We start from the raw sequence: 70,677 nt of genomic DNA on the forward strand, positions 1-70,677 counted from the left end.
TGCATAAGTTTATCAGATTTTCACCTGTGTTTTTCACTTCTCCAAAGGGTCCAATGATATCTTTTATACCTCTTCTATCCTGTCCTACTCTAACATTAAAGTCACCCATGATAATAGTGACATCATCTGGATTCAGATTAATGTTATCCTCCAGCATCTCCATATACTCTCTTTTTTCTTCATCAATGTGTCCTTGTTGAGGTGCGTACTCCTGATATATAAATTATTTCTTGTTCCTGATGTTCAGAATACAGTACATTAGCCGTTCATTAATTAATTTTACTTCTTGAATGTATGGTGACACTGTTGATCCTACAATGATCGCTACGCCATCTTTCCTTCTTCCTCCACCATACATCAGAACAAACCCACCACCGAGATCCTTTCCCCTTTCTTTTCCAAAATGTTTTGTCTCTGCTATACCAAATATATCTATTTTTCTTTCTTCTCTGCATCATTTTAATTATTTCTTCTTCTTTATTTGTGTAAATAGCAATGCTTAAAGTTGCACATCTAATTTTTGGCACCGTTCGAGGTCTTGTCCATAAACGTCTCCTGTTTCGTCTACGATAGGTCCGTCCTGGTTCCGAGGCTGATCCTTGCGTTTCCCAATCAGTCTTTTTTTACGTCACCGGCTTGCTAAGCCTGTCGTGACAACCCTCCTCTTTTATCTGGGCTTGGGACCGGCATGGGATTCTTTGGAACCGGCATGGGATTTTCCAGTTATTTACTTTTAAATAAAATATAAAAAAAAAAGTTAATTTGATCCTAAATTTTTTTTTTTTTTTTTTGTGGTTAGAACTATTAATTTACATTTTTACCTTCTTTCTTTATAGTATATGTTACTATTGGCTTTTATGTGAGGTGATGACCTTTGCAACATCTCAGTTCCTTATCTAATTCCCTTTGAAATGTTGCAAATAAGTTAAAACAATGAAAGAAAGAATGTAAAGTGTTCTAAATATTTTTTTTTTTCTTTTTAATAAGATCATTTTTTTAACTGACCAGATCTACCAAGAAATTTCTCATATTTAGAAGAATTTGCTTACATTTCAGAAATCTCAAATCTTCCAGAATGTTCTACCAGACACTTTTAGAAGTTTATAGAACATTTTTTTTTTCTATTCAATGTAAACATTTACAGAATATTCTAGAACTCTAGAATACAGTAGAAATATGTAGAAGTAACAAGAATTTTATAGAATCTACAAGAATTTTCTAGAACGATTCAGAATATTCTAAAGTAGGTTTAAGAATATTCTAGAAAGATTAAGAGCATTCTGGAACATATTCTAGAAAAACTAAGAATATTCTAAAGTCTGCTTGACAATATAAAAATAGGGGCTTGCAGACTACCAATCAGTTCTGCTTTAGTTGCCTGACAAGACGTCACAAGAGGTGAAATGGCATCAAGAGGCTGTAGTCAATCTCCAGATGCATTCTGCTACATATGTATGTGGTCAATTCATCAAGACTAAAGCAAAGAAGTTCTCTGTGACAGTAACTGGAAAAATGGTGAAATTTAGCTATTTTGGGGCAAAAAAAAAGAAATAGAAAAAAATCTAAAAGCCACAAAAGTAATGTTTGACAGGAATAATGGACATTTCCTTTTGTTTTCCAATGAAAAGAATTGGAAAATAACACTTACTTGTCAAAGACAAAAATCGTGTTACATTGTAATAATAGATAAATAACTTTTTACCAATAGGCCAGGTTAACTTAGGTTTAGACTAGGTTGGATTAGGTTTAGACTCACATGAATAGGAAAGGTGAGTCTTACTAATGGTCGCCATACACGTTCAAAAAAAGCGTCAAAATTTTGCATCAAAATTTTGACATGTAACTCTGATACAAAATTTTGATGCATAATTGCCCACACACGTTTAGGCGTTTTTCCAATCAAAATTCAGTATAGTCAAAATCTTCGAAATGGATGCATCAGTGGCCATAGCACTAGTGTTCGCATTGGACTCTGATAAACCTCCTGGTAAACGGCGGAAATGGTCAAAAGACTGGTTTTTAAAAAGGCAAACCTACGGACACGTCAACCTCCTCCAAGAATTACGTGTTAACGAACCAGGGGACTTCTGTAACTTCCTTCGAATGGATGCGCCATCGTTCGATGAGTTACTCGGCCTTGTCGAGCCATTGATAAGAAAAGAAGACACCGTCATGCGTCCATCCATACCACCAAGTGAACGCTTGTACTCGTGCAGGTCTTCAGTTCCGGCACCTGATTTGGTACTTTTGTCCATTTTTCGAAGTTCATTGCGAAAATTTGTTCGCAGATTATTTATTTTTTTCTTCAGATCTTCTAATGTGGCGGAAGTAAAATGCTCACGATATTTCTGCAGTAGAATGTCATAGGCCTCGGCTTTCTTAGCACGATTGCTATAATCATCCGACTTAATTCTCCACAAGGCTGTCAAGGTCCAATACACTCCTAAAACTTCAATCAAAAATTTCTTTTCGGCCTCCTTCTTCGCAGACATGGCGATCCTGTCTCCTCGTCAGTCACCTCTGAACTAAACAGTTTGATCAAAATTTTGACAGGAGCCCACACACGCATCAAAAATTTGATGACTCGTCAAAAAAATATCAAACGGATTTGATCAATCAACATTTTGCTTCAAATCTTTTTTGGACATCAAAACGTCCTACACACACTCAAATTTTGTATCAAAATTTTGACGCTTTTTTTGAACGTGTATGGGCCCCTTTAAAGTGTGATTAAAATCGATACAATGACAATGATATATAAATAACTTTTTTAACAATAACAAATGGAAAACGGAAATGATAACTAGCCACACACAAAGGATGACGAATGTCAGCCACTCCTTTAATATTTCTCTTATAGTATCGAAATATTTCTGGTACTCTATGATCATGTAACATGTTAATATTCGTGATACACTATTATTAGGATAATGTATAGCTATAAAATCGACCTGACTGATCAAAATATCATAGTTTACCATATCAAACATCACCCGCTTACATGATACAACCTTCCACTCAACACTTTGATAGACCTCACCGCACCCGCCCGAACTATCCGGTGTCGTACATTTTAGTGATCAGCTAAAGGCGTTTTCAGTAGCACTCCGCAACCCCTAACTCTGTTTACCCGAAACCCTAACGCCTCGGGGAGGCGTTAAGGTTTCCGGGAGGACAAACCCAAACACTCGCTCTGATTGGCTGAAAGGTGTTGCCACTCCTTTATTATTAAAAATGACGATTCTGAGGCACATATGATACATTTTTTTTTTTTTTATATATGAAAAGAAGATCAAAGTAGTAACTAGTAACCTGTTCCTGGTATTGGAATTCAGAAGAATTGTCCATAAGGCCTGAATTAAGAGTTGTATCGTCTCGGGATATCTGGAGGCTGTTCAGACCATGGTCTACTGAGCGACGTCCGTGGCGGTTCATGTGACTGTGACTTCGAATTTTTAATTATGGGAACTTGTAGTTTACGTGTTATTTTCATAGGATACTAAATGAAATATAAGGATGACTAGATATCTTTACTGTTCTTTGTTATTGACATATGTATAGTAACAGAACTGTCGAAATATGAGGTTTATTTTGAAATGCTGCGGCTATAAGACGAACACCGCCTAGATCATGGCGCGGCTCTCATACCAAGGATGGCCCCCACCACACCAGGAATTCCTCCCATTTGTTGAAATTCCTGCTCAATTTCAGGAATTTCAGAAGGAGTTGGCCAAAAAAGACATCCTGCTTCACACAGGACATCAATCAATCTCTGGACACACTCAAACACTGTGGTCTGTGACACACCGAACATCTCCGAGATTTCACGATAGGTACTCTGTGTGCCTAAATACCACAGAGTGAGGTACAAAGATTTTCTTGGACCCAAATAAAGGCTGGTACCTGAAGGCTCCTCAGCATAAGCCTTGTGTATCAAGTCCAAGGTGTCGTCAAAAGATTTCCTTGTGAGGCGAAGGTGCCTGAAGAATTCCATTTCACTCATGTTATTCAGAACATCTGCCAGGCCCTCCTGCTTTGGATAGTGTTCCCTACAAAAGAAATACAAAATTAGTATACAGTTGAAAATATTAACATACTGGTTATTTGGGATTTGAACAAAGTCTGTGCCTGTGGGAAAATCTTTCCCAAATCTAGCATGTGGTTGGAGGCCATAGTGTTGATCGAGAAATGGCTACCCAACACAACCCAACATAACCACACCTAACCTGACATAAACTATATATAAGAAATGAGTATTTGGACATTAGAAGGCCTTAATAAAACATAACCTAACCTAAATTGGAAGTGCCAAACCTACCTAACCTAACCCCACCTGACCTAACATAGCCTAACCTAACCTATATATGAGCAATTAGTATTTGGGCATTAGAAAACCGTAATAAAACCTAACCAAAATTGGAAGGGCCAAACCTAGCTACATATTCTGACCCATCCTAACCTATATATAAGAAATGAGTATTTGGCCATTACAAGACCCTAATAAAACCTAACCTAAACTAAATTGGAAGGGCCAAACCCACCTAACATAACTCATTCTAACCTAACCTTTCCCTAATTAGGATTGTAGTCTATTATTAAACACACTTTTAATCCCATCCGACAATTTCACTCTGCTTCATAGCCATGCCCACTACCGTAGACATATGAACAGTGTAGGAAGAGAGGAAGGTAAGAGGAAGAAACTTAATAAATTTAAAAATAAATATAAAAAATTAGTCGCCAAAGAAACAGATATATCCTATTTTCTTCCAAGCCTTCACGAAACCCTTCGTTTACACATAATACATTGGTAAGAAGTGGCGGACATAATTACCTTTCCATGAAGTAAGAAGTAGCTATGCTGCAGCTCCCATCACTACATATCTGCCTCAGGTTGTATCTCAGCAATGCTTGCAATGGTTAGAAAAGGCTTCAAACAAGGACTTGACGTAAAACATGTATGTATCAGAGTCGGTGCTGCTGTCCCTTTCCATGCTTATTTCTCGTATTCTCGGTAGTAGTATATGATGATGCTTCCAATCTGTGACCTCTCAACTAAGGCGTACCACAGCTTTTCCGGCAGGGACAAGTGAGGGTCGTCTGGCAGCGGAGTAATTGTGTTCAGTACGCTCCCATCCTTTAATTGTGGAGTGCTACTGAAAGCGACTTTAGTTGAGAGATCACAGAATGGAAGCATCGTCATATACTACTACCGAGAATACGAGAAATAAGCATGGAGAGGGACAGCAGCACCGACTCTGATACATACATGGAAGACGTTTTACGTCGTCCTTGTTTGAAGCCTCTTCTAACCATTGCAAGCATTGCTGAGATAGAGGATATGAGGATAGAGAAAGTAAGAGGGAACAGAAAAGGGGCTAATCTCAGTTGCCTCAGACATCTGTGTTTCAATGAGGAAAAAAGATAAGGTTTGGTAGAGGAGAGGTGGTGTTCTACAAATTGAACATTAAATCTAAAACCACGAATTTTGCAGAAGTTAATGAAGAAAAAGTTAAGGGGGGTGTCAAGACACTCAGGGTCGATACCAGAAGAGTAGTCCGACCTGGAGATATTTATGGTCCCCTCCCCAGATGGGGACTACGAGGCTGGTGTACGAGCCACAATTATATATATATATATATATATATATATATATATATATATATATATATATATATATATATATATATATATATATATATGTTCTTAGAGAGAGGCTGTGACCGACACCTTGTGTTGTGAGACACAAAGGGAAACGTTCAGTAGGGTCACAGCTGGATTTAATGATAAGTTCACAGCAGCCTCTGATCCAGTGCTTTAGACATCATTGAGAATAATTATCGTTTCACCAGGCGTTTGCTGCCCCCTTCATTAATGGTAATTTGTGAGTGCTATTTTTACTGACTTAATTATTATCAATGAGCAGTCAACTTACTCTTGGCTGTGTCTATTACATATCTTTGCTGAGTTGATATTGAAGTCTGCAGATATCTAAAGTCAGGAAGCTGAGTGGTGGCTCTGTTGCCCTGTAACAGAGATCTCCAACCTGCATGGATATGAAAATTGCAATCTATATCATTATATCATCTGCCAGTCAGAAGTTCCTATGTTATCCTAAATCCACCTGCTGTAATAACTGAATGTATAAGGGTTTATCTTGAAGTTTTTAAGCACTGCAGTGATCATTGTCTCATACCTGATTACTACAGTTATTTTACACACTCCTGTTTGTAATCCAGTGGTCAGTGTTCTTGGTTATGGTTACCAACTAACTTGGGGGCACTCCCTTACTCTACCAATTATTAATCTTCCACTCACATAATGACATTAGGAATTATTCTTTGTATATTTCTAATGTTGTTGTGATCATAACTTTATAAACTGTGGCGCACAGTTATTTCACTATGTTAGTTACATTAAATATTGACAAACTTTACAGCAGCACCATCATTAAATTACCATATGGACATTTTTTTTTTTTTAAGAGTAAACTTTTGTTATATAAGTGGATGGGTTTTAAGCAATGCCAACACCAACCTAAACTAATCCAACCTAGCTAACCCAACTTCACCTAATCTAACCTAACTCTTTCTCAACAATGTAAAACATTTTTTTTTTTTTTTAATAAACCTTTTCCAGCAGTTTAGTCAAGAAATAAAATAATACATGCAAGTCACCATCATCATGGTTTCTTCGTGATAAAGCTTGTAAACAATTTAAAAAAAAAAAGTTATTTTGTGCACATAGATATTTATATAAGAATTTTCGTCGAGGTGGTGTTAACTTACACCACCTCGGGAGATGGTATTAGTTAACAACCTTGCTACCATGGCAACAACAACCTCCTACGCGTTCGTGGATTCCATTTGGCTGCCGGAGGCTCCTACTTGGTGCTGATCGCAGTTTGTTAAATAGCAACCGTTACGTGGATCTGGCTGTTGGGCCCTGGAGTATCCGGCTGTGTGAGTAAGGCCGCTATCGTATGCAAAAGTGTCCGTCTGTGCCGAAGTGCACTTTGTGCTCTACACCACTCTGTTATTTTTTGTCAAACTTGTGTATGAAAGGGTCTATGGGACTGATATCCCAACCAGAGCAAGCACGATCACCAATTGTCATTAAGAGTGTACATAACGCATCATCAGTAGTCATGTAATCTATTATTTATCGAAAATTTGAAACCTCCGGTAAGTCTATGTTTTCCTTCCAGCCAAAATTGTAGGACACCTTATTTTACTGATATGCGTTATCACAATCACTATGACTGTATTATCAAATAATTAAGGAACAATATTTTATTAAGATTTCGGAGCAGATATCAGCATTGTCGCATCGGAGGTGAAGCGCCGACCTACTCTTATCAATAAATTAGTTAATAGTGAACATTTTTTACTGAAATATTAACTGGAACAGTATGAGTCATTCCTTTCTGTACACTACGAAAAGAAACGTAGAATTCGCAGTTTTTACTTTAAGTGCATGGTGATATATGTATATCGTGGGAAACTGCGATCCGGAGGCTTCAGATAAATAATACTACTAATAATACTAACTACTGATGATACGTTATATACACTCATAATGACAACTGATGATTGTACTTGCTCTGGTTGACATATCAACCCCATAGATCCTTTCATACACGAATTTGAGCAAAGATAACAAAGAGCTGTGGAACACAAGGTACACTTCCGTACAGACGGACACTTTTGCACACGACACCTCCCGTGTTGGGGATTTGATGGGGCCGTGAAGGCTGTAGTGCTAGAGCCTCTAGTGCCTCGAAGGTGGTGGCAGCAGTTAAGTTAGCTGATTAGATACTGGTGGGTTGTCCAGTCTTCTGAAGCAGGACCTGGTGTGCTTGAGTGTCTTGAAGGCCAAACTGGTGGGTTCTCCAATGACGTTTTTTATTTACAGATGTGACGTCACAGATACATGGCACGATGCATTGTGGGAAAAAAGTGTTATCCTTATAGTCTCATCCTTGGTGGGGACAGGGCTCACTGCGTTGCAGCTACGCAATCGTCCCGCTCATACCACGTCCATGCAGCTAACACTGCGTCACTTTCTCAAGTCAAGTCCTCGTCAAGACAGTGCTGGGTCAGCTCATTCACGCCCCTGCTACGCTAAGTCAGTCGAGACTACGGAGGTATTCCCAAAGTTAGCACTGTGTCAGTATTGGGTCATTAATAGGTTCTCATTGCATCTGCCCACAAAGGTATACAGGAATGGGACACCTGATAGGGTAGATATATAGGATATAATAGGAGTATATATGAGTGGGACACCCGATAAGCTGGAGAACCTTCATTTTTTTTTTTTTTTTTTTTTTGTGGCTGGCTGAGATGACTGTCTACTTCCCCAGCACTTGTATTTGGGCAGCACGACTTAATATGAACAGCAGGAAATTAATAGTCTGTTCTACAGCAGCTAGACCAACACTGCCAGCTGGTGCCGAATCCCTGACTTGATGCTGACGTAATGCGCACTGATTGCACGGCATGGCGACAAATAGAGCGTGATGCGCATCTGATCACGTGCGTGGTATGCACGTAGTAAGAACTAGGTGGACGCAGTGCTGACGCAGTAAGGACCAGATAGGCACGCAGCAATGGCTTAGCAGTAGCGCAGCAGTAGAATGATTTCGCTTTTCCAGCTTATCTTCATCACTTCCTGAAAAAATACAGAGCGTAGAGAGAACATGTTGCGCATATTAAGGAACGCCTATGGTGTGAAGGGGGCTTTAGCTACTGATGGAAGCCGGTGTCCTTCCATTGGACTTGCGTCGCCAGTCCACTACTTCTTGTTGAAGTACCGGTATTGAGTTCAACGTCTTCCCGAGTTAGTTTCTTGTGTCAGTTTTCCGCGGTTCACGTTTTCAAGTATGCGTCTCACCAGAGCTTTCCTAAACCATTCGGTTTCGGGGTTGTATCTGTTATGGTGACATTAAATGTACTTTCCTTTTCTGTATGCTCTCTTCCTCTTATTCATCAATGATCTTCTAAAGCAACATTCTTGTTCTATCCACTCCTACGCTGATGATATCATCTTGCACTTTTCCACGTCTTTTCATAGACGTCCAACCCTTCAGGAAGTAAACAGTTCACGCAGGGAAGCCACAGAACGCCTGACTTCTGATCTCTATAAAATTTTAGATTGAGGCAGAGAAAACTTAGTAATGCTCAATGCCTCAAAAACTCAGTTCCTCCATGTATCAACTCAACATAACCTTCCAAACAACTATCCCCTCTTCTTCAGTGACACTCAACTGTCCCCCTCTTCTACACTTAACATCCGTCTGCCCTTTACTTATAATCTAAACTGGAAACTTCACATCTCATCTCTAGCTAAAACAGCTTCTACGAAGTTAGGTGTTCTGAGTCGTCTCCGCCAGTTTTATAGCAGTTTTAATCAGGGTAGAATTAAAGGTTTTTCGTCATATCAACTCCTCTCTTCAAATTGACTGTCTTCAGCCTCTTTCTCATCGCCGCAACGTTGCATCTTTTGCTGTAATCTACCGCTATTTTTATGCTAACTGCTCCTCTGATCTTGCTAACTGCATACCTCCCCTCCTCCCGCGGCCTCGCTGCACAAAACTTCCTTCTTTCTCTCATCCCTATTCTGCCCACCTCTCTCTCTAATGCAAAAGTTAACCATCATTTCTCAGTCATTTTACTCATCCCCTTCCCTGGTAAACTCTGGAACTTCCTGCCTGCTTCAGTATTTCTTCCTTGCTATGACTTGAACTCTTTCAAGGAGGTTTCAAGACACTTATCTTTTAATTTTTCGTTGATTCTCTTCACATCTCCTTTGGGACTAGCAGCTCAGTGGGAATTTTTTCCCTTAGCCAGTGACCCTTTTACGTAATAAAAAAAAAAAAATGTCACTATAGATTTCCTAGAGTTGGTTACTGGCAATTCCCTCACATTTCTGTCCGCGGCCCTGCCATTCCTAATAATAATTTGTTACCGGATTATGAACCCATGTATTATTCTCAGAATTCTGTTGCACACATTCTGACTCCATCCCTATATTTACGAATGGTACAAAATCCGATGCTGGAGTCGGATTAGGTGTTATCTTCCCTTCATTCTGTCAAGGCGGCAGCCTCGACGGTGTCGCTTCTGTTTTTACAGCAAAGCTGTCTGCCATTATCTAACTTTAAGAATTATTTTTTAGTCCTCCTGCCTCATCTTTTACAATTTTTAGCGACTCGTTTTTTTTTTTTTTTTTTTTTTTTTTTTTTTTTTTTTGCTGTGGAGCTTTTTCGTCTTTCTCTTCATCCTCCTGTTTTATCAGTTCTTGAGTGGCTTTACCTATTACAGCGTAAAAACTATCATGTTGGGTTTTGCTGTGTTCCAGCAAATGTTGGAGTTCTGGGGTATGAGGACGCCTATAGGCTGACTAAAGAGACAGCAACACAGGTTCCTCCTTTCAGCCCCATTCCATTTCATGACTTATACTCCAGTATAAGAATGGAAGTTCTTGCCATTGGCAGAGCAGGTGGGAAGCTTTGGTTGCCACCTCTATAATGGGGGAGATAACCTCATTTGCTTTCCGTCCGTGGACATATGTCCATGTGCAGGAGCGCCGCTCAGAGACTGCACTGGCCTGTCTCCAGACATTCAATCAATCCCCACTGCTAGTGAAAGTGATGTGTATGCTAAAACATTGTTTCACAGAACAGGGAAAATATCCAACTTAAGAGATTAATATGAAAATGCAGCAGCATCGGCAAGCAAATTGCAAATAATTATGTTAACCGTCATATCTCTATGTGCCGTGTCTCTTGTTCTTTCGGGTTCCGAAGCGATTCACATTCTCCCGACGGTCGAGTAGACGTTAGGCATTACGCATAGTGGTATTGAGAGACCACACGACCTGACGCTAAGCTCTGCCCCCTTTGTAGTCCACTCGCACATATACCTTTGTAAATGAGTCTTGTACATGGATGTATGAGATCATTCCAACCACAGTTGTGCCCAGATCGGACTACTCTTCTTGTATCGACCCTAAATGTCTTGATATTCCCCTCAATTTTTTCCTTCATTAACTTCTGCAACATTTGCGTCCTTAGATCTAATTTTCAATCCGAGGAACACCTTCTTTCTCTACTAAACATCATCTTTTCCTCACTGGAACGCAAGTGTCAGAGGCAACTGACAACCCCTTCTCTGTTCCTTACTTTTTTTTCTATCTTCATTTTCAATACAAATCTGGATGCTGCGTTTATGTGCCCAACAACCTAACTTGCTTTCCTGTCCATGCTCTTGAATCTTCCGAATTGTCTGCAGAGCCACTTTCAAACTCAATTCATCTCAGCTAACTCCGCTAACCAAAAAAATAAAAAAAAGGAATTGTTTAACTTCCAAAGTTGAGCACATCCTGACTCTCTTCCCTTTCGCAGATATCTCCATTTTTGGGGACCGAAGCTCACCACCATCTTTGGCTTTCCTCTATCTTCACTGAGCAACCTGGTGAACTCGCCTTATCTTTGCTATCCTTCAATACCTGGAGCAGCTGGTGCAACACCCTACTCGTATTGCCGAGCGTCTTGGAGATACGCCCAACATTCTTGACCTTTTTCTAACTCTAATCCTTTACCTTATACTGTCACGTTGTCTTCTCGTTGGGGCCATCTGATGACAACCTAATATTTGTACCTTGTCCTGTCATTCTGGTCAGCACCAGAAATTTTTCAGCGTTACATGCATCAACTCACCGAAGTCATGACAGGAGTTGAAGTGGCAGCTGACGATTTTGTAGTTTACGGCTGTGGAGAAAATAACTCAGAAGCGATACGAAATCACAAGAAATTGCACGAGTTCTTGCAGAGATGTGAATAGCGGAACGTAGTACTTGGGAATGGAAAACTACAATTCAAGCTCATCGAAGCGCATTTTGTTGGTCGTATTATAAGTTCAAAAAGGCTAAAACCGGCACATCAGAAAATCATGGCGTTGCGGGAAATGCCAGCTCCAGCGGACATCTCAAGCGTGAGACGGTTTCTGGGAATGATCCAGTACTTGTCCAAGTTTCTACCCAGATTAGCTGATAGGACAAAACCGCTCAGAGAATTAATAAAGAAAAATATAATATTTGTTTGAGGCTCAACAAAAATCGTTCGAAGAAGTGAAATAACCAGTTTTACGGTATTATAACTTGAAGCAGGCTGTGATGATCCAGTGGGATGCCTCACAGTCGGGGCTCGGAGCAGTGCTCATGCAGAAGGGGCAACCTGTTTGTTATGGTTCTTGTGCTCTTAAAAGTACAGAGCAACGTTATGTACAGATCGAGAAAGAATGTCTCGCGATTGTCTTTGCATATAAGTGATTATATATATATATATATATATATATATATATATATATATATATATATATATATATATATATATATATATATATATATATATATATATATATATATATATATATATATATATATATATATATATAATATCAGACCGTCCTCCGCGTGCAGCTCATCTCGGTAGTTGAAGAAGGGACGTCCTGAAACCGGAACTTCCTTTCTGATATCTGGATTTTCTGAAGATGGATTCTAAAGGTTAGTGATCCGAATGTACTTGTACTGACTCCCTACCACACACACACACACACACACACACACACACACACACACACACACACACACACACACACACACACACACACACACACACATATATATATATATATATATATATATATATATATATATATATATATATATATGTGTGTGTGTGTGTGTGTGTGTGTGTGTGTGTGTGTGTGTGTGTGTGTGTGTGTGTGTACTGACTCCCTACCACACACACACACACACACACACACACACACACACACACACACACACATATATATATATATATATATATATATATATATATATATATATATATATATATATATATATATATATATATATATATATATATATATATATATATATATATCTGTGTGTGTGTGTGTGTGTGTGTGTGTGTGTGTGTGTGTGGTAGGGAGTCAGTACAAGTACATTCGGATCACTAACCTTTAGAATCCATCTTCAGAAAATCCAGATATCAGAAAGGAAGTTCCGGTTTCAGGACGTCCCTTCTTCAACTACCGAGATGAGATGAGCTGCACGCGGAGGACGGTCTGATATTTAAAGGAAATAGACTGGTGGTGCCGTTGTCATTACGGAAGGAAATGTTGGCCATTGCTCATCAGGGTCACATTGGGTTGGAGAGTTGTTTGCGACTCATGAGAGAGAGAGAGAGAGAGAGGCAATATTCTGGCCTCGGATGTCAAGTTTGAAAGCTCTGGTTTCTCAGTGTGATTCCTGTTTAAGAGTAAGGCAGACTCCTACGAAAGTCTTTAAGGAGTCACGATTTTGATTTAAAAGAGTTGTAGCTGATATCTGACATTTTGGTAATAAAGATTTGTCGGTAGTGGTAGATTTTTTTTTTTTTTTATGCAGGAGGGACACCGACCAAAGGCAACAAAATTCTAATAAAACAAATAAAAAAACCCACTGAGATGCCGGTCCCGAGTAAGGTCAGAAGTGGTGCTCAAAAATTGAAGAATAGGTGTCTTGAAACCTCCCTCTTGAAGGAGTTCAGGTCATAAGAAGTTGGAAATACAGAAGCAGGGATTTCCAGAGCTTACCAGAGAAGGGGATGAATGATTGGGAATGGGGGTTAACTCTTGCATTAGAGAGGTGGATAGAATAGGAGTGAGAGAAAGAAGAAAGTATTGTACAACGGGCCGCGGGAGGAGGGGAGACATGCAGTTAGCAAGATCAGAAGAGCAGTTAGCATGAAAATTGCAGTAGAAGACAGCAAGAGATGCAACATTCCGGCGATGAGAAAGAGACTGAAGGCAGTCAGTTAGATGAGAGGAGTTGATAAGACGAAAATCTTTTGATTTTCCCCTGTCTAAAAGAGCGGTATGGGTGGAACCCCCTCCCAGACATGTGAAGCATATTCCATACATGGACGGATAAGGCCTTTGTACAGAGTTAGCGGCTGGTGGGGGGGAGGGGTGAGAAAAACTAGCACAGACATCTCAGAACACCTAACTTCATAGAAGCTGTTTTAGCTAAAGATGAGATGTGAAATTTCCAGTTTAGATTATAAGAAAAGGATAGACCGAGGATGTTCAGTGTAGAAGAGGTGGCCAGTTGAGTGTCACTGAAGAAGAAGGGATAGTTGTCTGGAAGGTTGTGTCGAGTTGACAGATGGAGGAATTGAGTTTTTGAGGCATTAAACAATACTTAGTTTGCTCTGCCCCAATCAGAAATTTTAGAGAGATCAGAAGTCAGGCGTTCTGTGGCTTCCCTGCGTGAAATGTTTACTTCCTGAAGGGTTGGACGTCTGTGAAAAGACGTGGAAAAGTGCAGGATGGTATCATCAGTGTAGGAGTGGATAAAGCAAGAAGCTTGGTTTAAAATATCATTGATGAATAATAGAAAGAGAGTGGGTGACAGGACAGAACCCTGAGGAACACCACTGTGAATAGGTTTAGAAGAACAGTGACCGTCTACCACATCAGCACTACAACGGTCAGAGAGGAAACTTGAGATGAAGTTACAGAGAGAAGGATAGAAGCCAGAGTTACAGAGAGAAGGATAGAAGTAAGAGGGTAGTTTGGAAATCAAAGCTTTGTGCCAGACTCTATCAAAAGTTTTTGATATGTCTAAGGCAACAGCAAAAGTTCCACCAAAATCTCTAAAAGAGAATGACCAAGACTCAGTATTGAAAGCCAGAAGATCACAAGTAGAGCGGCCTTGACGGATCCCCATACAGGCGATCAGATATAAGGTTGTGAAGTGATAGGTGTTTAAGAATCTTCCTGTTGAGGATAGATTCAAAAACTTTAGATAGGATGGAAATTAAAGCAATAAGACGGTAGTTTGAGAGATTGGAAATGTCACCCTTTTTAGGAACAGGCTGAATGTAGGCAAACATCCAGCAAGAAGGAAAGGTAGATGTTGACAGACAAAGTTGAAAGAGTTTGACTAGGTAAGGTGCAAGCACGGAGGCGCATTTTCGGAGAACAATAGGAGGGACCCCATCAGGTCCATAAGCCTTCCGACGGCTTAGGCCAGCGAGGGCATGGAAAACATCATTGTGAAGAATATTAATAGGTAGTATGGAGCAGTCAGAGGGTGGAGGAGAGGAAGGAACAAAAACTGAATTGTCCAAGGTAGGTCTGAACAAAGAGTTCAGATAGATGTGATAGCAGTGGTATCATCTGGTTGAAATAAAGTAGAGAAAGAAGAAGCAAAGTTTCTTTTTTTTATGCAGGAGAGATCGGCCAAGGGCAACAAAAATCCAATAAAAAAAAAAAGCCCACTGATATGCCAGTCCCAGAAAAGGGTCCAAAGAGGTAGTCAGTCAAAAATTGAAGGATAAGTGTCTTGAAACCTTCCTCTTGAAGGAATTCAAGTCATAAGAAGGTGGAAATACAGAAACAGGCAGGGATTTCCAGAGTTTACAAGAGAAAGGGATGAATGATTGAGAATGTTGGTTAACTCTTGCATTAGAAAGGTGGACAGAGTAGGGGTGAGAAAAAGAAGAAAGTCTTGTACAGCCAGTCCGCGGGAGGAGGGGAGGCATGCAGTTAGCAAGATCAGAAGAACAGTTAGCATGAAAATAGCGGTAGAAGACAGCTAGAGATGCAACATTGCAGCGATGAGAGAGAGGCTGAAGACAGTCAGTTAGAGGAGAGGAGTTGATGAGATGAAAAGCTTTTGATTCCACCCTGTCTAGAAGAGCGGTATGAGTAGAACTCCCTCAGAAATGTGAAGAATACTCCATACATGGACGGATAAGGCCCCTTTACAGAGTTAGCAGCTGGGGGGTGTGAGAAAAACTAGCGGAGACGTGTCAGGACACCTAACTTCATGGAAGCTGTTTTAGCTAGAGATATGATGTGAAGTTTTCAGTTCAGATTATAAATAAAAGACAGACCGAGGATGTTCAGTTTAGAAGAGGGGGACAGTTGAGTGTCATTGAAGAAGAGGGGATAGTTGTCTGGAAGGTTGTGTTGAGATGATAGATGGTACCAAGTTCGCTCTGCCAAAATCAGAAATTTTAGAAAGATCAGAAGTCAGGCGTTCTGTGGCATGCCTGCGTGAAATGTTTACTTCCTGAAGGGTTGGACGCCTATGAAAAGACGTGGAAAAGTGCAGGGTGGTATCATCAGCGTAGGAATGGATAGGACAAGAAGTTTGGTTTAGGTCATTGATGAATAATAAGAAAAGAGTGGGTGACAGGGCAGAACCGTGAGGAACACCACTGTTAATAGATTTAGGAGAAGAACAGTGACCATCTACCACAGTGGTAATAGAAGGGTCAGAAAGGAAACTTGAGATGAAGTTACAGAGAAAAAGATAGAAGCCATAGTAGGGTAGATTGGAAATCAGAGCTTTGTGCCAGACTCTATCAAAAGCTTTTGATATATCCAAGGCAACAGCAAAAGTTTCACCAAAATCTCTAAAAGAGGATGACCAAGACTCAGTAAGGAAAGCCAGAAAATCACCAGTAGAGCGGCCTTGACGGAACCCGTACTGGCGATCAGATAGAAGGCTGTGAAGTGATAGATGTTTAAGAATCTTCCTGTTGAGGATATATTAAAAAAATTTCGATAGGTAGGAAATTAAAGCAATAGGACGGTAGTTTGAAGGATTGGAATGGTCACCCTTTTTAGGAATAGGCTGAATGTAGGCAAACTTCCAGCAAGAAGGAAAGGTAGATGTTGACAGACAGAGCTGAAGGAGTTTGACTAGGCAAGGTGCAAGCATGGAACTACAGTTTCGGAGAACAATAGGAGAGACCCCATCAGGTCCATAAGCCTACCGGGGATTTAGGTTAGCGAGGGCATGGAAAACATGAATGCGAAGAATTTTAATGGGTAGCATGAAGTAGTCAGAGGGTGGAGGAGAGGGGAGGAACAAGCCCAGAATCGTCCAAGGTAGAGTTTTTAGCAAAGGTTTGAGCGAAGAGTTCAGGTTTAGAAATAGATGTGATAGCAGTGGTGCCATCTGGTTGAAATAAAGGAGAAAAAGAAGAAGAAGCAAAATTATTGTAGATATTTTTGGCTAGATCCCAGATGTCACGAAGGGAGTTATATTTTGAATAATGAAGGAGTTTTTGTCTAGTTGGAGTACAGACTTGGTATGGTTGTGGGCAGAAATATAAAGTGCATGAGATTCACACGATGGAAGGCTTAAGTACCTTTTGTGGGCCACCTCTTTATCATGTATAGCACGAGAACAAGCTCTGTTAAAGGTTTGGAAGGTTTAGGTCGAGAAAAAGAGTGAGGAATGTACGCCTCCATGCTAGACACTCTCACCCCCTGTTGTGCGCTCAGCACACAAAGACGGGTCTTTGACACGGAAGCAGTTTTCATTCCAAGGAAAATCAGCAAAATACCTCCTCAGGTCCCCCCAACTAGCAGAGGCAAAACGCCAGAGGCACCTTTGCTTAGGGGGATCCTGTGGAGGGACTGGAGCGATAGGACAAGATAAAGATATGAGATTGTGATCGGAGAAGCCCAACGGAGAATAGACGGTAACAGTATAAGCAGAAGGATTAGAGGTCAGGAAAAGGTCAAGAATGTTGGCTGTATTTACAAGACGGTCTGGAATGCGAGTAGGGTGTTGCTCATGGTCATGGAGGATAGCAAAGTTGAAGGCTAGTTCACCAGGATGGTCAGTGTAGGGAGAAGAAAGCTAAAGCTGGTGGTGAACATTGAAGTCTCCAAGAATGGAGATCTCCGCAAAAGGGAAGAGAGTCAGAATGTGCACCACTTTGGAAGTTAAGTAGTCAAAGAATTACTTATAGTCAGAGGAGTTAGGTGATAGGTATACAACACAGATAAATTTAGTTTGAGAGTGACTCTGTAGTCGTAGCCAGATGGTGGAAGACTTGGAAGATTCAAGAGCGTGGGCACGAGAGCAGGTTAAGTCATTGCGCACATAAAAGCAACACCCAGCTTTGAATCGAAAATGAGGATAGAGAAAAGTAGGAGGGAACAGAAAAGGGACTACTTTCATTTGCTTCTGACACATGTGTTTCAGTGAGGAAAAGAAGAGGAGGTTTATTAGAGGAGAGGTGATGTCCTACAGATTGAAAATTAGATCTAAGACCGCGAATGTTGTAGAAATAAATGACAAAAAATTTTGGGGGTGTCAAGACACTTAGGGTTGATACCAGAAAAGTATTCCGACCTGTGGACATTTGTTGTCCTCTCCCCAGATGGGGAGTGGACTACAGTAATTATATTTATAATTACTACAGTAATTATATTGAAGTTGCCAGGTTCAGAAATTTGACCTCAAAAGTTGTAATAAGAGGAATACAGGACACTTTTGCCCATCATGGGATACCAGACACATTAGTAACTGACAATAAAACTCAGTTTACCAGTGTAGAGCTCAGAACATTTTCCCAACAATGGTCTTTTCAACATGTAATCTCTGGTCCTCGGTACCCACAATCTAATGAGAAAGCCGAGAATGCTGTAAAAACTGTAAAGTGACTGTTAGCAAAATGCAGATCATCCAGGCACTGCTGAACTGGCGAAACACTCCCCGTTGAAAGCATGCAGTCCAATCCAGCGAAACGCAAAATGGGTCGGCGGTGCAAGACCCTACTGCCATCTACTGCAAGTATCCTACAGCCACGCAATTCTACAGAACAAGACCACTGGGATATTGGCAGAAATAAAGTTAAGCAGGCCCAATATTACAACAGGGGGTCGCGTCTTCTGAGTCAAATATATCTAGGAGACGCGATACGCATGAAGGCTGCGAGGAGTGGACACCATGAAAGTGCAGCAAGGAAGTTTCTCCTTTTTCCTACCTTGTGAGGGTTGGCGATCGACAGTACCGAAGGAATCCTCGCTTGCTACTGCACACTAGGGAGAGGTTGCTGGGGGACAGTTGGGAGGACGAGACGTAAGGGGAGGGTTCGTGAGACACAGAGGATGTGAATGAGAGGGAAAGAAGGGAACCAGCACAACCACCACCGTGTACTCCGGAGAGTGAGGGACAAGGCGGCACGCACGGTGGGGCACACGGCCTCGCCAGTCGACGTCACGTCCTCTCCTCCCGCCACGCTGCGTCAGTCCACAAGGATCAAAAAGCCGCCTGTACGTTATGGAATAGATTGTTGAATGCGCTCACTTACTGAATGGAATGTATAATTGATGTTTTAGGATGTTTTAGTATTTTTCGTCTAATTTCAGATTTTCTGATTTTCCATGCAAGTTACTTGAATTATGTTTATTTTAATATTATTTATTTTTTTTTTACGATGTTAAAGGATTAAAGAGTTGATTTCTTTCCTCTTTTGAAAGAAAGGAAGATGTAACGAGTAGTGAGTAGTATGTTTCGGGATTTTACGAGCAGTAAGTAAAACTTATCAACTGTGTACTGGCTGTTAGTATTCGGTGATTCAGTGAAACCTTAGTGGCGGCGACGAGTCAGGCCGGGGCGCATTTTTCTGAAGTCTGGTTTCGTCCCGTGATGAAATTAGAGCCAATCAGCGGGTGTGTCTGGCTTTCTAGACTCCGCCCATCGAATATCGAATTCAGAGAAATTAGAGCCAATCACCTACTAATACTACTACTACTACTACTACTACTACTATTATTAGTACTGCTAGAAGTAGTTGTGGTAGTAGTAGTAGTAGTAGTAATAGTAGTAGTAGTTAGTAGTAGTAGTATCGAGAAAATCAATTGTCTGGTGGAGCATAGAGAGCAAGACATGTACACCATAGTTAACCTTTAAATTCGCGTGGGCGGATCCTAGAAAGCCAGACACACCTACTGATTGGCTCTAATTTTATCACGGGACGAAACATTCCAGACTTCGGAAAAATGCGGTCCGGACGGGGTTAGTAATAGCCGGGCCACCTGCACATTCATATTTCCTCGCGCTATTACATCTCCCGTTGGTTTTATCAAATACAGAATGAAAGTTTACTGAATCTTTTGTTTCCACCAATAACCACACATCCAACTCTTCAGGAATCAAACAACTCGTGAGGAAGCTACAGAACGCCTGACATCTCATCTCTCTAAAATTTCTGACTTGGGCAGAGCAAACCTTGTTTTGTTCAATACATCAAGAATTCAAATCCTCTGTCTATCAACTCGTCACAGCCTTCCAGATAACTATCCCCTCTTCTTCAGTGACAATTGTCACCCTTTTCTACAATGAACATTCTCCGTCTGTCTTTTTACATTTAATGTAAACTGGAAACTTCACATCTCGTCTCTAGCTAAAACAGCCTCTATGAATTTAAGCGTTCTGAATCGTTTCCGCCAATTTTTTCTTACACCCCAGCTGCTTACTCTGTACATGTCCCTTTTCCGATCATGTATGGAGTATGCTTCCTATGAAAAGAGGGAAGGTTTCACCCATACCGCAATTTTAGACAGTGTGGAATCAAAAGTACTTCGTCTTATCAACTTTTCTCTTCTAACTGACTCTTGCTATCTTTTACCGCTATTTTCACGCTAACTACTCTTCTGATCTTGCTAACTGCATGCCTTTCCTCTCCTCCTGCGGCCTCGTTGCACAAGGCTTTCTACCTTCTCACACCTCTATTATGACTACCTTCTCTGTTAACTAATTTTTCAGTTTCGCATTCAGTTTTGAGGACTGAGCCTTTTTTCCCACATTTTTTTTTTTTTTGTTGTCTCTAATTAAGGTGCGTCCACACGGTCGAACAGTGTCCGTCGGACAAAACTGTTACAGATACAATGTAAAGCAGAAAGGCTTGCTGATGACATCAGAAGCGAGCACCAAGACCTGTACCAGATACTGTCCATGTTCATAGTATCGGAACCTTTAGGTATGAATCCTTAAGTACATCATAGATTTTTTGGCACGTCTCAGGAATAATTGCAGACAGACTCTGTTTAGATATTCTTGTTGTGTGTTAAAAGGGAAGTGTAGGAGCTTCCGGTTTTGCCTCTAGATGTGCTTCTGGTGATATGCTTTCCCTCATACAGGTGTCCTGCTCCTTTATGAAAGGTTTTACCTTCTCCAGTAAGTCATAGAAGCTGTTTGAGTCCATCCTTATATACACTGCGAAATCTGATTCACAATCAATACGCATTTCATGTAAAATGGTTGCATGATTTCCCCTTTCTCTTCGTGTTTTTAACCAGTCCTTACACCATTCCCTTCTTGTCACCTTGTCCTTACACAGTGCAGCAATTATTATGTTGCATAGTGCAATTTTCTTTTTTTTTTTTTTTTATCTTGTGCACCTTGGTGATGATGTACCGCACTAGACGCTGGCAACAAGCACCTGTCGCCGAAATCCATTCCAACACTGGCGTAAATACCTGTGTGTTGCAAACAGACGTCAGCTTCGAACATTGTCTGCCGGTCTTTGTCTGGTGAACAAAGTAGAAACTGTGATGTATAACTTTATCTGGTACCACTGTTTGTTTGTTTCAACTTCCTCGTTTAAACGCTTATGACGTCATCCTGCTTTGCCTTATGATATGGTAGCAGTGTTTGTCCGACAGACACTGTTCGACCGTGTGGACGCAAAGGCCAGTTGCCTTCTTCCATTAAAAAAGATACTCATCACAACGTTACACTTATTATTATGTATCTTGATGCAAACATCATTGCAATCCGTCGCCCACCCAACAGTGAAGAAATGATACAGACAACGGACGAGTCTCCATTCGTCCACCCAGTACCTCCAACCTGACTCCAATAAGACATGTTACACCACCGCCAGGCGAACACTTGTCCGTTTCATACCACTGAAACAACATAGTGCAATCAATTAATTAATAATGAATCATTAACACAGCGGGACCATGTACGAGTATATCCTCATGATCAAAGAGTAATTCAGTAGTTTTTATGTTCATCCATACAAAGGATAAAAACCCCATACCTAACATTACAAACCAAAATACTGAGGAACCCAAATGCACCACTTTTATTAACAAACAATATAAGAAATAAAAAGAATAAAAATACATGTTCGTACATAAATATGTGGCGGACAAGGTGCCGAAACTTAAGTAGACACCTTGTATAGCACTTAAACTTTACTTGGGATAACTTAAAGAAGAAGGTCTGAAGCTAATCCACCAACGTCATAGAGCCTGCGTGGAGAAGTCGGTCTAGTTGGTTGTGTAAGGCTCAGGAATTCCAGGAGGTGTGGATGGAGCGGCGAGACAAATAAGTGCCCGCTGATCTACACCCCTACTGAACTTCACTAAGTCTTCTGATGACTGCCTTGATGCTCTGAAGTGATGAACGATTAGGTATGAAGTTCCGAACCACCCGGACTGAGCTTTGTGTCCTGATTTGGGATGATCGTGGAGAGGAGTGGTCACTCGTGAACCACCCGAGTAGAGAGCCATCACAACGCTCCCGCTTCCCTTCTCCGGAAAGATTCTGCCCTACTCTCATAGTGCTCCATATCATCATGAAGATGTAAAGATTGCTGAAGCATAACGGTCAAGAGGTCTCACAATTCTGTCATAACGTGTGGCCACGTTATGCTGACGTCTCTCAGCTGGCCTCATCGCCACCATGTAACGGTCTCAAGAATGAATAGTCCGTGTCTTCCAAGATGCGGGGATGGGAGGGGCGAATAAGAAAAAAATAAATAAATTTTGATGTGTATATTATGAAATCGACCCTTCGGAAGCGGCGTTTAGAGTGGTGGTATGCCTGTGAACCTTGTATGCTTGACAAACCTCAAATTATCTTTACCACTTTCCTGCATCAGTCTGAATTCCTGGACAAAACACCTTTTGCCGCAATAGCCGTGCCGTAGCGTTCGTGTCACGATGCCCAAGGCCATGAAACTGTTGAAATAATGAACGACAGTGCGGAATAGGAATGAAAGCCCTTGGGTAGTTGAGACTCGCGTCACAGCAAAGCTTCTGGGTAGAATCAGGCAGGTTGAAGCTTCGTAACTTGTAAGAAATCGTGTCGTTCTTGAGATGTTGTTCGTCTGATTGTTGAGTTCTTGCCACTTCTTAGTATCTGTAATACAGAAAAAAAAAAAAGACAAATTAGACAACTCACCTTACGGCAATAACGTGATTAACCGTCAATTCGGCGAATTAGGAACACAGCTTGTGCACAACGCACCGACCACCACCACAGACACAACGATAACAAGAATGTTAGGAGGAGGCAGTAGACACCTGCCGAAACGATGATTACTCCCAGTGAGGTCTAAAGCACTGTTCAGGGGGTGCTGTGAACTTATCATTAAACCCAGCTGTGACCTCACTGAACGTTTCCCTTTGTGTCTCACAACACAAGGGGGCAGTCACAGCCTGCCCTCTAAAGACAACTCTCTTCCTCCTCACAAAACTACAAGCACCTAATGACACACACACCCTTCACCCAAAAATTTTAAAATCATCATGGCGACTCCTACACCAGCCTTGGAGTCCCCATCTGGGGAGGGGACCATAAATATCCCCAGGTCGGACTGCCTTTCTGTCGACGACCCTGTCTTGACAACCCCCTCAACTTTTTCTTCATTAACTTCTGCAACATTCGCGGTCTAAGATCTAATTTTCAATGTGTAGAACACCACCTCTCCTCTTCTAAACCTCATCTTCTTTTCCTCACTGAAACTCAGGTGTCTGAGGCAACTGACAGTAGCCCCTTTTCTGTTCCCTCCTACTTTCTCTATCCTCATTTTCGATCCAAAGCTGGATGCTGCGTTTATGTGCGCAATGACTTAACCTGCTGACTTAACCTGCTCTCGTGCCCACGCTCTTGAATCTTCCGAGTTTTCCACCATCTGGCTACGACTACAGAGTCATTCTCATACTAAATTTATCTGTGCTGTATACCTCTCTCCTAACTCCTCTGATTATAAGAAATTCTTTGACTACTTAACTTCCAAAGTGGAGCACATTCTGACCCTCTTCCCTTTTGCAGAGATCTCCATTCTTGGAGACTTCAATGTTCACCACCAGCTTTGGTTTTCCTCTCCCTTCACTGACCATCCTGGTGAACTAGCCTACAACTTTGCTATCCTCCATGACCTATAGCAATTGGTGCAACACCCTACTCGTATTCCTGACCGTCTTGGAGATACCCCCAACATTCTTGAACTTTTCCTGACCTCTAATCCTTCTGCTTATGCTGTCACCCTTTCTTCTCCGTTGGGCTCCTCTGATCACAATCTCATATCTTTATCTTGTCCTATCACTCCAATCCCTCCTCAGGATCCCCCTAAGCGAAAGTGTCTCTGGCGTTTTGCCTCTGCTAGTTGGGGGGGACCTGAGGAAGTATTTTGCTGATTTTCCTTGGAATGACTACTGCTTCCGTGTCAGAGACCCGTCTTTGTGTGCTGAGCGCATAACAGAGGTGATAGTGTCTGGCATGGAGGCGTACATTCCTCACTCTTTTTCTCGTCCTAAACCTTCTAAACCTTGGTTTAACACAGCTTGTTCTCGTGCTATACATGATAGAGGTGGCCCACAAAAGGTACTTAAGCCTTCCATCACCAGAATCTCATGCACTTTATATTTCTGCCCGGAACCATGCCAAGTCTGTTCTCCAACTAGCCAAAAACTCCTTCATTAACAGAAAATGTCAAAACCTTTCAAGATCTAATTCCCCTCGTGATTTCTGGCATCTAGCCAAAAATATGTCCAATAACTTTGCTTCTTCTTTCCTTCCTCTATTTCAACCAGATGGCACCACTGCTATCACATCTATTTCTAAAGTTGAACTCTTTGCTCAAACCTTTGCTAAAAACCCTACCTTGGACGATTCTCTCCTCCACCCTCTGACTACTTCATGCCACCTATTAAAATTCTTCGCAATGATGTTTTCCATGCCCTCGCTGGCCTAAACCCTCGGAAGGCTTATGGACCTGATGGGGTCCCTCCTATTGTTCTCTGAAACTGTGCCTCCGTGCTTGCACCTTGCCTAGTCAAACTCTTTCAGCTCTGTCTGTCAACATCTACCTTTCCTTCTTGCTGGAAGTTTGCCTACATTCAACCTGTTCCTAAAAAGGGTGACCTCTCTAATCCCTCAAACTAACGTCATATTGCTTTAATTTCCTGCTTATCTAAAGTTTTTAAATCTATCCTCAACAGGAAGATTCTTAAACATCTATCACTTCACAACCTTCTATCTGATCGCCAGTATGGGTTCCGTCAAGGCCGCTCTACTGGTGATCTTCTGGCTTTCCTTACTGAGTCTTGGTCATCCTCTTTTAGAGATTTTGGTGAAACTTTTGCTGTTGCCTTGGACATATCAAAAGCCTTTGATAGAGTCTGGCACAAAGCTTTGATTTCCAAACTACCCTCCTACGGTTTCTATCCTTCTCTCTGTAACTTCATCTCAAGTTTCCTTTCTGACTGTTCTATTGCTGCTGTGGTAGACGGTCACTGTTCTTCTCCTAAATCTATTAACAATGGTGTTCCTCAGGGTTCTGTCCTGTCACCCACTCTCTTCTTATTATTCATTAATGATCTTCTAAACCAAACTTCTTGTCCTATCCACTCCTACGCTGATGATACCACCCTGCACTTTTTCACGTCTTTTCATAGACGTCCAACCCTTCAGGAGGTAAACATATCACGCAGGGAAGCCACAGAACGCCTGACTTCTGATCTTTCTAAAATTTCTGATTGGGGCAGAGCAAACTTGGTATTGTTCAATGCCTCAAAAACTCAATTCCTCCATCTATCAACTCGACACATCCTTACAGACAACTATCCCCTCTTCTTCAGTAACACTCAACTGTCCTCCTCTTCTACACTGAACATCCTCGGTCTGTCCTGTACTTATACTCTGAACTGGAAACTTCACAACTCATCTCTAGCTAAAACAGCTTCTATGAAGTTAGGTGTTCTGAGACGTCTCCGCCAGTTTTTCTCACCCCCCCCCAGCTGCTAACTCTGTACAAGGGCCTTATCCGTCCATGTATGGAGTATGCTTCACATGTCTGGGGGGGTTCCACTCATACTGCTCTTCTAGACAGGGTGGAATCAAAAGCTTTTCGTCTCATCAACTCCTCTCCTCTAACTGAATGTCTTCAGCCTCTCTCTCACCGCCGCAATGTTGCATATCTAGCTGTCTTCTACCGCTATTTTTATGCTAACTATTCTTCTGATCTTGCTAACTGCATGCCTCCCCTCCTTTCGCGGCCTCGCTGCACAAGACTTTCTTCTTTCTCTCACCCCTATTCTGTCCACCTCTCTAACGCAAGAGTTAACCAGTATTCTCAATCATTCATCCCTTTCTCTGGTAAACTCTGGAACTCCCTGCCTGCTTCTGTATTTCCACCTTCCTACGACTGGAATTCCTTCAAGAGGGAGGTTTCAAGACACTTATCCACCAATTTTTGACCACTGCTTTGACCCTTTTATGGGACTGGCATTTCAGTGGGCATTTTTTTTTAGATTTTTGTTGCCCTTGGCCAGTATCCTTCCTACATAAAAAAAAAAAAAACACTTACCTAAACACACCAAACCACCACTGCCACAAGGATAACAACCTACATACAACGACGACTGGTAACAAAACCTGCTTCTGCACGACCATCCAATCCAACACTGCCACCACCGACCCAACAGTAACAGTAATGTACAACACACACACACACACACACACACACACACACACACACACACACGCAAAACCGCCACCAACACAAGTAAAACAACCCACAAACAATGTAAGAATAGCAACGAAAATTGCTCCTTGTACGGCCGACCAACTACCACCAGCTGGTGCCCGCTCCGCCTACCAACAGCGGACTCGCTGTCGGCAACAAATATACATTACAAGTGCACTTAAACCCCCGTTCACTCGTGACATACATTACATATACATTACACCACAGTATCCAAGTTGGATATTCTAAGGGATGACGGAAAACACGTTTCTTGAAAGAGCATCATGTAAGTAATTATCACATCCACTAATGTATATATCAGATGTGAATTCTTCAGTATATGAGATAGCTAGCGTATCATCCGTTGTGGTAATCGGACCTTCTCATGTCATGGGACAAATAGTAAGGAAAAGTAAATTAAATTAGAAGATAATGTCATTCAAATAGCGACCACGTAAAATTATTTAGAATAGCCTAGAAAAACGGTTATGAACATGAATATTTGTTTCTTTAATTGGATTAGTAAGTAAAACTTTAGGTATATTTTTGAAATCAGTAAAAATTTTGAAGAAAATATCTAAATGAAAATTATAATCTTGCAGAGAAATTATATATCTGAAAATGAAGAGGGAGTTTGGCGGTCGCGGAATAAGACTTTCCAGACTAACGCTTTGTGAACAAGGAAAACCGAAAAAAAAAAAAAAAAAGTTGCCAGCTTTTGTTGTGCCAGTCAAATAAAAAAAAAAAATCCCTATCACAAGATGTTCTAAATTAAGTGGAAACGAGTAAGAACTGATAATTAAGTAATTATGAAGAAATTCTGAGATTAGTATTTAAGGTCTAAATTTGTTAACAGTGTTAGGGCCTAGCAGTATGTGGAACCATTAGTTAAAATGTTCAAGAACAGTTTGAAAGTAGAGAAGGGTAATAAACTTTAAGGGATATTGCAAAAAAGAAAAAAAAAAATTACTTCTAGTTAGGCGGAAGAAACTTGTATGTATGGGCTGCGGCCTATATGTAAAGCTTAGCGCGAATTTGCAGCCAGAGACGAAACGAGACCAGACTGAAGACACTAAAGTTAGCTGTGGTAAAGCCCACACACTTTCTTCTCCTACTATCCTTCACCCCATTCTTTTCATCCCATCTTTCGCTCTTTATATCTCCTCTCCTCGACTTCACCCAGCCTTTCTCTTAAAAAAAAAAAAAAAAAAAAAAAGCCAGATACGCTAACCAGAGGGCTTTGTCAGCAGGTACGTCTCGTTGTCCGAGGATTTCATGTTTTTTTTTTTTTTTTTATCAAGCTTGTCTATATGGAAATAACCATTTGTGCCTATTATCAAATAATTACTTGCGAGAGACGCTAACCAGAGGGTTTGTCAATAGAGAGATGTAAATTCCCTTTGCCGGTCTTTTTTTTTTTTTTTTCAGGAGGAAAAACAAAATTTAGGATGTAAGCAGATAGGAAAAAATGTTACACACACACACACACACACACACACACACACACACACACACACACACACACACACACACACACACACACACACACAAATACTCGTATATATATATATACTCGTATATATATATATATATATATATATATATATATATATATATATATATATATATATATATATATATATATATATATATATATATATATATATATATATATATATATATATATATATATATATATATATATATACAAAATATACCAGTGATACGTTAACATTTTGATGTAACACTGACACTACTTTAGGATGCTATTTACTGGAAATTAAGGTGACTGGGCACACTCAAATTAACTTTTGTAAATTATCCACTTAACTTTTATCTCATGTACTGATTATGGGGCATTCCTTAGTTTAGTTTCAGGAGGAAAAACAAAATTTAGGATGTAAGCAGATAGGAAAAAATGTTACACACACACACACACACACACACACACACACACACACACACACACACAAATATATATATATATATATATATATATATATATATATATATATATATATATATATATATATATATATATATATATATATATATATATATATATATATATATATATATATATATATATATATATATATATATATATATATATATATATATATATATATATATATATATATATATATATATATATATATATATACAAAATATACCAGTGATACGTTAACATTTTGATGTAACACTGGCACTACTTTAGGATGCTATTTACTGGAAATTAAGGTGACTGGGCACACTCAAATTAACTTTTGTAAATTATCCACTTAACTTTTATCTCATGAACTGATTATGGGGCATTCCTTAGTTTAGGGATCCCACATTCCCTTTGTGATTCCCTTTGCCGGTCTTTTTTTTTTTTTTTCAGGAGGAAAAACAAAATTTAGGATGTAAGCAGATAGGAAAAAATGTTACACACACACACACACACACACACACACACACACACACACACACACACACACACACACACAAATATATATATATATATATATATATATATATATATATATATATATATATATATATATATATATATATATATATATATATATATATATATATATATATATATATATATATATATATATATATATATATATATATATATATATATATATATATATATATATATATATATATATATATATATATATATATATATATATATATATATATATATATATATATATATATATATATATATATATATATATATATATATATATATATATATATATATATATATATATATATATATAATATATATATATATATATATATATATATATATATATATATATATATATATATATATATATACAAAATATACCAGTGATACGTTAACATTTTGATGTAACACTGACACTACTTTAGGATGCTATTTACTGGAAATTAAGGTGACTGGGCACACTCAAATTAACTTTTGTAAATTATCCACTTAACTTTTATCTCATGAACTGATTATGGGGCATTCCTTAGTTTAGGGATCCCACAACTCCAAGGTAACAGAATAATGTATTATATAACCAATTGTTTATTCAGAGAATAATAATATGAAAACTGTTTTATATAGACACTTATACAAAATAAAATCAATATTTTATCGGGATTTTCCAGTGCCTTATAGAATCATTGCTACTTAATAAGAACATCGCTACCATACCACTCAAAGATAGATGTATTAAGGAAGAAAATCATGGCTGGTGGCAGCTATCTTATATATATATATATATATATATATATATATATATATATATATATATATATATATATATATATATATATATATATATATATATATATATATATATATATATATATATATATATATAAAGTAAGCAAAACATAAACAAAATTACCATCAAAGTTCAACTTCAGACTAATAATTCTAATTAAATCAAGGAATTGAAAAAACAGCAAATAGCGCCTCCCCCCCTTTACACTCACAAGGGCGTACATCAAGAACTTGTGGTTAGTTAATATTTGAAACTGTCTACCTTCCAGAAAATACTTAAAGTGTCGAATCACTGAATATATGGCCGATTTAGTCCCGATACCCCCTTGTCGGACGCAAGGTCAATGCACATACATACACATGTATGTGTATGTATGTATGTATGTATGTATGTATAAAGCATACTGTGATTTAAGAACATAAGAACATAAAAAAATAAGGGAAGCTGCAAGAAGCCACTAGGCTTACACGTACGTGGCTTACACCTATCATCCCCATCCATAAATCCGTCTAATCTTCTCTTAAAGCTCCCTAATGTCTTGACACTAACAACTTGATTACTGAGTCCGTTCTATTCATCTACAACTCTATTTGATAACTAATTTCTTCCTATCTCTTTCTTAAACCGAAATTTTTTAAGCTTGAACCAGTTATTTCTTGTTCTGTCCTGGTTGTTGATCCTAAGAATTTTGCTTACGTCCCCCTTGTTATAACCCTTATACCACTTAAAGACTTCTATCAGGTCCCCTCTTAACCTACGTCTTCCCAAAGAATGCAAATGCATTCATTTGCAGTATATATTATTTATATAAATTACAAATGTACATTATTGCATAATGTGAGAGAGAGAGAGAGAGAGAGAGAGAGAGAGAGAGAGAGAGAGAGAGAGAGAGAGAGAGAGAGAGAGAGAGAGAGAGAGAGAGAGAATTAAATTTCATATATTTTTATATAAAGTCAATAAGTAATATGCAAATATATATATTCTACTTGAGATCAATCTGAGTTAAGGGGTAGTATCCCAAGAAAAATCAGCCTTCAGGCCATCTTTCACCTGATACACTCTATGATCTGATTTGTCTGTATGATTTGCCGTCTAAATCCTGCTGGGACAGCACAACACCACTATTGCAGTCTTTTGTGGTCACAGATATGGTGGGCAGCAACAGCAAAAAAACAAGAAATGAGTAGCAGTACACCGGCGTTTTCCTATACTTACAGTGCTCGGCTGGTAATGCTTTGGGTGTAAAGGAGGTAGAGGCCACAGTAGACCAATGGCGTATTGGTTTCACATTCGTGACGTGCCAACTCCTCCCATTATACCTCCATGTCTAGGAGCCATAATTTGGTGAAATTGTAATCGTAGTGTTAAAGTGGAACTATGTTCACGATAGACTGACTAATCTGTCTCGTACAATGTTCCGTGTAGTGGTGTTGCCTCGCTGATAACACTTGTCACTTTTCAAAAGAAACTAGTACATTTATTTAGTTCCTTAGTGAAGAAAAGTAAATAGGTATAGTATGATTAAGGGAAGGTTCATTACAATTACAGAAAAAAAATGTTTGCATAGTTTATTGATGTATCACCAGCCAGTTGTAGCCACAATAACAGAGGATAATAATTTATTACCCTTAAAATAAAACTTTGCAAGCAATCACAAGATACAGAATCCCAATTACAAATGCACAATAAATTATCTGTACATAAAACAACAGCCACAAGCTCAAATATTATGTATTAGGTTCTTATTCCTTATCTGACAAACCTTCCTTTTTCTGGACATGAGACATGAACAATGCATTGTTATTACCATTCCATGCTAATTCCATGCTTTCTCTGCAGCAGTCACTTGAGGAGAAGAGATATTTTGAAAGAAGAAAAACCTAAACTACTGCATATTACATGCCGGCAGAAAATTATGGAAAGACCAGGTTCTCTCCATTATTATTGTGAAGCACCACAAATATTTTGCCATGGTGGTTTCACTCTGTTCGACTAGTAATTTACGAGCGAGTGATGTGTGTATGTGTGTGTGTGTGTGTGTGTGTGTGTGTGTGTGTGTGTGTGTGTGTGTGTGTGTGTGTGTGTATGTGTGTGTGTGTGTGTGTGTGTGTGTGTGTGTGTGTGTGTATGTGTGAACGACATAGATGTGTGGCGTGAAGCCGGTTGTATATGGTAAAATAAATAAAAAGTAAAAAAAAAAAAAAGGTAGTATCATGGAATGATGATTTTTTTTTTTTCACATGAGGCTTTTGATTCGAGACGGAAAGATTTTCATTTCTCTCTCTCTCTCTCCCTCTCTCTCTCTCTCTCTCTCTCTCTCTCTCTCTCTCTCTCTCTCTCTCTCTCTCTCTCTCTCTCTCAGGTCTATCATATTAGTCGGTCATACTAATCTAACCATTTATCCATCTACAAATTTAATTTAACTATTTAACTGTTCTTAATGTTTCATGGCTTCTGACCCTAACATCTCACCATCCATTTTTTCTTGACTGGCGTGTGACTTGTTGATGCATTGCCCCTGGATACACGCGCCACAATATCATGTTTAGGCGGTACTGGTGGTGGTGGTTGCTGTTAAAAAGAAAACAAAAGCATTACAATTTTTTCATGTTTTACCAATTTTGTAGATGAAACTTCAGCTAACATTATGTACAATAGGATTAATTATGAGGGAAATAAGGGAAAGTGCCGGGATAAACATCATATAAATTAAGGATAAAAGTATATCCACTTTGGCTTTAGGAAACTCGTTATAGTTGACGACGAAAGATATTTTGAATTAGTTTTTGGTAATCAGTGTAGACTATTTGAATTAGTACACGAATAAGGTAAAGAGAAAAATAAAAGAAAAATGAAGTGTAGCTTACCAACAGGAAGAAAATCAACTGCTTAGTGTGTACAATGCATAGTAAATGTGTGTAGGCATTATTAACACGTCCATGAATACAAAGTGACAGAAGCAGTGTTAGAGTGAATGTTCTCCTGTCACTGATTAGAAACAGAATCTTCAAATGCGTATTTTAGTGCCCATATACTTACTAGGCCGGATGGTACAGCATTTACAGTGGTGGCCGCAGCTAGGTGTCACTTCACGCTCGGTGTCGAGGCAATGAGAGCGACACCTGCCGTAGTCTTCGTCACATCTTCCTTTCTCCGTGCACACTGCAAATAATACGAGACTTGATCTCCCGGAGAGAGAGAGAGAGAGAGAGAGGGGGGGGGGGGAAAGTATACAAACTCTTTTCATTTGTCTTGAAAAAGAAAAAGAAAGGAAAAAAAAAAAAGCCTCACCATCCTCGGCGATGCAGCAGCATTGCTTGTCGTTCGGCATCGTGCAGCCCGGTCCTGTCTGAATCTCCGACTCCAAACATTCGTCTCTGAATGTTGCTTTTTCTTTGAGACAATCGTCCACGGCTTTAACTGTGTGGAGACCAGGGTTACTCATTGCGTCATTAATTTAATTACGATTAGACGCAATTATTGTTTATTGCCAAAGATGAACCAATGAATATTTCTATTATGTCACAATTGTGTTGCGATGTTATTTTTTTTCTCTGTAATCAATATATATATATATATATATATATATATATATATATATATATATATATATATATATATATATATATATATATATATATATATATATAAGCTAACGGTTAACTTGCAAGAGAAGTCCCCATTTCTTTTTACCAATATAAACCAACAGGGAGAGTGACATTATTTTCCTTATCCCTAAATGATTTTGAAATGTTTATGTAAAACAATATGGAAATTAATTAAAAAGGAGCCGATATTATATTTTCTTGTAGGTGTACTACCTTTTGGAGCTGTCAATGTGCTACACTGTAGTGATTCTTATTAGTAGAAATGGTGTTATTATGAATCTGTATGTATGTGCTCTATGTATGTACTCTAATTCACGATGCTTACGATTAGTCTGTTTGTGAGGAGTATGTAGTTTTTGTGGATCCAGTAGAAAGAAGACGTTCTTGTTGTCAACCATCGGTACAATAAAAGCAAAAACGTTCTTATTGTCAGTCATCGGTACAGCAGACGGAAAATGTTCTTAATGTCAATCATCGGTACAGTAGAAAGAAAACGTTCTCACTGTCAATCTTCCGTACAGTAGAAAGAAAACTTTCTTACTGTCAGTCATCAGTACAGTACAAGGCAAAACGTTCTTACTGTCAATTACTGGCACACAACAAAGGCAGGTTGTGCCACACGTCTCGGTGTCGGTGACCTCCATCTCGTGGACAAAGCACGAGTCTCTGCACCGGCCGTTGTGGTCATTACATTTTGGCTTGGCTGTACACACTGAAGAGGAGGAGCACATCATTAGTAAATTTGTTTTATACATATCAATTCGAGTGACAGAATTAGAAATGTTTAGTAAGACTAATGTAAATTTGTGAAATGTTATTACAAGGTGAGAAAGCCAGTCTCCTTTTGATTAAATTTTCCTCTTCATAAGTATTTCTAATTGCCGGAAATTACTAAAATATTTGTACTATGAGTAGTGATATGTGTGTGTGTGTGTGTGTGTGTGTGTGTGTGTGTGTGTGTGTGTGTGTGTGTGTGTGTGTGTGTGTGTGTGGAAGAGAGAGAGAGAGAGAGAGAGAGAGAGAGAGAGAGAGAGAGAGAGAGAGAAAATGTACAACCTATAACCGTTTTGAGTTCTATTCGATTCACACTAAGCCACCTGTGTCTCACCTTCCTTGGGTTTGCAGCAACAATATTCGGAAGCAAAGCTGCAGCCTCCTGCGGCCTTCTCTTCTATGTCTGAGCACTTTCTCTTAATCGAACCTCCGGCGTCCAGACACTCTTGAATCTCAGTTACTGTAAGTGAAGTCATTCATAAGTCACTGTGGGTTTGTGTGTGTGTATGTGTGTGGATATATATATATATATATATATATATATATATATATATATATATATATATATATATATATATATATATATATATATATATATATATATATATATATACACATATATATATAGTAAAGTAAATGGGAAAAGTAAGATGGTTTCTCATAATGGCCTTCTTAAAACGTTAATGAATGAGATATCCGACAGAAGAACCAATGCACTTTTTGAGGTGCCTATGAGGGAATCTTTCAAATTAAATACCTAAGTTTGAGTATCAAATGCACAAGAGCAATTCACATTGTTGTGCACATAGACGCCTGCTTTGGTCTGAAATTGAGGATAGAGAAATTAAAAGGGAACAAATAAAGGTTTGCTGGCAGTGGCTTCCGGCATCTGAGTTTCAATTAGGAAGATGAAGTTTGAAGAAGGTGAGGTGATGTTCCACAGATTGGAAGTTGGATGTATGACAAAGAATGTTGCAGGAGTTAATATAGAGAAAGTTATTAGAGAAGTTATCAAGACACCTAAAGGTTGTATCCAAAGGACAGCCTGGCATGTGTCGCGTTAATGAATCCTTAAAACAAGTATCCTCACCACTAATCTTGGGCACACAGCACTTGCAGTGGAAGCCACACTCTCCGTAGGTCTCCTCTTCCCAAGTCTCGCACCATTCTCGGCAGTACCCTTTGCCGTGATCACATGATGGCAGCGATCGGCACACTGTAGAGAGAGAGAGAGAGAGAGAGAGAGAGAGAGAGAGAGAGAGAGAGAGAGAGAGAGAGAGAGAGAGAGAGAGAGAGAGAGAGAGACTTTTAAAGAATGTTTTTAGTTATCGACATGACAAGCTTTAAAGCAGCCCAGATTTTTTTTTTTTTTTTTTTTTAACCTAAACGATCAAACCGAGAGAGAGCACGCACCGTCTCTTGAGGCGCAGCAGCACGACCCGACAGCAAAGCAGCCATTACCAGTTATCTTCTCAAATGCAGTGCACTTGCTCTTCACGACTCCTCCTGCTTTCAGGCAGTCCTCTACCAGTTGAACTGTGGACACGATTTGGGAAAGTGGCTAATTATGCAAAATACGTGGTTATGTAGTATACATAGTGTAAGCGCGTGTTCGTCTTTATGGAGATGTATAGTGCAAAATTAAGTCTTATTGCATAAATGCAAGTTCCAAATATTTGCGATAGCTATTACACCATTAACTTATCAATCAGCAATTACTATATACAGTACAGTGTAGATCATTACCACTGTCATTAGGAACGCAGCACTTGCAGCTGCGGCTGCAGCCTCCGTACACTTCTTTCTCTGAGGTCGCACATGTTTTCCGGCAGTACCCCTGACCGCTGTGACATGATCCTTCGCCGTCACATACTAGGAAAAAGACAAGTGGCACTTAACAAAAAATAAATAAATAAATAAATAAATAAAAATGGAAAACTAATGAAATTTTCGTAGTTCAGGGTAGTGAAATCATGTAATACATAAAACTGGGTATTTTTCTGACAGCAATATTTCATAGGGCGATTAATTTATTCCATTATAGATGGAGGCTATTTTAATCAGCTTAATACATTTATTCAATAAATATAAATAATCTCCCAGTGATCTAGCAAGCGGCGAGCTACGCACCATCATTTGGGATGCAGCAGCAATGTTTAGAGGTGCACACGCCAAAGGCCTTCTCGCCTGTGCCGCACTTCGCCTTATACGCTCCTCCGTGATTAAGGCAGTGCTTTATTTCATTGATGTTCACTGATGGATAAAGTGCCTAGGGTTAATTGCGCTTCAGGTGAAATATAGTGATAGATGATAATTCAGTAAAATGTTAGAAAATCAATGAAAAACATACGCCAACACACACACACACACACACACACACACACACACACACACACACACACACACACACACACACACACACACACACACACACACACACACACGGCATATTATAAATCTTTATGCGTTCCAACGAAACTTTAATATCAGTAATTACCGTCAGTGTTAGGTACGCAACACTTGCAGCTGATGCCACAGGAAGAGCTGGTCTGAGTCTCTCCAGTGAGACATGTATGGCGGCATTGCCCACGGCCGCTGTCGCACGTCGGCTGAGCTTGGCATACTTAAACAAAACAGGTGACACGATCATAACATAACAAAAAATAAGGGGAGCTGCAAGAAGCCATGAGGCCTACACATGGCAGTTCCTGTATAACACATTCCTACCTATTTCCACCTATCATCCTCGTCCATAAATCTGCCCATTCGTCTTTTAAAACTTTCTGATGATTCGTCACTAACAACCTGATTACTAAATTTATTCCATTTATCTACCACTTCATTTGGAAACCAATTTTTATTTATGTAAATTTTTAATAATGCGATCCCCACATTATGTAATGCAATTCATCTGGGTCACAATGATGAGTATATGACAGAGTTTTAATTACAACAAAGTTTCACCGTGGGCCTTAAGACTACAACTCCACAAATAGAAGAATATTGTTTTTTTTTTTTTTTTTTTTATCAAACAACTTTCTACATCCCGGAATCCGTGAATGTAAGAACAAATAATGATGAATGTCTTACCATCTTGAAGGGCGCAGCAGCAGTAGTGGCTGGTCAAAGAGCAACCCCATGCCACAGTTTTCTCACCCTCAGTGCACTTGGCCTTAAATGAACCACCCTCCTTCGCGCATTCCTCAAGTTCCCTCAGCACTGCACAGCAAGAAAGGGTACATATAAAAATAGTGAGGCGTTGCCTCTCTACTTTGTAAGTATATATATATATATATATATATATATATATATATATATATATATATATATATATATATATATATATATATATATATATATATATATATATATATATATATATATATATATATATATACATATATATATACAGTACACACACACGCACACACACATATACACACACACGAGCTTATAATAACAACAATACAACAAGGAGTTTACCGTCTGTTTGAACCACACAGCATCTGCAGTGTGCTCCACAGTGGCCTTCTTCAGATTCCCACTCCTTGCACCAACTCCTGCAGCGCCCGCGGCCTTTAGCACAAGACGGCTCAGCTTGGCATACTGTGCAAACAACATAACAATTTTAGTGATATTTTGTCGAATCTGATCATGTTCGTGTAATAACTCTGTTCTTTTGAATCCAACCAGAAAAAAAAAAAAAACAAGTGTGGCAGATCAACCTTGATCTGCCTTGCCTTCCGACCAAACATTTGTATTCATATCGGCCATTAAATGTATATAGCATACAACCTGTCGATGTCATCCTTAATGCAGAAATAATTTTCTTTATAGTAAAGATATACCTTGGAAACTAGTATGTTAATACAACTATTTCTGAAATGTATTTAATCACGGATAAAACACAAACTTCTCAAAAACTTATCACGTACCACTGACATCCGCAACAGTACAATGCGTTTAGACAGGCACAGGAGTACAATGAAAAAAAATCCATGCACAATATATCATGTTACGAGACAAAACAAAATGAGAAGGATAAGGGGAACGTTGCCATTGCATATTTTGTTCGTAAAAAAAAAAAATAATAATAATAATAATAACTCCAAGTAAACTGACAGACTAGTAAAAATATTCGTTTATATCGTCATATTCTGCGAATAAAGAAATGAGAGAGAGAGAGAGAGAGAGAGAGAGAGAAGAACAATGCATACCGTCCAACGGGGCGCAGCAACACAGGTTATGAGCTGAGCAGCCTCCCGCTACTTCCTTTTCGTGCCTGCTACATCTGGCTTTGAAGGAACCTCCTCTCCTCACACAAGACTCCAACTCTTTGACGGTGATAACTGCAGAATGGAATGAACTTTATATAGCTCTTAGTAAAAGTCGCATAATTCTTTGTTAAAGGATGCACAGTTTACATATACAAAATATTTCCTGAACTTGTGTGCAATCTCAGTGCATGTAACTTGTATATAACACATGTTATTTCAGTTTGAGTTCTATAATTTACGTTAGCTTAAAGGTTTGGATATGATATGGAGGACAAAAGTGAATACAAGATAAATGATAATTTGCCGGCACGATATTACCTCCAGTTAGTGGGACGCAGCATGTGCAGTGTGCGCCACAGCTCCCGAAAGTCTTTTCTTCCCACTTGCTGCACTTAGACCGGCAGAATCCTCGTCCACCTGCGCACGAGGGCTGGGAGAGGCACACTGCAATAGGCACGAATTCTTTACAAACTGAACCTGGACTATATCGTGAAATAAGATAAACCTTGACTGTACTTCTGGCCGAGAATAATTATTGGAGTCCTGGTCCTGTGAATTTAAACCCTGCACATCGACGCTTACCATCGAGAGGAGCGCAGCAACAGTATTTGGAGGAGGAGCATCCCCCGGCAACTTCCTTCTCGTCCCTGGAGCATGTGGACTTGAAAACTCCTCCTTCTTGCACACACCTCTCCAGGTCTTCCACCACTGAATGACGTAAAAAGTTGCATTATTATAGAAATCTTCGTAGAGAGGCTTTACTGATGCTGATGGAGATAGCTGAATGTGTTCCTGAGATCACAATGCCAAAACCATTTTAAAATTGAGTTCCGTCACTCTTGCGCACATTGCCTTGGTAAATTATGCATTAAATATAAGTTATTCAGTTTGTTCCACGCATTCTCTGGAATCACATTTTAAGTTTAGGCATTCATTGTTGTTAAAACATTTACACAGTGCATCGTTTTCTTAATAGTGCAATCAGTATATTAATCAAAACTTGAAGACAAAGACACAGCATGCTAACCACCATGTCGTCGACAGTGTGATAGACAGGAAAGGTTCTGATTAGACAAGTCAAACACAATCTGCTGGCATTATTACCGTCATTCCTGGCCTCACAACACTTGCAATGAGCACCGCATCCAGCGAGCGTCTCATCCTCCCACGGCTCACACCAAGCCCGGCATTGTCCGCGTCCTTTGTTACATGTTGGGTGAGCCTGACAGACTGGAACGGGGAAATGTAGTATGCTAAAAGGTTATCTAGACACTCTCTCTCTCTCTCTCTCTCTCTCTCTCTCTCTCTCTCTCTCTCTCTCTCTCTCTCTCTCTCTCTCTCTCTCTCTCTCTCTCTGTTCTCTGTTCTCTGTTAAAGCATGCAACAGATTGGTCACACCACAGCGTCTCGTACAATCTGTTGTCTTTATATCTTATGTTTTACTTCTTTATATTATTTTTGTTCACTTAATTCCTTATATAATCGACACAATCTTTTCCGTTTCATGTAATGAAATTACACGAAATTGTTTTTTCATCTATCTTCGTTTTGTGTTGTGCTTTTAGCCTAATATATGTTTTTAGGTTTAGTTGAATACTGACTGCTGAATTTTGTCATATTGAGCAGAAAAAAAAAGACTCCATCACTTCCCTCAAAACTCCACTCAAACATTTTCTACATTCATGGCATTCACAAACATTTGTTATGGTGTGCGGGGTGACAAAGAACGACTGATTTGCATTACCATCTACCGGGGCGCAACAACAGTAATGAGGTGAGGAGCATCCTCTTCCAACCTCCTTCTCCAGCTTGGAACACGATGCCTTGAACGAGCCTCCATCGTGTCTGCACTTCTCCAAATCAAGAAGAACTGTGCATAAAACAAGCATTTTAGTTGAGCATTATTTGCAATGTCTCACAAGCAGCAATTAGTTTGTCAGATATATACATCATAGTTCTGCTGCACACCGGTCCTCACCTTCAATCTTGGCTACACAACACTTGCAGAACTGTCCACATTTTCCGTGCACCTCTTCTTCCCACTCGTTGCACTCATCTCTGCAGTGTCCCAAGCCATCGTCACAGGCCAGCTGGCCTCCACACAATGAGTCTAGAAATGTAAGCAAATTGTGTGATTAGAACATATATATTTCCTGTATTTGAACAACTGTGTATAAGAGAATGTTGGCAAATGCAACTCACCGAGATGGAAACCAACACAACACTTGCACTTGTTGCCAAAACAACCGCCTTGCAACTCCTTCGTTCCGTGGGGACACTGCGTTTGGCACTCACCACCCGCCGCCTGGCACTCAGTGCTAGGTTTGCACACTGGTAGGTAAGACAGGAATAACTATGTATGTACGTATGCATGTGTGCATTTTATGCTGTTCATTATTTTAGCGTGAGAAGCATTAATAACTGTAATATCAGCTGATGTACTGTCTCTGGCATTAGTTCAGAACAAGCTCTCCCTCTGCCAAGCATATCGAAAAAGTGCTTACCGTTGATGTTCGTCACACAACACTTGCAGCCCGCGCCGCATTTATCGGTAGTCTCTGACTCGTGAGCCTTACACTTCGATCGGCAGGAACCTCTTCCGCCGCTACACGAGTGTTTAGCTTCACACACTGTACAAAGCGTACATTATGATATGAAATTAGATGCTCTTCACGCAACTACGAAAATGGGTGTTTTTTTGCAATGTAAAAAAAAATTCAAAAGAAAAAGTAAAATCAGGACTATACAAAGGTAGTGACGCACCGTCCTTCAGGGCACAACAGCAGAAGTGGTCACTTGAGCAGCCTCCCGCTACTTCCTTTTCCAAGGCGGTGCACTTTGCCTTGATGGAGCCGCCTGCCTGCACACACTGCTTCACCTCAGCGAATTCTGATGGGTGTTTTGAGCATAGAATGACAATTATATATATATATATATATATATATATATATATATATATATATATATATATATATATATATATATATATATATATATATATATATATATATATATATATATATATATATATATATATATATATATATATATATATATATATATATATATATATATATATATATATTAACTTTTTTCTTTATTTATTTATATAAGTTCTTGTTTTAATTGCAAAGTAAGTAGTACAAATTAATCAAATCACTACTACATTATGTTTGTAATTTTAATTTTCTCGTAACAGTTGATGTGCGCTGATATAGTCTGCAGCCATCTTTGTATAATAACTTCTTGTTACTTGCTGACATGCATACTCATGAGCCACTGAAATGGTGACATTTCCTTTGCAGGAAATGTTTTTAACACCAAGTCGTGCAATATCAGTACGAAAGAATATATAGAAGACTAACATTTCTCCAAGGCCTTTTGAGATTCAACTCTTTATGGGAAAACAAAGTACAAATATTGCGTGTGATAAACAAGATTCCCACTACGGAGGAAACAAAAGAAATAAACTTTGCAGAACATAAATAATATGAGCACTCGTGATTGAAAGGGACATTTAAGATTGATGGCTCATGGCTGACAGAACTAACAAAACCGAAAGCAGATTTTATGATCAAAGTTACTTACCGTTCAGCGAGGCAATGCAACATCTGCAGTGGGCGCCGCACAAACCATGCCTTTCTTTTTCGCCCTTAAAACAGCTTGATCGGCAGCGGCCGCGGCCATGGTCGCAAGATACCATAGCGTGGCATTCTGCGAGATTAAATACATACCAGCTTCGTCTAGGTGAGACGGCAACATTACCATGACATTAAATACGTAGGGGAATAAAATGCAGAAAAATGTGAACTACGTTTTCCATTCACTACAGAAAATTTCAAGTGAATGTAATTATGTAATGATGCACTGTGCATCCGGTGACTTGATGAGATGAGGAAACTGGATTGATTACCTCTCACACTTGGGCATGTATGAATTTATTCAAGTATTGCTAGTATGGACAGTGTTTCCTTTATGCATATCAATTTCAGAATATTTTTTTCTAAATATTTCATTCCTTTAATATATCAGTTTCCTTTTCGCCCCAAGATGTATTTTTACTTGGCATATATAAGAAATTTTGATATTCTACAGGCAGGGGGAAAAATGAAAATGCAAGACTCACCATCAATCGGGGCGCAGCAACAGAAGTCAGCCGAGCAGCCCCCGGCGATCTCTTTCTCCCCTCTGGAACAGTAGCTCTTCACCAGTCCTCCCGCGCGTACGCACTTCTCCACGTCCAGGCATTCTAGTTGACATAATCCATTTTGTAAAGTGTGGAATGATTGTGACACACTAATATATCAGTACCGGTGTCCTATCCCTGTCTATCTTTGTTGTGGAATTCTGCTGATGGCGGAGGTCACCAATATAAAGCTTATCACTGGAAAGTTTACAATAATTTCGTAATGAAACACGGAATTGAGAAATATAATAAAATCCTAAGGACGTTTAAAGAGCATTACAAGCCCTACCATTGGGCACTGCCACGCAACACTTGCAACTCAACCCGCAGCCCCCAGCCTTCTCAGTTTCGCCGACCAAGCAGAACTCGCGGCACTGGCCTTGTCCATGGTGACAAAGTGGCTGTTCTTGGCACACTGTAGGGAGGAAAAGTATTTCATCAGGTTAGAAATTGTCACTCTAGTCACATTATTTTACAATGTGTATATACATATAGGTATATTCTGTATGTATGTAGTTCAGCAGATCTCCATTAGATACAGCGATGGGTCTCCTAAACCTTTTGAAATTGGTGTCCCACAGGGTTTCTGTCACATCACCCACTGTTTGCATTATTTATCTTCGTCAAATTTATTGTGCTGTCCACTCATTTGCTAGTCACTGCATTTCCCAACGTCATTTGTCAGGCGACCAACTCAGCAGGAATGCAGTAATTCAGGAAGAAAAATCACAGAACGCTTTTTTTTTTTTTTTAGTACTTCAGAAATTCAATCCCAAAATCAGTCTACTAGACGTGACCTTCTAGATTTCATTGCAAGTATACTTTGTAAACTGTCTTTTACCTTCAGATAAGGACAAGCAGCATTTGCAATCTGGTCCACATCCGGTATCAGCTTCAGTCTCCCCGTGCAGGCACCATTCCCGGCACTGTCCCCTCCCGTGGTAACATGCTGGGAGGTCGTCACACACTGTGGAAGATAAATATTAACATCAAGATGTTTATATCCGTCCCTGTCTTTTCCAGAGCAAGACTCAGAGAGCTTGTATATTACGGTAAGCCAACCGTGCATGACAAGCTTGCAAACAGTGAACACCTACACGACACTGGCTCTGGAGGAACGCAGCAGTGGCAGTGTTTACCGCCTCTGCATCCCTTGGCAATCTCCTTCTCGTGCAATGCGCATGCTGCCTTGCATGCGCCTCCCTTCCTCCAGCACTTCTCCCGAGCGACGCACTCTGAAGAGGCCCGAGAATCTTGTTAGTGACAACAAAGTTAACACTTCGACGTAAACTTTCAACAACTAGAATTGAGGCAATCTCTCTCTCTCTCTCTCTCTCTCTCTCTCTCTCTCTCTCTCTCTCTCTCTCTCTCTCTCTCTCTCTCTCTCTCTCTCTCTCTCTCTCTCTCTCTCTCTCTCTCTCTCTCTCTCTCTCTCTCTCTCCATCATGATTGTCGTCTGCCTGGCTTGGGGAGTAAAGTACCTGTATCCCACACTCAGTCATTGCTTACAATTACCTCTTTATATCTATATTTTCTCAATTTTAACTCACAAGATAAACAAATGACACAAAACTGAAGCTGTGTTGGATTGTTGGATTTGAATATAACATTCAAGCGATACAGTTAAATAATAGTTCTGGAAATCTTACTAAAACAATAAGATCACAGAAAAATATAAAATTACCTGATTGTGCACTGAGTGTTTCTTCGACCTCTACATCTGCAAAACAAAAGTAAAGAAAGTTAAGAATCTGCTTCAAAAGTCATAGGAGGACGCAGCATTCGCCCTCTCTGCAGAGTGGTAAAGAATTCATGAGGTATACATGAAAATACTCCTAATCATTGCTTAATCAACTGAAGGAGACACTCTTTTTCCTCAGCAGAATTAGATTATCAAAATAAATAACCAAACAATTGTGTCATATCCTGGCCTTGTGGTGCAGCACTAATGGTTGTTAACATATTGTCAAAGTTGTGCAATACATTTTATTTGTATTATATAGCAGCCCGATAGAGCAGGGTCAGCGTGCAGGGCTCACGCCCAAGTAGCAAACAACTACCACAACACCTAAGCTCATGACTTACTATCCAGGCAACAGATTTCATGGGGACAGTCCAAGGTGCCTTCCAGCGTCACGGAGCAATGGGATGCGTCTGCAACGCAGGTTCCGTGCAGGCTGGAACACCACAGCGGGGTCTGCCGCCACCCCGAGGTTTGTTGCGAGGCGGGCGTGACGGTGAGGCCCGGGAAGAGAGGGAGGGAGAGAGACAGACAGAGAGAGAGAGAGAGAGAGAGAGAGAGAGAGAGAGAGAGAGAGAGAGAGAGAGAGAGAGAGAGAGAGAGAGAGAGAGAGAGAGAGAAAGTTTCCGAAACAAAGCAAACAACACATGAAAATTATATTCTATTGCTCTTACTGGTTTTTCTTTGTATGTATGTATGTATATATATATATATATATATATATATATATATATATATATATATATATATATATATATATATATATATATATATATATATATATATATATATATATATATATATATATATATATATATATATATATATCGTTTTTTTTTTTTTGGTGACTCATACTTCTGAAGCAACATATTGATGTGTGTGTGTGTGTGTGTGTGTGTGTGTGTGTGTGTGTGTGTGTGTGTGTGTGTGTGTGTGTGTACAGCCAACTATTCTGTGTCGCAAATTTCGTTACACTGGTTATTCAGCACAAAATGGTAATAAGTGTTTCAGTGTGAGAGCAATTGTGAGTAACCAGTGTCTCAGTGTAGGAACAGCTGTAGTAAACCAGTGTCTCAGTGTGAGAGCAGCTGTACGTAACAGTTTCTCATTGTAAGAGCAGCTGTATGTAACTAGTGTCTCAGTGTGAGAGCAAGTGTATGTAACCAGTGTCTCAGTGTGAGAGCAAGTGTATGTAACCAGTGTCTCAGTGTGAGAGCAAGTGTATGTAACCAGTGTCTCAGTGTGAGAGCAGCAGTATGTAACCAGAGTTTCAGTGTGAGTGCAGCTGTAGGTAACCAGTGTTTCAGTGTAAGTGCAGCTGTAGGTAACCAGTGTCTCAGTGTGGGTGCAGCTGTAGGTAACCAGTGTTTCAGTGTGAGTGCAGCTGTAGGTAACTAGTGAAATAATTCTAACTGCTGATACATATTCACAAAAAATATGTACAAGTATGCACTGTATGTATTCAACACATTTGTGCCACTTCTTGGATGATGTACTCCTGATGGACAATCCAGACACAGACAGCGTAAAGGTGACATTGGTTTGTTACAATGCTATCTGCTTTTAGTTTCAGTGTTTTTGATTCTTGTCAATAAGTGGCATAATAATATGTAACAGAAATTTAAACGTCTTATTTTTTTATTTTTTTTTTTAATATTCGATCAAAGTATTCGAATTTCGTGAAAACCTTAAGACGGCAATCATATCACTGAGCTCTGGCATGAGTTAACTTAATAACATTAAGTTTGCAATGGAAACAAGATTCTGGTTGAGAGGAAAAAAATTTAAAAAAAAATAAAAAATACCTCCGATCTTAAGACGTCCGCGTCCTCAGCTAACACAGTCGCCGCCAAGACTATCACCATCAAACAGTGAGTAGTCATGTTCACTGCCAAGCGATTTTCTCTCAGTGTCTGACTATGCAATTATCAGTCTGCGCTAGATGGAACACGTCTGCCGCAGCGAAGCGCCTCTTCGGTCTCATGTCTGTCCCGGCTGCGGCTGCCTTATATACGTACATGGCAGGGCGATGCTCTTCCCGCAACACCTGTTTCCAATAACCTACCTTATTTGCAAATCTGAGTACGTGTTCTGCACAGGGAGCATATTTCTTTTTTTTTTTTCACATAATATTGTGTGAATATTCAAATCCAATGCAAAAACTCAACATTAGTGAATCTTTAAAACATAATCAAACACAAAATTAAATAAATCATGATGGACACAACGTACCAGGTAGTTAACCTTGCCCCGAAACAGAACTTCTGGATATTAGGGTTGAATATATATATACGAGTATATATATATATATATATATATATATATATATATATATATATATATATATATATATATATATATATATATATATATATATATATATATATATATATATATATATATAGATAGATAGATAGATAGATAAATAGATAGATAGATAGATATATATATATATATATATATATATATATATATATATATATATATATATATATATATATATATATATATATATTCAATATTCCTAGCCCAGGGAACAACCGTTTGCAAGTAACTTCATTCAAGTTGGGGGAACGGCTCGTAATTTTTCCCTTCAGTGGATACAACACATGGCTGGATTTTGATGCTATTATGATTCTACACCTACTCCACAACATGCAATGATTGAAGATACCTTCTGTGAAAGTGAAACCTTGCAAGAAAAGTGAAAAAAAAAAAAGATAAACTTTAGATGTTTTCCCCACCTCATATATATATATATATATATATATATATATATATATATATATATATATATATATATATATATATATATATATATATATATATATATATATATATATATATATATATATATATATATATATATTGGTAATGTTGCCGTAAAGGCACTAATATTTTGGCACAACGGAGAAAAATGATGAGAACAAAGACAATTAAAGAAATACATAAGGAAATTGAAAAGTAATATGGATAATTTGATTTGAAAAGTTCAGTAAAAAGGTTTGACAGTAACACAAGCAGAATCCTAGAAAAAAAACTAAATTCATTATCCTTCAAATTTAATTATTGATTTAGTTAATTGGTTAATTAGTTAAATAGTTAGTTATTTAGTTTTTTTAGTTAGCCTGTTAGTTTGTTAGTTATTGTTTGTTAATTAATTAGTTGACTAATTAATTAGTGAGTTAATTAATTGTTTACTTATTATCTCATTTACTTATTTTAATCAGCTCATCAGTGTAATCACAACTTGATTGTACTCGCTGTCCTCATCTTCACGGGGAGGGAAAGCTGTACTTCCCTTACATCCTGGAATGACTATTATGTGGCATTATAAGACTTACGAATTGATAATGCCTAAAATTGTTGTGTTTCATATATCATACTTGTCCATGACAATCAAAGATAAAGTAGAATCACACATTACACATTAGAGTCTCTGGACTTGCATTTTAACAAGTCGAGAGGAAGCCTGCTGGAACTAACTCGTGATCAAAGTAAAAATTTTATTATGGAATGGAATGTTTCCGATACTACACAGACAGTCTTTGGAATATAAGTAACTAAAGCAAAACTTGTTTTATGACTTTTTATTTTATTTATTTATTTTTTTTCGTACCCAGTTGTAGTTTTAATAAGCGTAAACATACAAGTATTTCTTCATAATAGAAATTCTTAAGTCGCCTGACGCATATATTTAACTTTTTTTTTTTTTTCAGGCCAATGAACCATATTACAGCTTGCGTGATTAGGTTCCCGGAGCTGGCGGTGCTCCACGTGGCGCGCGGGTCACGAGGCCTTTGAACCCATACAGTTTAGGGTCTGTCTTCCATCAGGTGTGAAGTCCACGGTGAGCGACCCCAGCAGGTGTCTGTCGTGAAGGTTCATAATGTTCTCTTTCTAAGCACACTGGGTTCATCACGTTCGGGTCAGATAAAATCCATGGCCTGTAGAGCTATGCGGAGCTTCTCATCAACGTGCTATCATTTTCACGATACCTCCCAAAAGAACTCAAACATCTTCCAAGATACACACGCTTAATAGGAAGTGTGTAGGTATTCTTCGACGATGACTCGAAAATGGACCAGCTTCCGTCAGGACTCGAACTCGTCACCGGAATCGCAACTTCCAAGAGCTGGCCACTTGGTCACTGCCTCCCCATCCGTCCTTGGAACAAGCGCAAGACAATAGCGGTTATGCCTAAAACTGTGGTGTGTGTCGTGAGTTGATAGTTTGCACCTGTTTCTCCCTTTCTTCCATATTTTGCTTCGTTTAGTGAAAAGTTTGCTTTGACTTTTCTCCTTCGTTCGTTAGAAAGAATAGAATCTAGGCAGCGTCGTTTAAGTGGTGAAATTTTCCTATTCCTTGATTTACCAAAAAATCTTTCCATCATCTAGAATATACTCATATAACTGAAGATTTCTCCGACACACCACTGAGAGGTGAACACTGTAATAGTCTTTGAGGAAAGGGAGAAAATAGGCTTTTTTTTTTTTTTTTTTTTTTAGCGATTGTCACTGCTATACAAGAGCTCCTTCAGCTGGCAACTTCTCAACTCGCCAACTCGCTGGTGATAAGCAGAATACTGGTGACTCACATGATGGTGATTTTATTCTCTATTCACTGATATTTGTGTTCGCTAAAACTCTGCCCATCAGCAGCAAACTAGCAGTTTAATAATAATAAAATAATAATAATAAAATAATATTTTTTATTAGCAGTGCTAATAAAGATTTGTGCAAGAGTATAAAAATCAATAATAAAAAAAAGATGTATGTTTATAATTCAATTCCTACTTGCTCCAGGCGCTCCGTGCCAAGTCACCAATCACATTGGACCTGATCGGGAAGGCCAGCAAGAGTTCCATGAAAACATCCTAAATATCCCAAAGTTTCAAGTAAGTTAGTGACATGAAAAGCAAGTAATTGTGATAATGAAATATACTAGATTCCGTAGATAAAGATTTTGTGTTTCTAGGTTAAAAGATATACTCGTATATACACCAGCATATGAGGAGACAGCTCCTTGGTGCGTATGCCTCAATTATAGCACGTAATAGATTTTACTGGTATCAGATATTCAGCCGCTGAAAAATAGTAATTTTATCCATGATATCATGTATGACTGCTGTCATTTTCATAAAATTTTAGTGAATATTAATTTATATTGTAATGTTTATGATGAGTGAGTTAGAAAATCATGTTATGGCAACATGCCATGAAGCTTCACCTTTTAGTGTCTAAACACACTGTACCTGGGCGAGATAAGCAACTTTTTCTCCGATATAATTTACCTCCTCTGTACCAATAAGCAATATTTTTTTTTTTTTTTCGCTTTTGTCGTAGCTTTTTTGTCTACATCTAATCCCATAATATATATATATATATATATATATATATATATATATATATATATATATATATATATATATATATATATATATATATATATATATATATATATATATATATATATATATATATATATATATATATATATATATATATATATATATATATATATATATATATATATATATATATATATATATATATATATATATATATATATATATATATATATATATATATATATATATATATATATATATATATATATATATATATATATATATATATATATATATATATATATATATATATATATATATATATATATATATATATATATATATATATATATATATATATATATATATATATATACAGAACAACACGCAGAACTTCATAGCGTTTCTTGAGGTTATAGTCAAATGTAGACTGGGCTCCAGAAGAATTGATTCTTAACAAATCCTGCAACCACTGATCACGCTGGAGAGCGGGCTGGATGACAGCATTTTCAGCCTTGCCTTGCAGCGTTTGACGCAGCTGAAGTTCAAAAGCAGCTTGATCCATAGTGCATAAACTGTAATAGATAGAAAAGTTTAGTAATTTACAAAGAAAATATAGAGAAAAAAACATCAGCGAACCCACACAGTAATCAGAAATCCATAAGTTTAGAAAGATTTAGCATCACACTCACTTTACTTCGCGTTTTAGCGCCACTTTACTTCGCGTTTTAGCGCCACTCACTATGCTTCTCGTTTGAAAGAATTTGCACGCACCTGCTCACAACAACTCGGTTATAACAAACCCAAAGCTTCGAACAACATCTTTGCTCACAACAACTCGGTAACAGACCCAAAGTTTCGAACAACATTCGAACAAAACTGTAGACACTGGTTTGTCATTCAATTCACATTAGGCAAAATACCCTTGCCTAATTTGAAAATCATGCCTAAAGTGGACATTAAGCAAGTAAGTTGCCTATTGTCAACATCGTGCAAACAAATTGCCTAATATGAAGATTAGGCAATTTCACTGCCTAATGTTCACATTAGGCAATTATCCACATTATGCGTGACATATATATATATATATATGTTTTTATTTTTTTTTTATTTTTTTTTCTTTTTTTTTCATTTATCTGGAAGGACACTGGCCAAGGGCAACAAAAAACTAATAAAAAAAATGCCCACTGAAATGCCAGTCCCATAAAAGGGTCAAAGCAGTGGTCAAAAATTGATGAATAAGTGTCTTGAAACCTCCCTCTTGAAGGAATTCAAGTCATAGGAAGGTGGAAATACAGAAGCAGGCAGGGAGTTCCAGAGTTTACCAGAGAAAGGGATGAATGATTGAGAATACTGGTTAACTCTTGCGTTAGAGAGGTGGACAGAATAGGGGTGAGAGAAAGAAGAAAGTCTTGTGCAGCGAGGCCGCGGAAGGAGGGGAGGCATGCAGTTAGCAAGATCAGAAGAGCAGTTAGCATGAAAATAGCGGTAGAAGACATCTAGATATGCAACATTGCGGCGGTGAGAGAGAGGCTGAAGACAGTCAGTTAGAGGAGAGGAGTTGATGAGACGAAAAGCTTTCGATTCCACCCTGTCTAGAAGAGCAGTATGAGTGGAACCCCCCCAGATATGTAAAGCATACTCCATACATGGATGGATAAGGCCCTTGTACAGATTTAGCAGCTGGGGGGTGAGAAAAACTGGCGGAGACGTCTCAGAACACCTAACTTCATAGAAACTGTTTTAGCTAGAGATGAGATGTGAAGTTTCCAGTTCAGATTATAAGTAAAGGACATACTGAGGATGTTCAGTGTAGAAGAGGGGGACAGTTGAGTGTCATTGAAGAAGAGGGGATAGTTGTCTGGAAGGTTGTGTCGAGTTGATAGATGGAGGAATTAAGTTTTTGAGGCATTGAACAATACCAAGTTTGCTCTGCCCCAATCAGAAATTTTAGAAAGATCAGAAGTCAAGCGTTCTGTGGCTTCCCTGCGTGAAATGTTTACCTCCTGAAGGGTTGGACGTCTATGAAAAGACGTAGAAAAGTGCAGGGTGGTATTTTCAGCGTAGGAGTGGATAGGACAAGAAGTTTGGTTTAGAAGATCATTAATGAATAATAAGAAGAGAGTGGGTGACAGGACAGAACCCTGAGGAACACCACTGTTAATAGATTTAGGAGAAAAACAGTGACCGTCTACCACAGCCGCGATAGAACGGTCAGAAAGGAAACTTGAGATAAAGTTACAGAGAGAAGGATAGAAACCGTAGGAGGGTAGTTTGGAAATCAAAGCTTTGTGCCAGACTCTATCAAAACCTTTTGATATGTCTAAGGCAACAACAAAAGTTTCACCAAAATCTCTAAAAGAGGATGACCAAGACTCAGTAAGGAAAGCCAGAAGATCACCAGTAGAGCGGCCTTGACGGATCCCATACTGGCGATCAGATAGAAGGTTGAGAAGTGATAGATGTTTAAGAATCTTCCTGTTGAGGATAGATTCAAAAACTTTAGATAGGCAGGAAATCAAAGCAATAGGACGGTAGTTAGAGGGATTAGAACGGTCACCCTTTTTAGGAACAGGTTGAATGTAGGCAAACTTCCAGCAAGAAGGAAAGGTAGATGTTGACAGACAGAGCTGAAAGAGTTTGACTAGGCAAGGTGCAAGCACGGAGGCACAGTTTCGAAGAACAATAGGAGGGACCCCATCTGGTCCATAAGCCTTCCGAGGGTTTAGGCCAGCAAGGGCATGGAAAACATCATTGTGAAGAATTTTAATACGTGGCATGAAGGAGTCAGAGGGTGGAGGAGAGGGAGGAACAAGCCCAGAATCGTCCAAGGTAGGGTTTTTAGCAAAGGTTTGAGCGAGGATTTCAGCTTTTAAATAGATGTGATAGCAGTGGTGCCATCTGGTTGAAATAGAGGAGAGAAAGAAGAAGCAAAGTTATTGGAGATATTTTTGGCTAGATGCCAGAAATCACAAGGGGAGTTAGTTTTGACATTTTCTGTTAATGAAGGAGTTTTTGGCTAGTTGGACTTTATCATGGTTCCGGGCAGAAATATAAAGTGCATGAGATTCTGGTGATGGAAGGCTTAATTACCTTTTGTGGGCCACCTCTCTATCATGTATAGCACGAGAACAAGCTGTGTTAAACCAAGGTTTAGAAAGTTTAGGACGAGAAAAAGAGTGAGGAATGTACGCCTCCATGCCAGACACTATCACCTCTGTTATGCGCTCAGCACACAAAGACAGGTCTCTGACACGGAAGCAGTAGTCATTCCAAGGAAAATCAGCAAAATACCTCTTCAGGTCCCCCCAACTAGCAGAGGCAAAACGCCAGAGGCACCTTCGCTTAGGGGGATCCTGAGGAGAGATTGGACCGATAGGACAAGATAAAGATATGAGATTGTGATCAGAGGAGCCCAACGGAGAAGAAAGGGTGACAGCATAAGCAGAAGGATTAGAGGTCAGGAAAAGATCAAGAATGTTGGGCGTATCTCCAAGACGGTCAGGAATACGAGTAGGGTGTTGCACCAATTGCTCTAGGTCATGGAGGATAGCAAAGTTGTAGGCTAGTTCAACAGGATGGTCAGTGAAGGGAGAGGAAAGCCAAAGCTGGTGGTGAACATTGAAGTCTCCATGAATGGAGATCTCTGCAAAAGGGAAGAGGGTCAGAATGTGCTCCACTTTGGAAGTTAAGTAGTCAAAGAATTTCTTATAATCAAAGGAGTTAGGTGAGAGGTATACAGCACAGATAAATTCGGTATGAGAGTGACTCTGTAGTCGTAGCCAGATGGTGGAAAACTCAGAAGATTCAAGAGCGTGGGCACGAGAGCAGGTTAAGTCATTGCGCACATAAACGCAGCATCCAGCTTTGGATCGAAAATGAGGATAGAGAAAGTAGGAGGGAACAGAAAAGGGGCTACTGTCAGTTGCCTCAGACACCTGAGTTTCAGTGAGGAAAAGAAGATAAGGTTTAGAAGAGGAGAGGTGGTGTTCTACAGATTTTAATCTAAAATTAGATTTTAGACCGCGAATGTTGCAGAAGTTAATGAAGAAAAAGTTGAGGGGGATGTCAAGACACTTAGGGTCGTCGACAGAAAGGCAGTCCGACCTGGGGACATTTATGGTCCCCTCCCCAGATGGGGACTCCAAGGCTGGTGTAGGAGTCACCATCATGATTTTAAAATTTTTGAGTGAAGGGTGTGTGTGTTATTAGGTGCTTGTAGTTTTGTGTGGAGGAAGAGAGTTGTCTTTAGAGGGCAGGCTGTGACTGCCCCCTTGTGTTGTGAGACACAAAGGGAAACGTTCAGTGAGATCACAGCTGGGTTTAATGATAAGTTCACAGCACCCCCTGAACAGTGCTTTAGACCTCACTGGGAGTAATTATCGTTTCGGCAGGTGTCTACTGCTTCATATATATATATATATATATATATATTTATATATATATATATATATATATATATATATATATATATATATATATATATATATATATATATATATATATATATATATATATATATATATATATATATATATATATATATATATATATATATATATATATATATATATATATATATATATATATATATATATATATATAAAGACACCTGGCAAGTTTCCTATGTAGTCCGTCTGGCATTGTTGAGTTGAGGCCTTGGTGACTGCCTTCGCTTCGTGTGAGTTGAAGTATCATTCTGCAGTGTTAAAATGTGTGACAGTTGTGCCCTACTACAACATTTTTTTTTTTTCTACTAAGGAATCTATCGTGGGAAGAAGCATGCTCAACAAAGTCAGAAACAGAAGAAGTGGTGGTCTTGTCGCGTCCTGTCCTCACTAGTGCCTATGCCACCAATGATTCATCCCTCCCCTTACAGCATGTAGACCTCTGTGCACAAAAAGATCAGTCCGCTCCAGATCATTGAGGTGCGTAATACAGGTGCCTCTTGGTTTACACAATATCCATATAGTCATCGTGTGAACATAAATCGTGTAACAAAACACACACACACACACACACACACACACACACACACACACACACACACACACACACACAGACACACACACACACACACACACACACACACACACACACACACACACACACACACACAGACACACACACACACACACACACACGAAAACTAATGGAAAAATATGGCTTAGGGATTTATCCCGTTAAATTGCATTTTTTTATCCTTAAATCTATTTACGTATATGGTATATAAATAACACTAATCACTACAGTGTATCCTTGTCTGTTAGTTACAGCCCTAAATATAAGAGTTAAAACAATAGAAATGTAGAAAAATAGAAAAAATTTCCTTAATAACTATAAACGTATGCACAACGTGAATGACGGGTTGGCCTGGATCGTGCTAAGTGAAAACATCGTGTAAATTCAATGAAATTTTATATTCTTCGAGTCGTGTTAAACCGAATTCGTGTAAAACAAAACAAAACAAAAAAAGCTCGTATAAACCGAGTTACCTGTATGCAATAGTGTGTACGGTGTGATGAAGCTTGCACGAAGCTGTGGAGTGTATGAGGTTCAGCGTCTCCTTCCGACCATTGCCTCTCCCCGCCCCCGCCTCAGCTAGAAGTTTACAAAGGGCATCAAATAATTCTTCTTCAGAACCGGTTTGTGTTTATTTCATTGTAATTCCATCGTGTTGCTAAATGGTAACCTTCAAGGGTCTCATGATAACACACAACAGTCTACCGGCGATTGATTACTTATTGTACGTGACATGGCAAGGATAGGGGAATAACATGCGACCACGGGCCCATTGCTTTGCTTCAATCTCTAGCATCTCCTCTGCCCTCCACCCCCCACCCCTATGACGTAGGGCATAGAAAACATTATGATGTTTTATTGCTATTATCTTTTATGTAGTCATATTTTTCCTCCTATGATTTTCATTTTAATTATAGGTATACATCGAATAGTACGTTAAATGCTACAGAGCTGTGTTCCTGCCAGTCTGTCCCGAGTCACTCGCAAGGCAAGATGACAAATGTAATGTTTTATCGTGATGACTGTGTTATTTTCTCTTATTGAGTCATTCCACACTTATATGGATTTTTATTGTAGGTGTGTAATCCAGGATGCATCATTATTACTTTCCCGCTCCCACATTTCTTGATGAGTAATGGTGTTTGGCGTCCCATTATGGAAAAAGCGTGTTGTAGAGATGATAAGTTATGCAGCAACACAACGCTTCCATAACAATAAATTCTACAAGTAAACTTGTTTCTAGTGGTAGGCAACGATACAGTATATGTTATAAGAATATCTCGGCACATGTATTATCAAGATGAATACTCAATGTAAGTTAACTAATGTTACGAGTACATTAAAACTGATATAAAATACTTTGTGTAACATCCATAAACTATTTGTTAATACTATTCCTTGGTATTGAATTCTCGTAACCACCCATGTATTTTGATTCATATATTCCTAAAGTGAAGGGTTAACTGTTATAATATAATTCGAGCTGTGAACGGTATCAATTTTCTTGTGTTAGAGTTGATAATGTGGCCACCTCTGTCTCACTAGCTGCCGCTTGCTGGCTTACACTCAGCCTTACAGTGCTTAAGAAAACTTTGGCGGAGAGCTAGTGTTTTCGCTCTTGATTAAGAACATTCTGATTGGAATCTCAATGAAACTTCAGAAGGACAGAAAATCAAAGCTACTGATCAGTAGTTTGAGAGACTGGAGCTGCTATCCTTTTTCTGGCGTACGGTGAACGTAGACAAACTTCCTAGAAATGCAATGACACACAAAGAAGGACTAGCTAAGCTTGGATAGTGGGTTTGGGGCAAGAGAACGTGGCGTCTTATGGCACTTGTTTCTTGTTCAGTGCCTTCACCCATTTGCAGTTACTGATGAAAAAAAAAAAAAAAAAAAGTTAAAATGAAAGACAGATTTGGCATGATCCGGAGCATAAATATAAAGAACGAGATTTTCAATAGATAGACTGCTGCTGTAGCGTTTGTGTGGCACATCTTTATCTTGGATAGCACGAAGGCAAAATGAATTGAACTAAAATTTACGAGTTTTGGGATCAGAGAAAGTATGTGAAATCAATGTGTCCATGCCAGAGAATATCACTTTCGTTAAGCGTTCATCACAAAGAGGTAGATATCTGGATAAAATTAGAAATACTGGGTTTAGGCTTAGTAAAGTTAGAATAAAAAAAAATAAATAATAATAGAAAGAAAATGGTTATCAGTATAGTGGTTAACGAATGGAATGGAATCAGTAATCGGGTTTTTTAGTGTCGAGTCAGTAGGGAGCTTTAAAAGATTAAATAAATTAATTTTGTAGATGGATGATATGTAGTAAGTACGTATTTTTTATGCAGGAAGTCCCACGTGTAGGCCTGAAAAGTGTTGCAGCTTCCATTTATGTTCTTATGTAAGCTATGGTCCATGGGTACTTCACACTTCTGCCAAATTCGAGTTCCTTCATTTTGACTCCAGTCTCCTAACTACACATAAATAAATAAATAAGTAAACAAATATAAGTGCAAATGTAAAAAAAAAAATTCTATATAAATATAAAAATAAAAGATCCAACCTACTTTTAAATTCCTGTCTTCAGTTCCTGCCTCCTAACCCCCTTATCCTGACTCCTTCCTCGTAATATCTGCCTCCCAGGTAACACTGCAACACCTACAAGTGAAGGACCCACAGTAACACATATTCTAGTTCTCTAATATTTCTGTATTCGATTCTCTTACATATCTTGAACAAACTCATACATCAAAAGGCATGCCGAAATGTAATGTAAATTTATTTTTTAGGATAATAATAAATACAAGTCGTTTTGTATTGTTATTAATGTAGCACCAGACAAAGTGATAGAAAACTATGTAAGTTTGACCATTTTAATGCGAATACCTCTCATAAGTTAGATCGTGCTGTTAGATGTCTTTTAATTCCCCCACATTTACTCGTGTTGTTGGATGCCTTATTCTTCAAATTCACTCGTGTTGTTAGATGCCTCATAATGCTCTTCACATTCACTCGGTATTGTTGGATACCTCATAATGTCACAATGCTCTTCACATTCATGGCTTGAATTGTATCTCGAATGTCTCAAAAACTTGTTTCCAGGACCTGGTCAGTTATGGCTCACCAGTTTTGTTACTATTCTCTGCAGGGTTCTAGTTGTTGTTCCTCAAGTGCTAAATATTTTCACCAGTCCATCCTCGTACTCTCTGCTGTCCCCGTGCCTACAAAATAGTTAAGATAGGTTAGGTTATTGTAGGTTTTCTACATGATTCTATTTGTTGTTCTTCGTGCGCTAAATATTATCACCAGTCTATCCATGTACTCTCTGTTGTCCCTTTGCCCACAAAAAAGTAAATCGAGACAGATCCCAGGGAACCAGACGATCTCACACACAAGTATCTGGGTACGCTTCGTTCGTTGAACTCCGCCGACTCAAGCGGCCACATTTCGTTGGTACTTCTAGATCATATCAGCAATACATGATGTTGTGTTTGTGGCCTACCAGCATCTACGAGTATCACTCCACACCACTACTTTACGTACCTGTAATACGTATACCTTGTAGTAATCAGGGTAATAACAACATATCCCATTCTCGTCGACGTGTGTCCTCCTTGAAGAGGACATATAAGCGTAGACACTTAATATTTATTGAACGTCTCAGCTTCACCTCTCTGGATATTCTTAATCTACTTACATATCACATGATAGTTATATGAACTCGAAAAAGACACCTACTTGTTTGTCATCATCCATGCGATACACTGTGAAATAAGAACATAAGAACATAAGGGAAGCTGAAAGAAAGCATCAGGCCTACATGTGGCACTCCCTGTATGAAACATACCTATCTGTTTACACCGATCATCCCCATCCATAAATTTGTCTGATCTCCTTTTAAAATTTCCTAATGACTCAGCACTGACAACCTGACTTCAGAGTTTATCACATTTATCTACCACCAATTCCTTCCTTTTTTTTTCACATTCAATTTTGTCAATCTTGAATCCATTATAGTCATATGAAGACTGCACATATGGTGTAGGTATTTTAATCTTTGACTGCTAATATTACTTGATTTTTTAATAATCGTAGACGATTTTACTGAGCAAAGAAAATATCGCTGCGGGGAATGGAGGTTTTGAAACTGCCGTTCTTCCTTCTGTCAGTTGTGCCTTTTAAAGTCATTCCCTAAACGTGCACCAGGGTCAGAAAACACAGAAACCTCTAAAAGACTCTTAAATTTACTCTCGGCTAAAAGTAAATGCTAAAAAAATAAATATTTATTTCGCGCCTTATTTACACATTGTCTCTTTATCTCTGGAAGCAGTAATTCTTAGAATTAGAAATAGAATCAGAACTAGAATTTATCGAGTAAGCTCAGACTTTATAATTATAAAAGTATGGAGCACAGCTCTCCAGCAAAAGAATATAAACACCATAAATTATTTACAGAATGTACATATTATTACATAAAAAAAATACATACAAATGAAATACACTGTAAGCAATGGCAAAAAATGAATAAATAAATAAATATATATATATATATATATATATATATATATATATATATATATATATATATATATATATATATATATATATATATATATATATATATATATATATATATATATATATATATATATATATATATATATATATATATATATATATATACTATTGCTAATTAAGAAATACATACATACATACATACATTCAAAAAGAACATGAAATTCATCTCCTACTACTTTAACATTACACTTGTTACGTACCCTATCTTTTCTACTGACACCTTGATACCTACCAACATTTACAGGAAGTCTATTATTACAAGTTTTAAATAATAATTATCTGTCACCTTTGTTAACTTTACTAAATACTGTTCTCTGCACAAATCTGTCTTAAACACCCTATAATTGCTACTTAATGATTTTGTTTCTAAATTATGATGCCAAGTTACAAGCCAATGATCTTTCAATCTCTGTTCCACAGCTTTCTTCACCCATCTTGAATTAGGAACATCTTGCAACAACCACATACCAGACATTCCACAATCATTACAAATGTTCATTATACAAGCTAACCATAAAGCCCTAACCTATCCAGCTGCAATAGACATTGGTACATTACATAACATAATTTAGTATTTTTACCTGAAATTAGCCTAGACCAATAACCTATCATTTTTTTTCTTTATATAAATATCAATTGGAAATACACCCAGTTCACCATACACCATGTCATTACAAGCATTCTTATGAACACCCAAAACCTGTTTTAAGAATTTCATGTACATATACTCTAACTCCCTAGCAATTTGGTAACCCAAAATTTCAGATGCATAAGTCAATATAGGTAACACCGTGGTGGTAAATAATCTGAGTTGTATATCCACTGACAATTCAAACTTCCTACACTTACTTATTAATGAGTACATTGCTCTTCTGGCTGTCTCCTTCAGTTCCAGCTTACCTTTGCGAAACCTCCCATTATAATTTAATAACACTCCAAGATACTTATACTCTGTAACTATTTCAATGTTTTCACCAACAAATTCAAATTCATAGTTAGATCAATTTTGTCTTCCCCTACTAAACACTACTACTTTTGTTTTTGGTACAATTTAACTTCAATTTCCATTCATTACAATATAAATTCAGAGCAACCAGTGCCTGCTTCATTTCATTCTCACTGTCATACAAAATAACTATCATCTGCATACATAATAACGAATAGTTTAAGATACAAGTTTAAGAAATCATCACCAAAATTTAAATAACTACATTTATATTTAATTAGTCTACTTTAAATATCATTCACATAAAAAAAAAAAAAAAAGCAAAAGTGATAAATTTTCCCCCTGTCTTATCCCTACATTGCAAACAAAGGTGTCTGAAATCTCTTGGTTAATCATGACACATGATCTGATATTATTGTACATATTTCTGATTACATTTAAAATTTTGCCTTGCACCTTTACCTTCACAAGCTTACACCATAAACCTTCACGCCATACCATACCAAAGGCTTTCTTGTAATCAACAAATAAACAAAATAGCTTTCTTTTCTTCCAGTTAAATAAATCCTTAACACATTTCAACAAAAAATATATGATCCAGAGTTGAATATCCATGTCAGAAGCCTACTTGTGTTTCATTAATGATAGATCAGGTGTTTGAATAATCATTAAGTCTTTCATTAAGTATGGAGGTGAACAGCTTCCCCATGCAGCTAAGGTGATGCCCCTGTAATTACTAACATCCTGGATGTCTCCCTTGTTTTTATTGAATGGCACTATTGTACCCACCAACCATTCAACTAGCATGACACCAGTATCAAGTATTTTATTAAACATTTTAACATAGAGGGGGACACAAAAGATGCCTAGTATTTTTAATATATTCATTTAATATCATATCAGATACTGGGAATTTGTTGTTTTTAACTTCTTAATATTTCCAACTACCTCTTCTTCACTTATAGGATCACTGAATACTGATAAAATTTCAGCATCTGCACTGTCTTCATCATTTGTAATATTCACATCACTATTGTCAGAATTTTCATCACCTGCTAGCTGTTTAAAATGCTCATAGAATTAATTTAATGTTATGGGGACGTGATAAGTTCTTTTCTGAATATTTAGGATTTTCAGTATGCTTTAGGGTCATCACTCTTATATTTTCTAAGTTCGTTTATTAAGTTATCCCTCTCCTTATTCTTCATTCTTTTTGGATTTGCTTTAAATTTCCTGCTTTTCTCAATCATGTTGTTAAAATTTACACTACTTCTATGCAAATGATACCTCTGTCTAGCTTTGTGGTATTCGTTTCCTAGATGCCCAGCACTCTATCATACCCCACTGAGGTGGCATTTTAATTGGACTTTTTAATGAATGTTCTTTTCTTATATGGTGGGAAAGTTGCAAGTGCTCGCTCAGTCAGTATTTGTTTTCAATCTAGATTAATATCATCCATGGGTAATTCATCCACTTTTGCAATCAGTTCATTTATCTTAGTTTCATCAATATTACTCACATATAAAAATTGTTTTTCAACATTCCATTTACTTGACTGTTCACCTCCATACTTAATGATTATTCAAACACCTGATTGTGTTGATTCTTGTGCCTCTCAGTTTACAGCAGGCAGCGTACTTTGTATCTTACATTTAATTCTTGCATGTAGTCCACAGTGTACATCAGACCACAAAGCTTCATAAACTAATACTTTAAAAACTACAACATTATTCATTATCACTGGTGATCCTAAAAAAATTGTCAATAGTTATATTATGTGTGGTTGTAGGTTTGCCAATGCTGCAGTCCTCCCCTAACCTTCTATTAAATATATAAACTTGGTGATTCTTACAAACATCCAACAACTTTTTCCCATATGAATTCCTATCAGGGGTTAAATCTTGGTTTGCTCTAGTCTCAATTATTCCAAAATCAGTTAAACTTACTTGAGGTACTTCCACAGACACAGGGTCCTCAGCAGTATCAGAATGAACATCAGACATAGTGAGAATGTGAGCACTAAAATCACCACAAAGAACATGCAGATAATCGTTATAAGAATAAGTCAGCAAAAAATCATCTAGCTCATCATAGTGCTCTTCATTACCATATCTAGAGTGTGGGAGGGGAATGTAAACACATCTTATTACCAGTTCCCTACCAAAATTTGCACTACTTCTATCAACTTTAACTGAAAGTAAAGGATCATAAGTGTTACTAATATATGCCCTCACTTAAAACTAAAATTTTTCTTGATGGCTATGAGTAAACCCACAGATTTAATCCTGCTTAATTTACTTCTGTTCTTAAAGACAATATCAAAGCCAATATTTTCCATATCATTTTTAACATTAATCATATCATTATCATCACACGAGTTTCACATAAAATTACATCATAATTTTTAATAAAGTTCACAAAATCCATAGATAAAAAAACTTTGACTTGATACCACAGACATTAAGAGACAACACATTAATATAATCCAGGGGAGGAAAAAACTGAACAGAGTTAATATTATTTACACTAACACCATTATCATGCCTAAGTATGATTTTTTATCTTGATCTTGATGTTACAGGTGGCTCGGGATCATTCCTAAGCCAGGCCTTTGGATCGGAAACTCCTGTAGAATGGGGGAAAAAAAAAATGAGAGAAACGAACAACATCCTCTACACTTATTGTTCTTACATCTGGCACGCCACATTCTCTCCAAAAACTCTTTCACCGCCTCAATCATCCTTTCATTCGCCTCTCTACACAGTCCCAGCAACAACACCATCCACTCCTTTCCTGTCTTGTCCACTCTCATTCCTATCATGCCCTAACTCAGTTAGGGCATTATAGTATCATTTGCATCATCTCATTCATGTCTCTGGCATACTTCATACATTCCAGCACCACATGTTCCACCGTCTCATCCTCTCCCATGTTACACATCTGGCACACTTTGCTGAGGGACTCTTTAACTCCCTGCGTTCACATCCATACACTGTGCTCTCGCTCGTAAGAGATCACCGCCCAGGCTTCCATCATACCACCTATCATACCTCAGGGCCCTTTTCTCCTTGTACCATTCTAGGGTCTTCTTTCTTTCCATCTCATTCTTCCATTCATTCAGTCCCACAAATTTCACTTCTTTGTCTATCTCATTCTTCCATTTTCTCACATCCCATTCTGCTCCCACTCTGCTTCCTCTTGTTACCACCCATTCATGGTCCTTTTGATTCCTCTCAGCCATTCTCATCGCCCACACAACTTGTAATCCATTCCTGTCTCTCATTCTCATGCACCTCTTCCTTCATTTGCTTCCACTTTCATTCCACAGGTACACCGTCCTTGCTATTCTTGCATCATCCATTCTCTCAAGCCTAATCTTGTACCTAAGTGTGGCTTTTGTGAGTCTTTCCCTAAAGGTGCTCCATCCCATATCACCTCTCAAGGCTTCAACTGCTGCGTACCTTGGTGCACTCAGTGCCGTCCTTGCTACTCTATTCTGCCCCACTTCTAACATCAATTTCACTTTCATTACATGCAATCACGTCCATACCATACATTATACTTGGCGCAGCCACACTCTTCCACACTTCTCTCAACACATCATATTTACTCGCTCTCATCCTTGTCGCACTTCCTAATCGACCTACCCACTGGTTTACCATACTTATTTTTTCATTCTTTGCCTTTCCACACCCACTAGGACTCATCCACATCCCTAAGCAGCTGTATTCTTGCACCTGTTTCAACTCATTCTCTCCAAGTCTCCACACCACATTACTTTCATCCTCTGTCCTATTCACAATCATTACCTTCCTTTTCTGACTGCTAAACCTTACTCCAAAGCCTTTTCCATACCCATCCACAACATCCAACAAACTTTGAAGCTCATCTGCCGATTCACTCATAACAACTACATCATCTGCATAAAAAAGCACACATACTTTACCCCCATCCTTTCTTTTCTTCTCAATCATTTCATTCACCACAAACATATTGTCCTCAGCTCTCCTATCGACACGAAATGCATTCTGTTCTTCACCCAGCACTCCAGCTCTCCCAATTCATTTACACAGTTTCTCATTCAACACCACTGAAAACTTTACCTATTATATTCACTAATGCAATTGGCTTGTAGTTCTTCAACTCATTCCTACTCTTAAATCCTCCCTTATGCAACAGACACACTCGGCTCTCATTCCACTTTCTTGGCACTCTCTCTTCATCCCACACTCGGTTGAATAATTCAGTCATTCTATCAATCACTACTTCCCCACCATTCTTATATAACTCATACAGTATATCATCTGGATCTGCTGCCTTGCCATTCTTCTGCCTTCTCACACACCTCTCCACTTCCTCCCTGCTGATTTTTTCATCCAGTTCATCTGCATTCTTCCTTTCCAGTGTCACACATCCTTCTCTCACACTAAATATCTCACCTACCCCACCTAACTCTTCCCAGAACCCTTTGAGTGCCTCCCTGATTCCCTCCTTCTCTGTTATAAATACACCATCCACTTTCAGACTCTCCACCAACACTGCCTGACATATTCTCACCTCTCACCATTCACAGTCACCTTCCATACTTTCTTCCTTAAAGATTGAATCACACTCCTTTCACTCTTCACTTTAGCATTCATTGTCATTGTCTTGTCAACCGCTGCTGCTTCACATAAGCTGCCAATGCATTCTGATACTCATTCTCTGCCTCATTGCTTTCATGCCTCTTTTTCCTCAGCCATCTACACTGTCTATTCATTCTCTTTTGCTCCTTCCTTGCCGCTCTGATTTCATCATTCCACCATGGTTTACATACATTTTTTCTTCTACCTACTCTCACAAACCCTATCTGGTTCTCAGCAGCACCCCTCATGTCCTCAACCAGTTTCTTATTCAGATGCTCCATGTCATGCACACTTTCGTCATTCCAGGTTCTCTCACTCAGATCAACATGAAAGTTCTGCCACCCTAAATCTCTCAGTCTCAACTTCTTTTTCTTACTTGCCACTTTCACTTCATTCCCACCCTGCATCAAGCACTCCACAACCAGCATGTGATCAGACACAATATCAACCAAACCATCTTCATCTATCCACATATGTGACGCAATTGCACGCATTCTTCCATTCACCAACATGTAGTCAATTGCTGATTCCTGCTCTCTTGCATACCAAGTCACACACCCCTTAGTCAAAGTAAAATTCAGATTTTCCAGCTGCAGTTCATCAACAAACTCCCCAAGCATTTCACCATTCCTGTTCACCTGTTTCCCCAGTATTACCACATGTGCATTCATGTCACCCATAACTAGCACTCTCTCCTCTCCATGCTCTCTCACAACTTTCTTAAGTATGTCATGCTTCCTCCTATTTTCCCTATCTGCTCTTTCACCCATGACAGTTGTGTACGCTACCACCAGTATCACCTTCTTTGGTCTGCCACGACCATCCATGCATTCCACTCTGCAAGCACATCCTCACTACTTGTCCACTCCCCAACATCAATCTCCTCTACTTTCAGTCCCCTTTCTTTCTTGTAGAGTAGGGCTACGCCTCCTCCCAGTGTTTCCTGTGTCTTACGCCCCTTTCCAATCATAACATACTCACATCCCTCCATTCATACATTATCCCTCAGGTAAGTCTCATTGAGCCCGACTAAGTCGAACCTCCACTCACTGAGCTCCCTGCATACATCATCAAACTTGCCCACACCCCATCCTCTCACAATCATACAGCCAATCTTCACACATTTACTCGCCTGGTTAGTCTCTTCTCTTACACGTTCGCTGACATCAGTGAGTCCTCCTCGTCATGCCTCGTCCACACAACACACCTGCCTCGCCTTCATCCATTCAGCCAGTCGACGTCCTAGCTTCTCATTCCCGATGTGGTTGAGGTGGACCCCGTCTCTCCAATAGAATTTGTCCTGCTCGAGGATCCCATCCATGTCTAGGAAGCTCACGTTGCCCTTCTTCTCTGCCATCCATTCCATCTTGACCTTCATGAGTTCCATGCATATCATGCGGTTCGTTTCTCTTCTGACCTTTTCGTACTGCACTCCTTCCCGTGGGCCCTTAAGGAGGTCATGTCATCATTTATAACACTTTTTTTTGCCTACCTTTGAGTTTTTTTCTTATTTTTGCATGATTTAATTTCTTTTCTTTCGGTGGCAAAACCTCACAATCACTGGCCTACCTCCTTCTCTGGGCCTCCCCAAACGGTGGACAATAGAAATGTCATCCTGCTCAATTTTCACTCCAATAGTATCAGCAAGTTCTATAACTTTAGCTTCCAACACCTCCTCACTTTCGTCCCCTTCTTCCTCCAGTCCAGAAATACGTAAGTTCTCCCTACGAGAGTAGGGAGTATTGCTCCAGCTTGTGGTTTTCATACTTGAGCAGGAGGCAATTTCTCTGCATTACTGCTATCTTGTTTTCTAATTTATCATTGAGTTCTTTGAAAGCAGTATATACAGCCGTAGATACAGCGACCAAAATTATGCTGGCCAGGCTGGGCAGCATAACAACAACTGCATCCTTAATCGTCTTCCTTACACTTCTGCTCTCCCTCCCATCAATGCTGCTGGTTTTTTAGCAAGCTCGTTTTTTACCTTTGTCTTCATTAATTCTTCAAGTTCAGACCCAATGAAGTGTGCCATTGTTGTGTGGAGTTCAGCAATAGAATTTCTTTACGTGTGTAGGTCGGTGAGGGTGGTACAGTATATACGTGACACACCGCGACACCTTGTTCACCTTTTTTTTTTTTTTGTTCGTAATTTAGTTGTGTGCTATCAATAACACTGATGTCAGTAGGGAATCCTGCAGCTTACATAACGTGTTTATCTCATCGTAATATTCATCAGAGAGAGAGAGAGAGAGAGAGAGAGAGAGAGAGAGAGAGAGAGAGAGAGAGAGAGAGAGAGAGAGAGAGAGAGACCATATTGCGCGTGAGCTTGATGGTTGGGTGCGTTGTACCTTAGTTATGTATGGCCTTTATCTCATCTTACTCCATGCAGTGCGATTCCCTAGCTCATATCTCACAAGTTCTATCACATAACAGAATATCACTAAGGGCAGGCAGAATTCTCTCGATCAGCTGAGCATCACTATACTCTCGTGGGACACCTTTCCTTTGCAAAAAATAAAGGTGTTAGGCTGTCATCTTGCCACCTAAAAGTAATTTTCAGCGTAGGTATTAGGAGTACCCTTCACCACTCCTACCGGCTAAAAGTCCTTTAGATCTTAAAAGTGATTATGTATTATTTTTAAGGAACTTTTAGTAGTAAAAGTAAAATTGGTCACTAAAAGTACCGGCCCAGACCATTTTATTAAGCTTGATGAGAGGCCACAGCAATCAAGAGCAAGAAAGGAGTGTGTGATTGTTTTTAAATGGAAGAGTACACAGAGTCCACTCAGGCTTATGTTAGTGCTACTCGAGAAGCCTAAAAGGGACCACGTCGTAGATCAGAAGAAGACGGTACTTTGTACATTCCTTTTGTGAGTGTATGTACATTCAACGTGTGTGTGTGTGTGTGTGTGTGTGTGTGTGTGTGTGTGTGTGTGTGTGGGTGGGTGGATGTGTGTGTGTGGATGCTTAGTAAAATCATGTTGGGAGGCGCATACGGCTTCCTTAGCTAGATAATCTAAATGAGTAAAATAACCAAAAGAAAAGAAAAAAGCAAAACAATTGCTATATTCCAAAAATATCTCCGATCCTCCAGAAGTCAATGAGTTTTTATATGTAGTGGGTGACGAAAGGACACTATCATTGCGTGATATCCAGAAATTTGGTATTGAGCAGGACTGCGCTGCTAGTCATGTGACAGACGGTAATTGTCGACCACGCTAGACAGGGCTTTGAGTAACAACGATCGTCGCTCAAAGGTTTGCTAAATAATTGATGTCTACTCACAAAATTCACGTGTAGATGGCAATATTATGTCTCTGTGAAGTTCTTATACAGGGTCTCTCATGAGATAAGTCACTTACAGAAATGAAAAATCAAATCATTCTCAATTGGAAATATTCTATGGTCAAACTCTCTTAACGCCGTGGTTTACAAGTTATGTGACATTTACGAGTAAATATGAACGCGCTCTGAGTTGGCGACAAGGAGGGCGGCAATGGTGAGCGTTGCTATCTTGAGGATGTTACTTGATTATATATAAAAATTTTCGTAAATTAAGATAAAATTAAATCCTCTACAACCTAACGCATACCATGTTGCAACAGGGAAAGGGACTTTGTAGCCACTTTGGTTCATGTTTCAGTGTCTTATACTTTCTAAACGATAACGTTAAATACATTTGGCCTTAGAATATTTCTGACTGAGAATGACATGATCTTTCATTTCTGTAAGTTACTTTCCTCTGGCGACACCCTGTGTACGTAGCGGCTGTATTATGAAAGCTGCATACTCGTACATATAAATACATCTGGAGATATAGATGCAAAAGCAGATTTGAAGTGTTGAAAGTTTTTCACTTGCCTGCAACATTCGTCGGTCAAGGGCCTTAGAAAAATGCCAAATGGTGGCCAGTTCCAGTCATAAGATCATCTTAAATGTACATACATACTTGGTATACTCAACTTGTTTTAGAATATCCTTACTTTCTCTAAGGACCTACAATGGCTTCCTATACACACACACACACACACACACACACTCTGGTGTCATGCCACACACACACACACACACACACACACACACTGGTGTCATGCCAGCTGAATGGTTGGTGGGTACAATATACAACTCGAATTATTTACCGCCACGGTGTTACCTATATTGACTTATGCATCTGAAATTTTGGGTTACCATATTGCTAGGGAGTTAGAGTATATGTACATGAAATTTTTAAAACAGGTTTTGGGTGTTCATAAGAATACTTGTAATGACATGGTGTATGGTGAACTGGGTGTATTTCCACTTTTTATAAAGAAAAAAATGATAGATTATTGGCCTAGGCTAATTTCAGGTAAAAATACTAAATTGTGTTATGTAATGTACCAATGTCTATTGCAGCTGGATAGGTTAGGAGGGCTTTATAGTTCTCCATTTGTTAGCTTGTATAAAGAACATTTGTAATGACTGTGGAATGTCTGGTATGTGGTTGTTGCAAGATGCTCCTAATTCATGATGGGTGAAGAAAGCTGTGGAACAGAGATTGAAAGATCAGTCAGTGGCTTGTAACTTGGCATCATAATTTAGAAACAAAATCATTAAGTAGCAATTATAGTTTGTTTAAGATACATTTGGGGAAAGAACAGTATTTAGAAAAGTTAACAAAGGAGACAAATTATTATTATTTAGAACTTGTAATAATAGACTTCCTGTAAATGTTGGTAGGTATCAAGGTGTCAGTAGAGAAGATAGGGTACGTAACAAGTGTAATGTTGAGGTAGTAGGAGATGAGTTTCATGTTCTTTCTGAATGTATGGATGTGGAAATTGTTAGGTTACGTAATATGTATATACCAAATTATTACATAAATAGGTTAACACAATTCAAATATGTTTTGTTCATGCAAAGTACAAGTTCAAGTGTGATGAAGAAATTATCTTTGTTTTTTGAGGATGGTGCTACGCATGTTTAGATAAATAGTGTGCAAAACAGGTCAATAGTTTTTTTTTACTAATTTCTTAATTAATAATAGTATGTATCATTATATATGTATCTACATTTTTTTTATTCATTTTTTGCCATTGCTTACAGTGCATTTCATTTCTATGTATTTTTTTTTTATGTAATATTATGCAAATTCTATATATAATTTATAGTGTTTCTATTCTTTTGCTGGAGAGCTGTGCTCCATACTTTTATATAGTCTGAGATTACTCAATAAATTCAATTAAATTCAATTCAGTTCAACTCACACACACCTGATCAGTGACTTCCTTTGTTCATTTATATTACTTATTTATTTATTTATTTATTTATTTATTTTATTTATTTACTTTTTTACTAATTTTTATCTCTTATTTCAAAGTTATATGTTAAAAGTGTTAAGATATACTAAAATTTGGTGCGTGGCACACTTCACTATCAGTCCTCCACAGTGTGCGTGCTAACCTGTGAGGTGAACGAAGCCCACTTGCATAATTTATTTCCCTGCATTACTGACTGTGTTATAAGCTGATGGATTTGAGGCAATGTTGGACGTGGGATAATTAATTGTACGAGAACAATCTTCCTTCATCTCTTTTCGGAGATAAAGCCCACGAAATCCCTTAAGGAGTCACACGTAATTTTAAAATGGTAAGATTTATTTTTATTTATAAGTACGTATTGTTACTGTTATTATTTATATCATTA

At 38.6% G+C, this 70,677-nt stretch overlaps 1 protein-coding gene and 1 long non-coding RNA gene across 2 annotated transcripts; both read right to left on the minus strand.

Annotated features, from left to right (window-relative positions):
• Positions 1-31,434: 31,434 nt before the first annotated feature.
• On the minus strand, positions 31,435-42,246 carry LOC135116021 (multiple epidermal growth factor-like domains protein 6). Its single transcript, XM_064033241.1, has 22 exons — positions 42,128-42,246; positions 41,303-41,428; positions 41,044-41,169; positions 40,742-40,870; positions 40,518-40,649; positions 40,284-40,409; positions 39,644-39,769; positions 39,122-39,247; positions 38,858-38,983; positions 38,480-38,611; positions 37,746-37,868; positions 37,296-37,481; positions 36,760-36,885; positions 36,393-36,515; positions 36,009-36,134; positions 35,676-35,798; positions 35,353-35,478; positions 34,597-34,722; positions 34,069-34,200; positions 33,172-33,300; positions 32,920-33,042; positions 31,435-32,451 (listed from the first exon to the last, which is right to left on the minus strand). Exons 1-22 carry the CDS (start codon positions 42,240-42,242, stop codon positions 32,426-32,428), a joined length of 2,733 nt encoding a protein of 910 aa, XP_063889311.1. The 5' UTR covers positions 42,243-42,246; the 3' UTR covers positions 31,435-32,425.
• A 330-nt stretch (positions 42,247-42,576) lies between these two features.
• LOC135116052 (uncharacterized) lies at positions 42,577-44,005 on the minus strand. The gene is made up of 3 exons (XR_010276152.1): positions 43,567-44,005; positions 43,015-43,140; positions 42,577-42,788 (listed from the first exon to the last, which is right to left on the minus strand). It is a non-coding gene; the product is annotated as an uncharacterized LOC135116052 (long non-coding RNA).
• Positions 44,006-70,677: the final 26,672 nt, after the last annotated feature.

This window comes from Scylla paramamosain, chromosome 30 (genome assembly GCF_035594125.1).
Source record: "Scylla paramamosain isolate STU-SP2022 chromosome 30, ASM3559412v1, whole genome shotgun sequence".
NCBI lineage: Eukaryota > Metazoa > Arthropoda > Malacostraca > Decapoda > Portunidae > Scylla > Scylla paramamosain.

Bases quoted from the DNA above. Each gene is read 5' to 3' on its own strand.
- LOC135116021 (XM_064033241.1), bottom strand. From the start codon at position 42,242: ATGGTATCTTGCGACCATGGCCGCGGCCGCTGCCGATCAAGCTGTTTT. The intron at 41,170-41,302 runs GTGCGTCACTAC...CGCTTTGTACAG, and splicing joins CTGTTGTGCCCTGAAGGACG to TGTGTGAAGCTAAACACTCG. The intron at 38,984-39,121 runs GTAAGCGTCGAT...TGCCTATTGCAG, and splicing joins TTGCTGCGCTCCTCTCGATG to TGTGCCTCTCCCAGCCCTCG.